Raw genomic sequence first — 52,236 nt, 5'->3', positions numbered from 1 at the left:
TTCTATGGAGCCCTGGAAGGGACATGGAGAGAAAAAAAAAACAGGGAGAGGAAAAAAGAACAGAGGTATCTTTTGCGAGATCTTGCAAAACTATGGGTAACTCCAGTCTGGCAGGTGGCGGTAATGCACCTGAACATTAGATGCCAACAGCGAAATCAATAGAAGAAGAAGCAAACAATCAGTATATATACTTCTGGGTCTTTAAGGCAGTATGGAGAAACGACAATGGAGGACACCCACCTGTACAAGAGTTTTATTGAGTTTTATTTTGAAATTGACCATGTCCATTCCAGGGTTCTGTAATTTTCACTTTTTTTTTCTAAGCTGTATTTGACACAAGAATGTCCTTTGGGATTAATAAAGTTTTAAAGGTTATGTTCCCTGAGGTCCATTTTTGGCCTACTGCCTTTTTCAGTTTCTCTGCTTTAGTCAGACAATAATAAACCATCATGTCCTCTTCCATTGCTATGCAGGTGACAGAGTTAGATGTTACACTGCAATCCAACAATTCTCCCAGTGTTGCAAATTGTCTTGAATCATTTATGACAGCAAATGCTGGATTGTTCAAAGATGCATTAGAACTATAACAGATCTCTCATACTGATCCGACTACTAGATCTTATTTCAGTATAAAACATCTAGACTTAATAACTTAGTAACAGCCTTTAATCAAATGTTAGGTAAACTGCTTGAAATCCTGTTGGGGTTTATTTGGAGCAGATTGTTTACCTCATCAGCCTCTGCTACTTGAGAGATGACTTCCCCGGTCGATGGATTGATGGTCGGAAAAGTCTTCCCGCTGATGGCATCCTTCCACTGGTTGTTGATGAACAGCTGAAATATTGAACGTACCATTGTAAGTGCTGCATTTCCACCAAATCACACATTAATCTACTGTTCAATAAATGATTTACTACAATTTCAACATCTGAAGTAAAATTTTTAAATTAAAAAAAAAAAATAACAGGAACTCCATAGTTCCTTATCAGGTTCACATGTTACTGAGTTGTGCAAATCGCTCCATGTCAACATTTTTTTTGCAAATGCAAGTTTATCTCTTGCCACATAAGGACGATGATCTGTCTTGGGAGTTTACACTCCTGAGGTTTCTGAAATCCCTTTTATGTGCTAGGGCTTAAGGGATTTATTTTTCTTTTGCATTCTTAGAGAGTTTAACTAGTTCAAGAACAGCGACTTACTTGCACATAATAAAATAATGGCATTATATGTATACATACACATGTATATGCAGTACTGCCATGAACTACAGAGTGACTACAGTTGGCAGGAAGAGATGAATAACAGTGCCTCTTAAATTGCAGCCAACAATACAACAGGCCCGTTCTAATTAAGAGAATATGCTTTTCATAACTCGGGTGAAATGACTCTTTGACCTTCATGTATGCAGGCTGTAAACTAGAGCAAAAATATTCCTTGAGTTTAAAAACAAAACCTCTTCAATCAGAATTGTTTTTCAGTGAATGCCATGGGGTGACTACAAACAATCATGCAGTGCCAATAAAAAGAGTTGGTAACCGGAAACTTCCCCCTTTCATTGCTTCTTAGTTAAACCCACTGTGTATCAGAAAATGGAATACACAGCGGTGGACTACCTGTTACTTCAAATAATGATACACGAGTTCAGTAGCTGGATGCTGTGGATCGGCGTATACGACAACATGTTCCAGTTCCTGACAGTATCCAGCAACTTGGCACAGCCATTGAGGAGGAGTGGAGCAACATTCTACAGGCCACAATCAACAACCTGATCAGCTCTATACAAAGGAGATGTGTTGCACTGTGTGAGGCAAATGGTGGCAACACCAGATACTGACTGGTTTTCTGACCCCCCGCCTTTTATTGTGGCCAGCCTAAGGCGCACCTTGACATGCCACACCTGTGAGGTGGATGGATTACCTCGGCAAAGGGGGAGTGCTCACTAACACAGATTTAGACAAGTTTGTGAACAATATTTGAGAGAAACAGGCCTTTGGTGTACATAGAAAATGTCTGAGATCTTTGAGTTCAGCTCATGAAAAATGGGACCAAAAACAAAAGTGTTGTATTTATATTTTTGTTCAGTGTATAACAGACAGATTCTGGTGTGAATCTACGTGATTGGTTTTTTTGTTGTTGTTGTTTTTTTAATTTTGTCATATACACAGAAACAAAGCCATTAGATCAGATCAGTCTTCACTAACAGGCTACATATTGCAGACTTTAGAGGTTGTTGTAATTAAATAAATGCTGTAACCACTTGTTGACTTATTTCTAAAACCCTTCACAAAGATGTTCAAGTCAAGTCAAGTCAATTATGTAAACATTATTTAGAGTCCATAGAATCATAGCACAAAAACAGCACTGGTGCCAGTCACTCATGACCTTTTCATAGCATCAGACAATGGACTCGTGTCTCTGCGTGTCCTGCTAGATCTCAGCGCTGATAATTTTCACCCTGTACAGGCTCGCTTTCAGCAGTATGAGTAGGAAACACTGGATAAACTCGCACTGCCGGTGTTCTAACGATTTTAGGAGCATGTAAAAAACATCATTCAAACGGATAAGGAGGCAAAATTTTTGCAAATTGCAGAAGGTCAATGACAGCAAAGCTTTAGTGTTTTAATCAGTTTCTGTTTTAGGATTATATGGCTCTACAAAGGCAATGAAATGGCTCTGAAACCACTTGCAGTTCTATAAACTCAATATCTACTTACAAAGCTCCGCTGGGCCTTCCTAGAATGCTGATGCCCTTTTCTGGATTGAAGGGACTGGTTGGTAGGTGGTGCTTTTATAGGTTAGGTGAGCTGTTTAGCATTCAGCAGCTCCATGGTGATGCACCTTTATGAGCAGAACTTTGTACCAGCAGAAACTAATTTTGAATCATTTACATAAGATTTTGCATTGATCGACTTAAAAATTTTAATAAAAATGTTTACTTTATGTAGTACAATTTACATATAGTAAACTGAGCAAACTTGAAACCAAAACAATCTGCAATGAAATTCTTGCATTTTATCCTCACCAAAAAAAAAATAAATAAATAAATCACCTCTACGTTCAGTTTTCACAATACAAATTCAATCTTAAAGTTATGATTCGGATTCTGTCAAACTTGTGCCACACATTCTGGTAATTGAGAAAAAGTAATCATGAGCAGATCTACAGAGCTTAATCAGCACTAAAAGTATATAAACACAGACAATGTGTCTCCTCCTCCCCCACGACTAAAGGATCATTACAGCTTTTCTAGTAAATTATATAAGTTTATAAGCTAATCATTTATTAACCTGCTAACTAAGACAAGAAGCAGAGTAATGTAATTTATGAGGAAAAAAGCAGGAGACCGGTAGCTGGCAGAGTTTTTTATTTAAAATAGATTATTTAAAACTTCATCTGCCTCAAGAAATCATTCTGCTGTGCTTAGACTGAAATGTAAAAGTCAGTATTGTACAGACATTGGTTCTGCTGAGATGTTCAAAGAGTTCAGATGAGAAACGATCAAAGGAAAGTCATCTGACTTTTAACATGACTGTAATCTGATGAGTGTAAAAACAAAAGCCTTGACTTTCCTTCAGCTTCCTGTAAAGGGCTGATAGTACTCAACTCTAAATAAACAACAAAAAAAGTCAAATCCTGGTATTTCCAAGATGAAACCAAATGATGTTTACAAAGTGCACACGCAGAAATTAAGATGTGAGGTGAGAAAGTGAAAATGTATGAGCTAGTATCTGAATGGATCATGTTACTCATCGTTTACCTCATTTTAGACAAGATATGGCATCAAGCTTCAACTTCCTAAACAGAGGCCAAGAAAAGCAATAAATGTCATGGACATATCTGGAAAACAAAACTGGTCTATAGTAACACCAGCATAAAATATTCCATTTGATAATGAGATACTCTGGAGTTTGTCACATTAAGTTACATCCATTACACACAGAGCACACTACAGACTAGTAAAATAAGGAAAATATTCATAAATTAACTTCCAGTACTGCTTAAGTAGCAGTCTGTTGCAGCAGTTCTTGCTCAACGCCGAGCATTTTTTCCCTCTTATCTTGAAACTGAAATAGAGATATAAAATAAAATATGTTAAAGGTAATAATAAATGATGCATGTATAGCAGAACACCCACATACAGTATGTAAAAGTGTTTCTGGCTCAGCCTCAAGACCTTTGCCTTACATTAGTTCTGTTTTCTGCTGTGAAAGAAAACCACCATTACATAACTTGTTTTTGTCATGCTCTCCTGGGACAGCTGATAACAGTCATTGCTGAAAACAGAAAATGTGCTCGTCACCAAACCCACAGTTGATACCAATAAGAATAAAGTGCAGTTTATCAGCAAAGGGAGAGGACAGGCAGGATAAGGATACATAAGAAAAGCAAATTACATGTTAATTATTATTCTGTCAGTACTGATTTATTCATTTCCAAGTTAAACTAAACATTTTATAAATATTTTAAAGCTATTGCAGCTTTGTAGTGTAGCATTTTAGACGTCGTACTTCTTTTCATCAGTTGTTTATTTATAAAATACTGCAGAAATATACTACAATATTAAGACAAAGCTCTGGAGAAAGAGTGAATGAGTTCTACACATGGGATGAGTCCTCCATATCACTGGGTAGTGCTGAATTGTGAATCTGAGGGCAGGCCCTGTAATCACAGAGGGAAAGAAAAAGAATCTCCACAATGCGCTTCAGTTAACTGGGAAGCTTCACACCTGAAGTGATGTCTAGTTGCTGCTCTGGAGCTCCTGACCAACTTCAGCTTCCTCTGCTTTATTTCAAATTCAGTTCCACTTTTTCTACCTACACTTTTGCAATCGTTTTCATATTGCAGACAAGTAATTTGTAATAAACCACTACAATAAAATTAAGAGATCTCTTCCCACTATCTGTTTAAATTCATTTTTAAACTGAGGTCATATGGCACAACAAAACTAATATAATAACAGGTCAGACGGCTTTCCTTAACTGTCACCTCATCAGAACAGCTTCAACAGCTCACCTCACTTCTTAAAATCATCTGTCAAACTTAACTTACTACAAAAACTGTAATGATCCTTCAGCCCTGGACAGAGACCTCCATACTGTGGCTTCACCAGCAGCAACCATACTCAGGAGATTGTGGACTCTTTGACAAGAGGAGGAGACGGATCCTGTGTGTTTATATACCGCAGGTGTTAATCAGCCAGAAAGAATCGAACTCTGTGGATCCGCTCATGATTACTTTTCCTTAATGACCCGGGTGTGTGGCCCAGTGTGACAGAGTCTGAACCCAAACTTCAAGAACCAACTAGAAATTGTGAAATACATGAGCAATACTACTTTGAATCATTGAAACTCAGCTTTTTTGAGACTAAACTTTCTGATAATTAGTGAACCACTGTCGTACCGAAAAGCCAGAGTTAAACCTGAAGTTAACCTGATAATCTCAAACCCTGCTTCTTCTTACAGGCCTGGATGTTGAGGAAATGAGGAAGAAGACTTAAGTTCAGACATAGGAAGACTATAAGTATATGTCCAAAAAAAAAACCCAAAGTAGTCAGTGTTAATAATCAATGCTGCATAGAGTTAATTATTGACAGTACACATAGTTAATGATTAAGGTTACATAACCTGCACAGTCACATTTTGCTATGTCACAGATTTTTCACTAACAGACTGCTGCAGGTATCTTTCTAAAATGCTCTTTTAACTCACTAGTGCTAGCCTCTCAGCAGAGCTCTGCAGCAAACAGCAGCACGTGTTTACATTAGTTGGACTTAGTTGAACCTCGGCCCTTATAAAGGCACGTTTTCCAAGCGCAGGGAAACCGTGAAGCAGCAATTTAACAAATGCAACACACCTGATAGTTGCAGGTTTAAACTCTCACGAACACCCTTTTATAGTAGCTTCGTTGCGGTTTGGTAAAGTAACAGGAGACACTTGTTGACTACGCAGTTGGCCGATGTCCAGTGTCACGGAGGAGCCTTCTGGCTGACCCTACCTTGTTGTAGTGGACCTCGGGCTGAGTGTTGGGCGCTGGTATGGCGGCCGCAGAGTAGTGACAGGCCGAGACTCGACTCAGCAGGGGAGACACCCGAGAAATCACAGTACGGAGCATACTTGTTCCTGCACAGCAAACACGACCGACAACGACTGCGAGTCTCAGGTGAAAGCTGAGCAAGCGCTTAGAGAGCTGCCTGGACCTCCAGCCCCGCCCACTTTATGACGACACACACAGAGCTGTTTCTTCTTCTGCGTCTTCTTCAACTTGTAATGCTTCTTCTTCTTCTGGTGACATTTGCAGCAGATTACAAACAACAAAGGCGTATTACTGCCGCCTGTAGGTCATTTGTAGAACTCCTATAAAAAGCGAAATCCTTATGAAGACGAGGTGTATCAGAAAAGTTTCAGGACCAGTGTCACAAAAGATATATTTCAAATCCAAAGTACAAACTGCTTCGAAGTAGTCCCCCTTCTGTTCTGTTTTCTTCTTTTGTTTTGTCTTTATATCATACTTGTCTGTTGTACTGCTCATACAGCCTTCTACCAATAGTAATACACTGGACTAATATTGATTGAATGCACCCTGACTTGAATGTACAAACTGAATTAAGTTTAATTATATATATATATATATATTACACAAATACATGAAAAAGAGCACACAAAAAAAGAAAACTACTTGCCCTGCCTCATCTCTCGCCTCTTCTCACACACTAGATCTCTCTGTAGATGTGCTGGTTGATCGTTTGAAGGGGAAAACTGGTAGTTTGTAGTTTGGGTGTGAAATATATCTTTTGGGACAGCAGTCCTAGAACTTTTCTGACACACCTCGTAGGCCAGTACAGTGGAGACATTCAATTACAGATTTTGTTGTAAGACGTTTCATGTTGAATAATCTGTGTTTCTGACAGTTCTGCTTTCATGACGCTTGTCTCTGTGTGATGGTTAGATAGGTGCACTATGTTAGGGCATGGTTTCTGCATCTCCACAGATTCATTTTCTCGTCCAGGTGCTTGCCATACATTACCAGCCCACAATCCTCAGCCTAGTTATGACCACACTACCCCCACCCCCACCCCGGTTTAAATGTATTGAAAAATAAAACCTGCCTTTGCCTCCCTTATCCTATTCTTTTGGCTTTGTTATTCCTTGCTGTATTAAGCGCTTGCACTCATTCCATACTAGAGCTACTTTCTTCTTGCAGATGGTGCTTTTGGTTGTTGTGTCAGTTTTTTCATTCCTCTCAGTGGCGCTTCAGGATATTTTTCAAAGGGGTGGACAAATTAGACCAGTGACAATCTTGGTATTCTACACATAAACCAAAAACTATAATTTAATCTTACAATGTTTTTGTAATATAGAGATTAGTTGAAAACTGTCAATTTGAAAGAAATCATATAATATACATGATGTAGATTTTTTTTTTTGTATTGATTTGTTTTAGTTGTTTTTTGTTGTTGTTGTTGTTTAACAGTTAAGATTACTAAATATCTGGTGTCTGTACATTAAAGTGGTAGTATTTTGGTTATTATGGTGATGAAGTGTCACTAAATAATGAAGTGCTAACATAAAAAACTTAACCATCATCAATTAATCGATGGTGCAAATCTGTGTCATTATCATCAACAACAAAACAAAACCTGCAGGGCAAAACACAAATGTACTTATCAAGAGGATCAAAACAGTTTCATTTGATTGAACTGTAAGAAAACCTGTTAAACTGGAACACTGGTTAACGCGTGGTCTTATTGGGCTGCGTTTCATTCGCATTCCATAAACAAGAACAGCTATACTGGGATTTCAGCTGTATTAAAATGTAGTGTATGTTCAGGCAATTGGCAGGAGACAAGCAAACAGATGTAACACACAGCTGATTTTAAGTTGCACTGAAGAGAGCAGGTGACTTGAAAAGACAATGACCCACTTCATCCTTGTTTACTGGTTTCAAATCAGTCTTAAAGTTTCCAGCCTCTCTGAATGTCTCTTGACATTTCTCGTGGCTGAGACATTTTGGATTAATCATAAATGTCATCTGGGAAGTAAACAATCTTGGCAGACTGTAAATAGCTGCTCATTCTGAATGGCTCACCTTTCAAGCAGCCGGCAGTTAGGGGACAGGATTATACAAAGTCTAGGCTTAAATACTTTTGGTTTGTCAAGCGGTATGTAGCACTTAAGTGAAACTTTTAATGGCTTGTAAAACTGGAAAGCTACCTAGTTGTAAGTGGCCCTTGAGGAATGGCAGAAATTAACATGTTTCATGTCTTAACAGCTTTCACTTTACACACCAAAGCTTATGACAATCATAAAATACAATAACAACAGATTTTCACCACATGGGTCCTTCATTGCATAATATAATGTAATATGTCCTATTGTTCATGAAGGTCTCCATTTGTGGTGCTGGGTGAATGCATATGTTGGTAGGCAGAGAACAATTTTTACTGTTAATTTTGCCCCTTAACACTGTAAATGGAAAACTATGGTACTGTCCATGAAAATACATTTACAATTGAAAATGTTTTGTTTTAATGCAAAGAGAGGGCTGCAAGGTGTCTCGGTGGTTAACACTGTCACCTCACAGCAAGAAGATCCCCAGTTAGGACACCTGGGATCTTTCTGCTTGGAGTTTGCATGTTCTCCCCGTGCAGCGTTGGTTCTCTCCGGGTTCTCCAGCTTCCTCCAACAGTCCACAAACATGTTGAGGTTAATTGGTGATTCTAAGTTGTCTGTAGGTGTGAATGTGAGTGTGCTTGGTTGTCTATCTCTAAGTGTAGCCCTGTGATAGACTGGTGACCTGTCCAGGGTGTCCCCTGCCTTCACCAGCTGGGATAGACTCCAGCCCCCTGCGACTATAATGAGGATTAAGCAGCGTATAGATAATGGATGGATGGTTGGATGGAAAGAGACTCTGCCAAAACACTTAGCATATTAGCACAGTGTGTCGTCATGGGACATGGCACTGTGATGGAGGAGTCAGAAGAGGTCCCAGAGGCAGATACAAAAGCCAGGTTACAAAAACAAAGAGGAAAGCTTTTATCACAGAAGCTGATACAAAAGTAATTTCAGTCATGATGAGTCAAAACACAGGGAGGAAACCAAACATCCAAAAGCATGCTGATTAGCTTACAGAACATAAACTTAACTTTGCTTACTTTCAGTTTCAAGTTTATTGGAGTGCAGTTTCAATTCAATGAATACAAATTTAATTTATATGATTCAAATTCAGTTTTTAACCTCAAATATTCGATTTGTGCAATACATAATTCAAATATAAATTATTCAAATTCAGTTGTTTGTGGCAGAAATGTCTACCCAGATTTTTTGTCAGAAAATGTTTGTGGAATCAATAGAGATGGATGCTTTGATTCTTTTCTAAAGAAAATAAAACTGTTCATTGTTTAAATATGATCAATTATAATGCTAAAATGATGCCTTAAGTTATTAAAATGCTATTCTACAAACGTTTTTTTTTTTAACCTGAAAATCATAAAGCTGCAAAAGCATCGAGATTACATGACACAACATGTTCTGAGCGGTAAGTCTCAGGTAGGCCAACAATGCCACAGGTGTGCTCAGTCTGTGGTGCGGTACTACAGGCCATGTTATACATTACCAAACGATTTACTTTTCCTGTGGTAATCTATTATCCATTGTCTGGTGAACACATGAATTACACCTACCAATTTTTATTTATTCCTTACGCAAAAACACAATTTCAATCTGTGACTCAGGAGTGGTGGATTTTGAATCTAATATTACCGCATTGTAAAACTCCACAGACGGCGCTGTGTAAAAATCTCCACCTGCGCCGGTATGCTGTGGATTACGGTAACGAGCCGGAGCCACAAGGCGTGCGGGCAGCTGAGTTCATTCGGCCTTCACTCAACACAGAGCAGCATCTCATGATTCATTCAGCCAAACACAGACAGCCGAAGAAGGGTTAGACAACGGGCGCTCTTCCGAGCCTAGGAATCAAAAGGCTGGGTGTCCAAACTCAGGAGAGCAAGTGTCCAACTGAAAGGCGGAACTAGAGAGCTCGTCATGGCGGATGTTGGTGAGGTTTTGATGTCAGTTTTGTCTACAATTCGGGTTCCCAAGCCCGGGGACCGTGTCCACAAAGACGAATGCGCCTTGTCATTTTCCTCGCCGGTGAGACATCTTTCCTTCGTGAATTAAATCGTCACCTAGCAAGAATTGCTATTTTATTTTTTGCTATTTCCTTAGCCTGCCTCTTGCTTTAGTCTAACGTATCGTTTTGTCAGCGCTGTCCCATTTAAACGCACTCGTTTACTGGATTTTCCTGCTTCAACTAACTAGCAAGCTAGCGCCAAGCTAGGCTAATATTGCACTGTAATGGAAACTTAGCTGCTCTAGTTGGCTAGCTAGCTATGGTGGTTATGCTGTCAAATCGCAAGCAAGGTAATTCAGTCCTGAGTAGTCACAACTCTGGCAAGGCTATTGGTGATTTGAGCGTAACTTAACCCATAACATTTCAGTCTCGACAGATTAAACTTAAAACATAAATTTCGACAACATTAAACCAGTGTTGTTGATTACCATTAGCAGGCTGACAGGAGAGCTAGTTGCCTAGATTATAGTAACTGATGCTATGACATGGTTAGGACCCATATGTTGCCGCCAACTTTAATTTGCCAGGATTGTGCTGGTTGAGAGACAGATAACGGCTTGTAACGATTAACACGGATGTCCTGCTTTCTTTACAGGAGAGTGAAGGAGGCCTGTTTGTATGCATGAACAGTTTCTTGGGGTTTGGGAGTCAGTATGTGGACAGACACCATGCTCGGTCTGGTCAGAGGGCTTACTTACACATCACCCGGACCTGTAAAGCTAAGGTGAACTCTTTCTTCTACTTTATGATTTATGTATTTTTTTTATAGAACAGTCAGCATTTTTACATCCAGCATGAACTTGTATTAAAATTATGTTTGACACAATCAGCACCATTTCTTCTTATGTCCATTGACTTAATCTCAGTGACCGCTGATGTCCTGTGTTATTCTTACAGAAGGAAGATGACAATAACTCTGGCTCTGGACACCCACCCAAGAAGAAGCCGACCAGATTGGCTATAGGTGGGTGCATGAGGGAGTATTTATATAAACATTGATAATACAGTTGACCTCATTTGAAATTAACATGTGTCTGCCTCTGTTGTTGTTTCTGTTTGTTCAGGGATTGAAGGAGGTTTTGATGTGGATCAGCAGCAATATGAGGAGGATGTAAAGGTGGTAATTTTACCTGACAGACAGGAAGTGACATCAGACGATCTTGGTGCCATGCCTGATGTCGTGAGAGAGCGGGTGAGATATCTTGTGTCTTTCCTGGCAAGAGAAATACTGTTCTGTTAAGGCTCTGTGAGGGTTATCACAGTGGCAACATGCTACCTAACAATACAACAACTGACTTTTTTACAGCCTCCTAGTACCAAATGTCATGATACAACAACATTGTAGTGATTGCTCTCATTGATACAAGGACATCACACAGAGGCTTGCTACAAACGTGGTTAAGCTCCACAGGTTTTTGACAAGTTAGTCTTATTCCAGTATATTCTAGATATATTCTTAAAATACTAGAACATTGGGTGGCATGCAAATAAGGATACACAGTTACATATGGATAAACTTTAGTGATTGCGTAGTTGAGAAGTTTCATCATGAGCTCTTGGGTCTAATTTTTTTCCCTCATCTGCTGTCCCTTCAGGTGTCTCTGTCTATGGCGGGTATCATGGCAGCCGACTCAGTGTCTCATACCCTGCAAGTTCAGCAGTGGGATGGAGAGGTGAGACAGGAGTCAAGGCATGCAGTTGACCTAAAACAGCTGGACAACGGAGTCAAGATCCCTCCCAGGTGAGGTGACAGCTGTCCATTTATTAACCTACCATGCAACTCCTTATATATTAGAAACACAGCAGTTCCCATGCGCTCTTCAAAGTTGATAAAAGAGCATGCGACAGGTTTCTGCATACTTTATATCCTCTAGAATTTTCAGTGGTGCATTTACTGAAGAAAATATGCAGTTAATAATGCTATTGCATTTAAGGTCTGCTGATTCAGCATTGTATAAATTCAGCAATTCTGTTGTGTCTCCAACATTCAGGATAGAGAAAGTTGTTCAGTTTTATCATGCAAAAGTTATTAGATCCTTAAAGGCAGTACAACTAATATTCATATGAAAACATGTGTATTGGAGAATTTAGTTTTCTTTCCTCCATCCTAGTGGCTGGAGGTGTGAGGTGTGTGACCTCCAGGAGAATCTTTGGATGAACCTGACGGACGGCAAAGTGCTCTGCGGTCGCAGGTATTTTGATGGCACTGGAGGCAACAACCATGCCCTTCTCCACTTCCAGGAGACAGGATACCCACTTGCTGTCAAACTTGGCACCATCACTCCTGATGGCGCAGGTAAGCAGAAGACATAATGATTTTTTTTCATATATAAAACTGAGAGAACCAATCCTATCAACTTCTCTATCATCATTTTTCTTCTGAATTGGTTTCCAGTTTGACATGTATGGCTGAAGTACTCTAATATTACTACTTGCCATTGTGTAGCATTGAGTAGATTTACAGTGTTTGAGCATAGCTGTCGGTGAGCTGGTTGGGTGGTTAGGTATAGAAAGAGGAGGGGAAACTAGATCTCTGCATACCAAAGCCCCTTTCAGACATGCACTTGATTCCATTAATCTGGTGGCAAATGAACATGTCGGCTTCATGTCTCAATTCCCACCTTGGTCACATTTCCGTAAACGGTACACTGGCATTCTTGTTAGGTCGGCCATAGTAACATTTCACTATTACTTTCAACACAGCACAAGTCTTTACTAAATGGTCACATAAGCACCAGGACTTCAGGTTGTGTGAAGTGATTTAGGAAAAGCCCATAATCATCACCAACAATCATCCAAAAACAACACTTAAAGTCAAAAACACATTTTGTGTACCAGAAATCACAACATGCCTTTCTCACTCACCTTCCTCTGTATTTCAAATCTTTTAGGCTGAAATGAAATGGCATGTCCTTAAAAATATAACTTTACTCTGATTTAAAACGGGTACTAACACCTTAGAATGATGCTCACCAATAACAAATGTAATCTCAGTTTCTTTCACCCACAAGACAAGCTGAAGTTTGTTGCTTCCAGCTGTATAGAAGTATTCCTTCAGGATTTTTTCATACCTGCACCGAGGTTCATATGTCTGTCTGCAAAGAGAGAGAACTAGAAGTGGAACAGCAGCACCAGTAACTGCATTAAATGTTTAGAATTCTAAATGATCCCTGTGAGAGCACGGACAGTGGATCAGTCTGGGCCAGGATCCGATGGCAAGTCACACTGTGGAGGCCTGCATGTTTTACATCAGACTGGGGAGTTGCCACACACAGAATAGCAGTTTAGTTTTCAGCTGATACGGACTGTTTTTTTTCAAAAAGTTTATTGCATATCTGGCACATCAGACATCGGTAGAATCAACAAGTGTCTCCAAAGAGAGAGCGCGAAAGCTGCAAACATTTTTGCATGAAGCAACAGCTTTACCTTCAGTAATTAGTTTCGACCAAAAATGATCCCCAACATGGCGAAAGGATTGATTGCATTCTGTGTCTGTGATTGATTTCATAAGAGAAGAGTCACAGTTTATCAGCTATAGGTAAATATTTGGTTAAACTGCAATCATTAGGTTAAGTCCTGAGCTTTCAACTTCACTGTTTGATAATCCAGAGATAACGTGCGCTGTTAGTTTATTGGACACTTTGATGAGGTGCTTTTAGTTTAGATTTAGTCTGTTATTGCATTAATATGCATTATACATGACTTGGTGTTTTGTCTAATATCACGTGAATGACAAATATCACATGTGGACTGCCCCTTTCTCTGGCTCTGTGGGGGGGTTTCTCTGCATGAGACTGTAAGGAACATGAAAGGAAAAGTGACTTATGTCTTAATGAATACATTCCTGCACTTTAACAGCTTTATGAAACCAGCAGTGTTCTGTGTCTGAAAGGGCTTTGAATGAGGTGAAGTTGTAGAGTTAAGTTTAAGTCATTTTAAGCATAAAACGATATTTATATTAGAAAAACTTCTTAATTTGCAATTTCGATGACAAGCGATACTATTTTAGGGGTTCAATCAATGCCAGAAGAAGGAGTTAAATATTAAGGGCCTCATCTGTGGAGTCTCTATTGAACACTGTTAAACTGTCTAGACTGTGTTCATTTATCTGAAGCTTAGTGCCATTGCCCTTAACTGCCAACACTGATTTGTTTTTCCAGATGTCTATTCCTATGATGAGGATGACATGGTGCTGGATTCCAAGTTACCTGAGCACCTATCTCACTTTGGCATCGACATGATGACCATGGAGAAGGTAAGTTTTGTGTTTCTGGTGATTTTAGTGCCAACTGACTTTGTACATGTAATTTTGTTGTTCATGTATTAACCATCGCAAGTACTGGATCTGTCAGTTTTCTTCCCAGTTTTAATGTTGAGCATCAAATCAAGCTGTTGTTGACAGAAGTGTTGATCAGCATTCATATTTACTATTACAGTATTGCAAATTTAGTCCAAGATATTGTTTTTTTCCTCTTGGCAGACATCCACACAGTTATGGAGGGCTCTGCTCTGCAGTGAAGGACTAGATCAGGGGTGTCCAATCCTGGTCATCGAGGGCCACAATACTGCATGTTTTAGATCAGGGGCGCCCAATCCTGGTCCTCGAGAGCCCCTATCCAGCATGTTCTAGATGTTTCCCTCTTCCAACACACCTGATTCAAATGATCAGGATCGTTATCAGGCTTCTGCAGAGCTTGATGATGAGCTGATCATTTGAATCAGGTGTGTTGGAAGAGGGAAACATCTAAAACATGCAGGACTGTGGCCCTCAAGGACCAGGATTGGACACCCCTGGACTAGACAGACTGCCGAACTTAGTAATGCCATAGTGTATTTTGTAGTTTATTGCTCATTCAACTGCTGTCATTACTAAATTCTGGCAAAATTTTCTTATCATTTTCAAAACTTGCCTTTTTATTTTACCGCCATTGCCAAGAAATTAATTTGCTTGCACCTCACATCATTCAGCCTCTGTCCCTTTGACTTCTGTGATCTCAGACTGAGCGGACGATGACAGAGTTGGAGATTGCTGTGAACCAACGTGTGGGAGAGTGGGAGGTAATCCAGGAGTCGGGGACCACTCTGCGGCCTCTTTTTGGCCCTGGCTTGACGGGCATGAAGAACCTGGGAAACAGCTGCTACCTCAATTCTGTCATGCAAGTGCTCTTCACTGTTCCAGACTTCCAGAGCAAGTGAGTGACCTCTTGTTTATCCTTGTGTTTTTTTGTTTTTTTTTTTACAGCCTCAATCCTACTGTCGCCACCAGGTGTTATTTCTTGTGGCAGACTGGAAAGGAAATACTGCTTTCACATTGATGATTACAGCAGTAGAAAAAAAATAATGATGCATTCGAAAAAAAAGCAACACTTTTCACACGATACAACGTTTAATTTTAATGAATACAAAGAATTAGTTTTATGTTTTTGTCTCCTTGCCTTGCAGGTATGTGTCTAACATCGACAAAATAATTGATGAAGCGCCAAGTGATCCAACCCAAGACTTCAAAACCCAAATGTGAGTTAGACACCGACATGATCAATTACGACATTTCTCCTTTAATGTGGACGATCTTTCTGAATCGAATCACGTGAAACAGACCTATATTGAGGTCATTTGAGCTCTATGCAGAATAAATGTAGCTTTGCTGCTACTACGTCTTCTTTAAACTGACTGAGCCTATTCTTGTAAAAGCAAACATACTGCACTACTTATACACCGTAACACTTTATACAGTCAGATGTGAGAAGCAGTGCATTGCTGTTGCTTCATTTACACTAATCTCTCATAGGTAAAGTGTGTGTGATCTAAACCATCTCTTCTTTTGTTGTAGCATACAAAAAATGTTTTTATTCTCACCACGCATGACTTAGTCCCCGCCATGATCAGGCATTCCTCCCTGTTGTTTGAAGTCAAAAATACATCTGGGCCTATCTCCAAACCCCCCTCCTGAGTGATACTCTACTATACTTGTTGGATGTGCAGTGACGTCAGCTTTGTTTGTTTATCACAGAGCCAAGCTTGGTTACGGTCTGCTGTCGGGAGAGTATTCCAAACCAGCACCAGACGCTGGAGATGAAAACGGTGCATCTGAACCCAGAGTAAGAAGAAGCAATCAGTGGCAGTGGATTTAGAATGCTAAGTTTTAACAGATATCCATTGTTTCATTTAGATATACACGGATGGGATTTACTCTCAGAAATGAAAATGAGAAAAATATAGCCTGCCTAATATCCTGCTATTCATGCTTTCTTACAGGGAGACCAAATTGGAATAGCACCACGAATGTTCAAAGCACTTGTGGGACGGGGCCACCCAGAGTTCTCCACCAATCGGCAACAGGATGCTCAGGAGTTTTTATTGCACTTCATAAACATGGTGGAGGTAAAAGTGAATCTTGTATTCTGCCTCTCTTACTCGCTTCTGTTTTTCTTGTAGTATCCTCAGTCCTCTTCCCTTCGTATCAATGTTACTTTTCTCTCACAGAGAAACTGTCGCTCTGGGGCCAACCCGTCTGAAGCATTCAGATTTTTGGTGGAAGAGAGGATTGTGTGTCAGCAATCACAGAAAGCCAAGTACACACAGCGGGTGGATTATATTGTCCAGCTGCCCGTGCCCATGGACCAGGCTACCAACACAGGTGAGGATGAGCTTCAATGTCTAATTTAGTTTGTAGTTCTACACATGATCAGTCATACGAGCTGTTCTCACTGTGGAATATGGGGCCTAATGTATGTACGCTCATAGACCCTCATGGATTTGAGTGGATGATGATGTTTGAATCGCCCCTAGGGGATAAATAAAGTAATTTGAATTTAATTTAATTTAGTTTATGTCACATGTACCCTCACAGACATAAGGCCTGACTTGTTCCTAAGTGTAGCATAATTTAGATCATGAACATACTGCAGTTGGCAGGAATGTACCAGGAACTTTGAAAAACTAAATAACGAGCCCACTTCATGATTGATCTTTATGTGTACAGTTCTTGTTGTGCCCATTTTAAGTATGTGTAAATGAACATTTTAATTTCTTTTTTAAAATCATAGAAGAGCTTCAGGAGGCAGAGCGCCGGCGTGAGGAGGGGGACTCTTCAGCCCTTACAGTGCGTGCACAAATCCCCTTCACGGCTTGCATGGCAGCCCTCAGTGAACCAGAGATCCTCACAGACTTCTGGAGCTCAGCTGTGCAATCCAAGACTACTGCTACCAAGTACGAGGAGAAATAGCCACGCACATGCTAAAAGTGAATAACTGCAGCAAATCTTAAAGTGCGTTTCTTAACATCAGCTTTTCTGTCATCTGACAGAACGACCCGCTTTGCCTCTTTCCCCGACCACCTGGTTATCCAGATTAAGAAGTTCACCTTTGGCCTTGACTGGGTTCCCAAGAAACTGGGTGAGAAAAACGTATTATTAAATGCTGCAACGATATTATATTCCGATATATTCGGAATATAATAGTTTTCTTGCTGTATACAAATGTGTGCATTTCTCACAGAGTTAAGAATAGAATACCTGCTCACTGAGACCAACTAGGCCACAATATGATCTCGAGTTTTAAAACTCCTGAAGCATCTGCAGCAGTGCATCTTCTACAAGTTTGCTGCAATTTAGCAGATTTTATACCGTGGCCGCAGTGCTTATTTAGAATATGTTCTGAAGCCCCCCCGAATGGTTCCAGTCAACAACTTTAATCCTCTCCCTACATCAGTAGCCTACTAATGAATAAGTGAAAGCAACTGATGCTTCCATGTATTTGACTATTTATTAAGCAATTTCCCCTTAGGGATCAATGAAGTATTTCTGATTCTGATTACAATTGTGAATGGATATTAATGGATTTCTGCAATGTTGACACATACAGACACAAGAAGGCAGGCCACTTAGAATCCTAAAACTTGTGGCTGTGTCACGTTTCAGGCTGGAAGCTAATTGTCTCCTATTGTCAGTAGCATTGCTGGTTGTTTCCAGATTCTTTGTGAGTGTCGGAGGCTGTTCACACGAAGCTGAACTTGTTCTGCACATTGAACCACTGGGAAACTTTTGGATCTTTTGCCCCGGCCTAGTTTTCCATATGTCAAGACAACTTGTCGTATTTTATTTTTTCAGGAATAGTGCCTGAAATTTAAAAGAATCACAAATAATTATGGGAAACATTTAAAGGATTGACAAGCTTCGACCTTAACATTCCTGCTATTGGTAGTTTAGTAATTAAGAAGAACTTTCTTTTTTGCATTTTGTCTCACCAGTCCTCTTTCTAATTCACAAGAACGTGAAGACATTCATCTATGGTGCATTTTCACTTTCCAAATCCCAAAGAGAGTTCTGTCTGTCAGAGCCTCAGCTCTGTGCAGCACACAGGGTCCTTGTTCCAAGTGACGATGGCAGTGACAATGGAAGTGACAACTCAAAAGTGTGATTACACTTCAGGAGAGTTGACGCAGACAATGCTCGTTGCCACAAGTGCAACAAGGGCGGAAACATGAGTAATCTGTTAAAACATCTAGCAAAAGTTCATCACATACAGGTAGAGAAGTGCACAGTGCCAAGTTTATAATTCGCCTCCCTTTAACCCAGGTATGTTCTGTATGCCAGCAGTATTAAGCCCAAACATAGAGTTAGCTAAACTATAGGTAGCACATGTTGCTGATGTTGTAATGAACCCCACAGTCGTCCACTAGCATCCCTAGTGTGCCTGTTACACAAAAAAGACACCAATAATTCACTTGTAAGCATTAATAAATGTTGCAGTCTGAACATATTTTGCTGACTGTGCTTGGCTACGGCTATCACTGCGACATTTCTTGTGTGTCTTAGCCTGACACTAATAGTATCAGGAGTTCCGTAACATCGTCCTAAAGTAAGATTAATTTCAACAATCTGTAGTAAACTGACGGGCACGTCTCTCTAGCAGAGACACAACCTGCAAAAACTGAGCAAGGGGCACAGCCGTCACTACAAATGAGGGCATTAGCTACTCTCAAGGCTACACTAATAACTAACAATGCTTTAAGATCTGGGCCTCAGTGTTCAATACAAGTGACAGAACAAAGAAAGATTAACAAAACACAGAAGAACAGCACACATAACTGCAGAAGACAAACTCAGTCAGTCGATCTCATGGTGAGCACAAGAGAACGTCGAAGCCTCACATGATGTTGAACCATCATTATTTCATTTCTGTTATTTAAATACACAGTTAGGGTGATGCTTCTTAGTGAAGAAGCCTAGTTATGAACGACACTTTCCCTGCTCTTACATGCTCCCATTATATAACAATTACTGCATATTGTTTCATTCTAATTATTCCAATTATTGGTTACCGGCCTGTCGTGGTTACCAGTAAGTTTAATTCTTTTATAATGCTGGACAACACACACAATGCATAATAATTTATTTTGTGAGTAAAATCTGTGACGCTCTGTCCACAGTGCTCTGATCACAACATTAGTGTCTGTAAAGTTTTCGGCTCAACAGATTGTTGCTGTAAGAACTTATTTCCTTCAGGGATCCAGACTAACTTTTTCACTGGTAGAACATGTGCGACCAACATGATGGTCCCACGCTGTCACAGGCAAAACGTATGACTTACTGAACATTTTCTTATCATTAGACACTAGAGTTTACAGATGTTATCTAAACTGCCCGCATTGCAGGCTGTGGTCGATACTGTTGGTATCTGTGGTGACAGGTGTGCGACCAAAATGACTTTAAAAAGAGTTAACTAAGACGTTCTAATGTCAGATTTATCTGAAATGAAACCGAGGGATTTTTTTTCTACGAGCGGAAAAACAGCGAATGCAGGTGCGCTCCGTTTTTCACGAGAAGACCGCACTGATAAGCGTAAATACGACCGTACAACAGCAATATAAAAGTACTACTTTCCACCACTGTGGTTAACACAGCAGCTTCCTGTGACGGTTACAGCGGCACTAATACAGCTTCATGATCATCAGTGTGACCACTTGAAATTTTAACTCGCACATTCTCAAAAAAAACCCCAAAAAAGTTGCAAAGGTGGCCATTTTGGTTGCAATCTGGAGCCCTGTCCTTTATTCTACATTATGTATATAATAGTGATTTATTTTCAAAAACAATGCTGTTGCAGAGGGCGATAAAAGGATGTTATACTATGTACAGTAAAGAAAGCAATTTTAGGTTTGTTCTTACTTAGTTTCTAAACATATCAAAAAGCACTATTAAAGTACCGGATCGATAAGCAGTATCTGTAAGAATAGTCGTACCGTCGAAATCTTAACGATGCCCATAGCTAGTCATGTGAAACAAGACGTTGTTTCTAATAATGCATGATTTTCCTCTGTTCAGATGTGAGCATTGACGTTCCTGATACTCTTGACCTGAGCTCGCTACGCGCAACTGGTCAGCAGCCGGGGGAGGAGCTTCTACCAGAGGTGGCCCCGCCCCCACTCATGACCCCAGATGTGGAGGTTAAAGGTATCCTGGGTTCCCATGGCAACGAGGAGGACGACTCGCTCTACTCCCCACTGCTGTGTCAGTCTGTCTGTCATTTCTGCACTTTTCTTCTTCTTCTTCTGTTTCCTTCATTTCTTTTTTTCCCACCTGTTCTGTTTTCATGTGTCCCTCCGTTGCCTTATTTGATTATTTTTGCATTATGTGATTTCGTTTATCTGTCAAAGTAAGCCATATCTCAACTGTTCAGTTCTTTGTAGTATAGGACTTCAAGTTTATATTATTTATTTTATGCTTTTCTTATTAAACACTGTGCTCGGGGCACAAACACAAACGTTTCCACAACAAACGAAAAACTACCTTAAATTCATTTTCACAAAGTACATCCAAGTAATTCAACTTTTCCCTCTCAACTCACTCAGCTCCAGTCCTCGATGACTCCACTGTGTCCCAGTTATGTGAAATGGGATTCCCACTGGAGGCCTGCAGGAAAGCGGTCTACTACACTGGGAACACTGGAATCGATGCTGCCATGAACTGGATCATGGGCCATATGGATGATCCAGGTGTGTAGGCCAGCTGGAATTTACTTGACAGCAAAATCCTCAGTCTGTTTGGCCACTGTGCTCAGTCTTCCTGTTTTCCTCCTCTGGTCGGCTGCAGACTTTTCAGCCCCCCTGGTGTTGCCAGGCTGCAGTTCTGGCGCCGGGACCACACCCACAGAGAGCCTGTGTGAGGAGCACCTGGCAACCATTGTCTCCATGGGCTTCAGCCGAGACCAGGCAACCAAAGCACTTCGAGCAACGGTTAGAATCAAATTACGTCCATTTAGAAATGGAGATTTGACCACAGGCCACAAGTCTAAAAGTAGAACTGTTAGTACGAGCACATATATCCCCTTTTAATTTAGACAGTAATGTAGCCCTCCAGTCAGAGTGTCGCAGGATTTTATGTTAAGTTAGATTAAGCTAAGTTGCATTGTAATGCTTTCGTAAAACATCTAAAATCTTAATGTTCACTTCTATAAGAAGCCACGTGTTTGGAATAATATATCCCGGTACAGATGTTCCCCACAGTATTGTTTCTGTAATAAGCAGATAGAGAGCACAGACACAATATGAAAGCATTTATTCTAAGTCAGCACAAGACTAGTGCTGCAGCTAATGAGGGTATGGCAGTACAGAAAAAAGCCTTTGCTTACCTCGATCATCAGTGGTGGAAGGTTTGAAGTTTAGCCAAAGTGCCACCTGAAGCTATTTACATAACTAGCTCATCTGTCTAAAAGCAATCTGCTAACAAATGAGTTTTCTGAAAGTAGCCAATATGAACTATTTTGTCACAACCACAAAAATCCTAGAGGTACAACAGATCCTCTATTAGTGCTCCTATAACAGCTTAGTAAAGATACATGCAATTACCACAACATAGTGTGTTCAAAGTATTTGTTTTGCACTGTTCTTATTTTCTGATGGCCTTTCTCTAAAAAGAAGGCACAAGTGTGTTTTTGCCCTCTAACTAGTAAAATGTTGTGATTATGTTTATCAAGAGTCTTCTCCAAAAATGTGTATTTAACCACCAAATCTTCCACCTGTTGATGTTTATATTATTGTTACACAGAGTAACGTCCTGGATCGGGCAGTGGACTGGATCTTCTCTCATCTGGACGACCTGGAGTCTATGGATGTATCTGAAGGAGGACGCTCAGCTGCAGAAAGTGAGGGCGGCAGGGAGCCTCCACCTGGACCTCGTGTCAGAGACGGACCGGGCAGTAAGTCTTTAGGGGAGAGCTGAGACAGGAGGCATTCAGAATGAAATCAGAATGTGTCCTCACAAATTCCGCTTGCAAATAGGTCCAGGCAAGGTTTTTCCTGACTCAGCAAATTCCTCTACGCAACAAAAAACTAAAAATTAAGAGGTGATCAGAAAGACAAAGAGTAGAGCGTACCATCTTCTTTTTAAGGTCTTATGTTCCTCCTGTCATCAAAATTTGGTTTCACATTATATATGTCCTACATAATTTAGAATTGCAATTGCAGTGATATGTTCTCATTTTTTTCCAGAATACGAGCTGTTTGCTTTTATCAGTCACATGGGGACGAGTACCATGTGTGGCCACTACGTCTGTCACATCAAGAAGGACCAGCAGTAAGTGTTTTTTTTCATGTTTTCCTACCTTTTAAGATATATTTTACAGTTTCAAAACCTCACTGTTACATTTAAAGATCAGAAGCAACTGTTAAAATAATAATTTAAGCAAATAAACCAGAAAATGAATTGCATTCATATCCATACTTTTTTTTTTCCCCCAAAGGAAAACAAAATATAAATGAGTTACAGTCCAACTGTTATCTTATCCAGTTAAGTAGGGCAAATGTCAGAAAGAATGACATTAAATTGTATTAGTCATTGGTTTTAAGATGACTCAGCAGGGGGCGCCACACTCCACGTCAGGTCTTAACATAAAAGCATCATTAGTTTAAATGTTTCCATTAACCTTCCACTAACCTGCCTACTCAGCTAAAACGTATTTCATATCTGGATAATAAAAGTCGTCCCATGTGTGGAGTACCGATCTAGTAGGTCCTTCTTTGAACAAAGGAAATGTTTGGTTACTATGGTAACCCTGGTTCCCTGAAAACTGAGTAAGGTATCTCGCTATGGAAAGTGCCGTCTGGCTTGACCAATCCCAGAAGTTCCACTACATCCGTGTTTGTCCAAAGTCAAACCAGTCATTTTGGGCGACAGGGGGCCTGCACCGGTCACTGCCAACACATTTCTTTTACAAGCTGCTACGATCAGGGAAGTGTGGAGACTTACGTCATTCAACTTTCAGAAAACCGACTGGGGTTACGTTTTCTCTCAAACCTCACTCAGTATTTCACGATAGGAGATACAGCCCACTCCCAGATTGCATGCACCGAAGCCCAAAGACAACCTAAACCGGCGGGTGGACCCCACATGCCCACCCCGGAGGCTACAGCATAAGTTAGAGCCAACACTGATGATGCCAATGAAGGCACAGTCACATCGAATCTAATAAAGTTTATAATAGCTGCTCAGAGAATCCTCCAAGGAACAGGAAGCAGCCAAACTTATGATGGAATGTGCTCACAGCTGCAGTCCATGACACTCATATGCCACCAAAACAGCCTCCACGTCCGAGTGTGACTGCCAGACCTAAATATGCTATATTCTGAGTGGGAAATGGAATGCACTTGATATGATGGATACTTAAACCCAGGCCAGAGAGGCTGTGTAACAGCGCCTGAGTGTCCCTCCCCGCTTGTTTCCCGCTGGGAACGCATATTAGAAAACTGTCCAAATATGCAAGCACTCAGAGACTCGGTTTAGGTTGCTTTGACACATTTGCTGAAGACCCTCAGTGTGAGTGGCTGCTTGAACGGGAGGGTCTGGTAATCGTAGGATACACCCTGAGAAGTGAACCTGAAAAACATTCTTTGAGCTGGATAAATACTTCAAAATTAGCATCCTGTAGATCTGTCAGTGAGCGTTCGTCACATGGCCAGACAGACCAAACAGAACATTGTTTGGAATGAGGAAATATTGAGAAAAGAAACCAAGATTAATGTCCTCATCAGGCACAATTTGAATTGCCCTGTAACTAAAGAGAAAGTAAATTTGGTCGTCCAAAGTCCTTTCCACTTCTCCCATAGCCGCTGGAAAAAGTACGCTATTGAAACTCTGTGGCTTTGCAGCAAGTTAAAGCACATAACTCAGAACTGACCCATCAGGGCGTTGAGGGTGAATGAACTGGACAGCACTTAGGGAACTTGTACTTTCTGCCACTGTGGATGGAGTCAACATTGTGAGCCATTACATAGCACAAGGGTTTTTATGGGTGCACAGAGGTCAAAAACTTTACCCAATACCCTGCGTCGTCCTCAGTTACTAACATGTTTCATAGTGGTAACTGCATCACCAAATAATCCCCTCGCACATGAGGGCTTGAACAGGGAGTTCATGGTGACCTGCTTATTCTGGTTAGGCAGGCTGGAGAGATTGAGACACATCGGTCTGACGTAGCCACAGCCCTGCACTGCACCTTGAGACACCCAAAGGATGAAGACTGTAATACCTCATACCAAATGGCCAGACCTAGATCCCCCTCAAACAGCTCATTCTGGTAACCTCTGATAAGGGTGACCGTGATCATGTTTTTATTTTTAACCCAGTCTACACGTTGAAACTGGCTGCAGACCTCTAAATCTTTTGGTGTATGGAGGCTGTGAAGTGCTCCACCTTACCAGGGGAGGAATGGTCCAGTTGAGGTGGAGATGGTACAGTTAGTCCCAAAACCTCAGTGCTGCAATTTCCAGGCCAGAATAATCCTTGATGGGGACTCTGGTGAAACAGTTTATCCCAGTAATGCCTCATTACATCTCAGCATGAGCTGTTTGGTAAATAGTAAATGGTCCGCACGTATAAAAGCAGATTTTTAACCTGAGCTACGTTCTACAAAGTGCTTTACACTGTGTTTCTTGATTACCCATTCTCACACACCAGTGGTGGCAGAGCAACAGCACATCATCAGTAGGGTAAAGCTAACCTGTCTCACGACGGTCTAAACCCAGCTCACGTTCCCTATTAGTGGGTGAACAATCCAACGCTTGGTGAATTCTGCTTCAGAATGATGGGAAGAGCCGCCATCGAAGGATCAACATCAGTCACAGTGTCAGTTTGTTGAAAAAGTTTGCCTCCACCTCCCAGTTGCTGCGTCTGCAACATCAATTCACCTAAATTTTAATTCCACATACTATATCTGTAATTATATATTGATTTGGCAGAATTCCAGTTTGAGACATCTGCAACATCATTCTGGATATTTTTTTTTTTTTAATTTAATTGAAGATATCTAAAAAGGACAATATATATAACTTGAACCGAGGGGAATTTGAGATATCTTGAACTTAAAGTGTGACTAGTCGGAATTAAACTGTAGATATCTGAAACTGCAAATGAATCATGACTAATGCTAATTCCAGACATCAGCTGTGTAAATTACATATACAGTATCTGGAACTGAATTGTGGATATTTGTAATGACAAAACTCCAAAGGATAATTTGTCCTGGGAAAAAAGACATTTTGGAGATCTGAAATGTTAAATGTCAATGGCTTGCCATAGACTCAGGTTTACTAGTTGGGCCATGCCAGCTGCTCACCTGCCATTCAGAACAAATTATGGTTCAGTGTTCTGCTCAAGCTCAGCTCAGTTCAATTCAGTTTTCTATATTTACAACATATGTCCTCTCACAACATGTAACATGCTGTGAGAGGACATATGTAAGGGGAAGATCTTAGGAGCTGCACAGACGTGGTGGTGTTGGAGCTCCTGTGATTGGTCATGTCAGAAGGCGCTTCCCAAAGTGAGATACCAAACAAGCTTTGAAAGCAAACTACCATAGTGTCTTCTTTACGGATGCTGTAATTCTTTCGGCAGTAGCAGGTCCTAATGAACTGTGCGTTGTCTTCGTGTTTCGCAGATGGGTCATCTTCAACGATCAGAAGGTGTGCGCTTCAGAGAAACCTCCCAAAGACCTGGGATACCTCTACTTCTACCGTAGAGTGGCTGAATGAGACATGTGGACGCTAACAAACACACATGGCAACGTTCTTAGATGCACTCCACCAAGCTCTTACAAATGCCCTGGCATGCTTCACAACTAAAAACAGTGTAAATACATCTCTCAGATTGCATATATACACAGTTAATTAAATTGGTGCAGATATACAGTTAAGTTGTTGGGGGGGGTAAGCGTTTCTTTTGATTATAAACCTTGGGCCTGTTCAGAGAGCAGATTCAGTGAGTTATCTCGGTATCTCTGCTGAGTATAGCTGACGTATGTTCCAGGTTTTACGCAGAAAATATACTCAGATAATTCAGAAATCCTGCTTCAGGGAACAAGCCCCAAACATTCGAGGGACTGTGATTGCTGACTCCATTCACTCTTCATTAATGAGTTTGCTGAACTGCCACCATTAATCTGTTTCCTGACTATTGATTTCCACTGCCATCAGTAGTCACTGCCCCTCCCCAATAAAAGATCTTGCTTCCAGCCCCCTCTTGTGTGATTGGACGGTTACAGCTTGGTGTCAGTGCCTCAGCCAGCACCACTTCCTCCTCCACCTGTTTAGGTGAGGAAGAACAGTTCAACGTCCACCATATGAGAAAATGTCAGTAAATCAAAAAAAATAACAAATGTGTGTTACAAAAAGGAAATAAAAAAAAAGTCAAACACCAAATCACTTGTTTTTTTCTTAAAAGTTTGGTGAGGTTGTTATCTGGGTGGTTTTTGTTTTCTTTTGTTTTTATTTGGAAAACAGATGCTTTGTTACTTCTGCTGTGACAAATAAAGAATTCTCTTTCTGTCACACTGCCTGTTCTTTTCTCAGTGTGTCACGTAGATCTGGTTGTTTTGTTTTTCATATCGGTTTCACATGCGTAAAGAAGTTTATGATGAGTTTGCATCTTTCTGAGAGAAGTGCCACAGTGTGTGCCATTTTGGCCATTTCTGAACAAGTGTTTGTGAGCTGCTGCAGCACTTTGCTCAGCTTTGTGTTGTATACAGAATGCCAGGCCTAGATTGCAAGAAAAGACAACCCTGAGAAGAAAACCCACATAGAGCTGGGGTTAGCGTGGCCTACAACTTTCCAAAGTGCAGGTTCCTCTTCATACGTCTTCCGCCTTCTACAGTCTTTGCATCCTTGTGCTCTTGTTTTTGATGAAGTCAAGCACAGAGAGGATAAAGTTTTCGGCATCCAATAACGACACAAATCACACCGCTTTGGCTCAAAACTAAGGTAAGACCTTAAAGTATTTGATAAACTTAAGTGTTTTATTGTACAACATATGTTTTTGTGCCTATTCTGTATCTGCTTTGCTTTCGTTCTGTAATTCAACCTTAACATCAAGTGCACTATGTTATATATACTAAATATATTTTAGGTTGATGCGGTCTTTTCTATGTCTCTGCAATCAAATTGTTAAGTCATATAGCCAAGTGTCGGAGCCTAAATGAAACTTTCAAGAACACGGAAAAGAAAAAATGTGTCCGACCATATTTCCAAGCCTTTAGTGTGTACGTCGAAATCAATCAAAAAAGTGTTAAAGATTCTTTATAACGACAATTAATTGGTATTAAGTAACCCAGTTTAAGTTAATTGATGTAATATGTTCTATTTAGCATAATAATATGTTAAAAGGAACTTCAAAACAGTTTTGATACAGTTCTCCGACAATAATTATCTGATCAGATTGTATTTGTTGATATCCAGTGTAATGGAAATAAAAATAAAGAGTTTGTAGCTTTTAAATGAGAAATTGTTCATATAAATGAAGTTTTTCAGCTTTCTGGAATTAATCCTAAAAAAACGTTCTAAAATAACTCAGAGAGAAATGCTGATAAATGGTGATGCATTTCCCTGATTTGTTGGCTTTACTGGCAACAGAAACGCACAACAAAATGACTGCTTTTTTCAAAAGACTTGTAGTTTCTCATCATCATCACATAAAGCTTCAAGAGCACAGGAAGCAGCATTTTTGATCACATTATTTATTAGAGCCGGAACATGTGGTGAACATTTTCTCAGTGAGTATATATTCCAGTTTTGTTTAATGTGCATGCAGCAAGTTTTCACATTTTTATTACAAGAAATAGAGGCAGGAAGTAGAGAGAGAGAGAGCTTAGGGTTAGGGATCACATGTTTTCTGGTACGGTGCTCATCTCACACAGAAGTTGCGAGCGCTGTGTCTACAAAATGGATGAAGGGTTGGCTTTCACATCATCGTTTTTTTGTTGTTGTTTTGATTTAAATCTTTGATGATTTTGCATTTGTGATTGTTCCCCTACTCCTCAGATCCATCGTTCAAAATGCTGGCAATTCTGTGGTTTGGGTTTGGTGAGTGAATCTACTTGAATATATTAACTTATTATAATAATCCATCAAAATGAAGGATTAATTCATAGCCTGTAACCTAAAACCAAATACAGTCCTCTTTAAATGCATTCATACCCTCCTATTAAAGAAGGAAAACATCAGCTGTCACTGAAATAAGTTGGAATTGACAAAAGTAATAATAAACAAAAAAAAAAATAGTGAAAATCATGACATTGCTTTTGAATTTTGGTTCAACAGAAGTATTGAAAAAAAACCAAGCAAACAAACATGATGGGACCTGTAAAGTAATATTTTGTTGAACAACCTTTGAGCCAATCACTGCTATCAAGCGTTTTCTGTAACTCTCAGTCAGACTTCTGCACCTGTTGACAGACCCCACTGCTCATCAGCACAGTGCTCTAATGGACAGTTTTGTTTTTTTGTTTTTTAATTATTCTTTTCAACCACAATTCAAAAGCAATATCTTATTTCACTAAATTATAATTTAGCAAATTTTTATTTATTATTACTTTTGTCAGTTTCTAGTTGTTTCAGTGACTGTTGTGAATTTTGCCTTTTCTTTAATGGAAGGTTATGAATACATTTGAGGACGACTGTGTGTCTCGTACGTTTTCCGAGTCTTTCAGTATAACTGGAAAAACCATGTGTGAAAATGGTTGTAGTTGTGTCTTACTCATCCCAAATGCCTACAAACCCTCGAATCGACTTGAGCCCTGTAGTCGCTCTATGAATCTACAGTGCAAAGTAATGAGATTACTGGACAAATACCGTCACTGTGTTCTCATCATATTGTACCTGTAAATACATGACACTAAATGAAGTGCTTTTAACAAACTGAATTCTTTCTCTTCAGTGCTGGTTGCACTCTCTGCAGGCGACATTATCTTCACAAAAGTCGGACAGACGGTCACCTTGGATTGTGGGGTCAGCGCCTTCCGAAGGCAGCTGTCATGGAGTCATAGTCAAAGTGGTTCTATTTATGACGATACTGGGAGGACCGTCCCTCGCAAAGGTACTCACAACAACGGAGCAGCAGTTGGCATCACTATATTATTGTTACATCCCGTTATATTAAATTATTGTATGTATTCTCTGAATTAGGTTTATCTAAAATTGCAAAAAGGTCAAAGGTGAGGACAATGAATCTGGAAATCTCTGGTGTGACAGAAGATGATGCTGGAAAACTGACGTGCACTGCAGATGGGAACCGTCATGAGCATACGCTTCTTGTGGTGTCAGGTGAGCAGCAGACTCAAGAAATAACACCTGTGTTATAAATAAAAAACAATAAAGAAATGAAACAAAATTTGAAAATGAAGAATTGTTCTGTTCTTCACACTGTTTACTATAACAAGCCAGTTCTGACACATATGACAAACATGAATCCAATATAAATCTACTGCTTTACACAGACACAGCTTTTTAAAAAGGAGTTTCCAGTGACTTACTGTTGCACTGTTTGGGAATCTCAAAAGACAGATTAAAAAAAAGATCCAAATCGAAGCAGCAGAGGCCAAAAATATCCAAATCCTAGTTGCCAGTATGCCAGTCGGGCTCCAGAAACAGTCGGTCCTACATTTCCTATGATTCAGTTTAACAACATCTTCAGCTTGCCTGCCTGTTCCAGTTAGAAGTGTTACCATTTGTCCATCAATAAGCTGTATACTACACTGCCATTGTCATGTTTCCTAATGGTTAGGCCTTTTGTTCAGCCTCCTCTTTCTCTTGGTGATCACCTGTGTCCTCCCTCTCTGTGTTAGCCTCTGTCTCTCCCTCTGCCGTTGTCCAGCGGGGCCAAGAGGCTACACTTGAATGTAGGATTAAATATCTAAACCCTGGACCTACAGTGAGTTGGAAGAGGCCAAATGGGTCTCCATATGGAGAGTCACCGACAGTTCATCTCAAAGCTGTCGCTGACTCAGACATCGGGACCTGGCAGTATACAATAACCTACAGCAGGAAGAATTTCACTGGGTATCTGGACATTAAATTAGAAGGTAGGACATTTTTACAGGTGCTTTATGTGCTTTCTGCCACAGCTAAAGTGACCCATGTGCTCAAAAGACAAAAAACGAAACATGTGCGTTTGCTTTCAGTGACTACTCCCGCCACCACCACATCAAGCGATTCCAAAAGCGCAAAGGACACCCACAAGCCATCCGGCAAAGACCGTACGTACTGCTCGTGTAAACCATCCCACTGCGATTGCTCGTTGCTTTAACCCTTTGTGGGGCAAGTGACCATATTTGGTAACTTCCTTGGACGTTCAAGATGTCCCCCCTGTGCCTCTCCTTGAGGTTGAAGAACCATTTGATTTAGTTTTTATATTAGTGCCAATATCATTGCCTTACAAAAATGTCACTAAACAAATGTTCCAGGAACTTTATAAACACTTTGTTACTGGTTTGCATTGAACTCCACTTTGATTTATTTTTTGAGGTTAGTGCCATTAATACCACTACGCCAAGAACAATGTTACTAAATGAACTTGTCAAGCACTTTATAAATACTTGGTTACTGGTTGTGTACAATTATCTCAAACTAAAATGTTTCTGAAGAAATGTTTTTTTGCAGTTTTATTTAATTTATTATAAATTCCTTTATTTACTTATTTTTTTTACATGTAGACCGGCAAGTTACCATATATGGAATGTTAATTAATCTTGATTTGCCACTTTTTTTTTTTTTAAGTCACAAAAGTAAAAATATCTTGAAATATCCTTCAATAACGCCCCAGGGTTGAAATGTTCATCTTCCAAGTATGTCAAGGAGTGCCCCATAAAGGGTTAAGGTGATTTTTCTCTGAATGTGTTATTGATTCTTTTGATCCTTACTTCCGGCCCTGTGTGTTTATTTTATTCATTTCTTTGCTCGACAAGCTGGCGCTGGCCGTCAGCCAGGTGACGCTGCTCTGCTGGGACTCAGCTGGTGGGTTTGGCTGGTGATTGGAGTCGGCTGCCTGGTTGTGATTCTCCTCGTGGTCCTTATCATCGTCTTGTGCAAGAGGGTCAGAGCCAGGAAGGTAAGTGAGGAAACTGAGAATCTTCCTGTGCTGTGAAATGAAAAGGAAAATGAGCATGACGTGGTTTGTTTTTATAGAGGAAATTTCTGAGGATGAAGAATTCCGCACAGCCGCTGAAACCCAAGAAGTACTGCCAGTGTGACCGGTAAACGTTCTTAACTTGCTATCTAGTAATAAATCCCTTTACCCTCTGTTCCCTTTACAGATGCTCTCTAATAGACTTTCCTCCTTTTATATCAGTGACTGTTTGACCTTCATTTTCAATGCGCCTTTTACCAAGTGCTTCCTTATTGTGTTGTAATTAGTGTGAAACTTTTTTTTCTCTTTACTCTCTTTATCACAGCCAAGCAGCTGCAGCCAAACCGCAGCAAGGGCGCCGGAGAGAGAAGCCATCAGCCCTCCCTCTGCAACCATGCTAATGAAGTGACATGAAAGGCGAAACTGAAGAAAAGAGAGAAGAACGAAAGAGAGGTGGTTCGAGGGGGAAACGAGGAAGAGATGGAGAGAGGGAGAAGAGGACCCCGTTGTGAATACGCCGTGAATGTAAATGAGCCTTTAAATGCGTGTGATGAAAAACAAACCAAGTGTGATGATGTAAACATTTTTCACTAAGTGTTACCGATGAACATACAATACCCGTCTCAGCCTGTCCGTCTCCTACGACTCTGTATCGACTCACCTGAGAACCATTCAGTCAGACTGTCATTCCTGTTTGTTGACTTTGTCTGTTTCCCTCCATTATTATGCATTCCTACTTATTTTCCTGAAGACTTGAACTGTCTTGTACTTTTTTTTTTTTTACATTTATGCAGCATATTAACATGCAACACAGAGTGTAAATCATTAACATTCATATATATACTGCCTGCAATTTGTCCTGCATGAACATTTTCTGTCTTTTTTTTCTGCAGTTAATAAACTAAAGATATCCAAGTGCAAACTTTGCTGGAATATTTCTATCCTCATATAACACTATAATATTTATATTTATAACTGTGGGGAAGGAGGACACAGGTGTTTACAGAGGGGTAACTACTGAGAGGGAACACTGGGTGGCTAATTAAAACAAAAAACAATGAGCAGTATAAAAAAATAAGGTTTAAAACAACAAAATCTTAAATTCTTTACAGCCTCATTCAGCGTAATAACAAACGCCACCTTTACTCTTCTTCTGACATCTTTACTCTGTGCCTGTGTTGGTTCCAAAGCTCTGGATTCCCCACAATTGGTGCAGGACAACGCAGGTGTTGACACCGATGCAACACAACATGAAACATGCAGTAAACACCTGCTTCATACGGTAACACAAGACCACCAGTGGCGTACGCACATATGCATTTTAGAAAGACAAACTATTTAATAATGAATGTGAGTTAAGAGATTCTTCTGCTATTTTTGTGAACTAGCAACTTTACAAAACATCTGCATGGTTCTTCCTGGTTTGTGTTAGTGTGTGGCTACGTAATCCTAATCTATGTAATCCATTTGGTACACAACAGAGAGGCTGGGATCATAGTGATGTCTGAATGTCTGACTTCCTGTGTGTGTGTGTGTGAGTGTGTGTGTGTGTGAGTGTGTGACAGAGACACCTGCAGTGCACACAACCTACAAAATGTCAAAGCTGAACTCATCGCTCTACTAGGAACATCACATGTAAGTACTCCTAAATATTCTGTATCCGCACTCACACCGCTACATGACAACAGACGATTTAAAGGTTTTCTCACACAGAGACGATATGTCAGCATAGCAGTGTCTTAAGGACATTAATTACTGTTAAAAGTACTGATAACTGTCACATATGCGGCATGGGATCTGCTCTCATAGACCGAAGCAAAGGGGCACCGAGGTGCAAGACGCAAATATGGTCCTAGCCAAGGCTGTATTTTAATATTTTTGATTTGTCTTGGCCTTTGTCTGGCCTCATCTGTGTTGGGGGTATTTTGCCCAAAAAAAAAAGAAAGAAAAAAGACACGAATGATGTAAAACACTTACAAGAACGTAGCGGGCCATAGTTCATAGTGTTCAGTGTATTACGCTGATAGAAACATAGAGAACACATGAACTGGTACAAATTCAGCAACATTCATTCACTCATTCAGTGTTTTATCGACAGACTGAAATAATTCTCAAATGTACCAGAGTGGATCTGTACGTTTGATCCTCTACAGGACGTCTCTCAAAATAAGTTCGTCCCTGTGATGTGCTTCTCAAAAATATCAACCCCGGGGAGGATTTCAAAATGTCAACTCAAAAATAGAATTTTCTGCTCTATAGTCTTTTGGTCCATAAAGATCAACACTTATGCAATAGGAGCAGGAACAGGCTGCTGGTTTTGCAATCGTTACATTGATTGGAGGGCACTACAAGTACAGTAAAGTTCAGTTAAAGGCTTTAATTGAGGAGGATGTAGAGGTTTAGGTAACTGTTGCTGTTAGCTGAGGGGTACAGCTCCGTCATGAGCAGAGAACATAATATGAAAACAGTTACCAATAATGTTTAAAAGTCATCATGTGTCAGCTCCTGTTGTTCAGATGCTATTCAAAGTCATTGCTTTTCACTAATTAAGTCTTTCTTTATGGAACCCATGTCTTCACATCTTAACGAATCATTTTATAGCCGTCATTTAATTTATGTGTTTTTCTAAACAGCACAGAGTAATTGTTGAAGTGTTTAAAAAGGTTGACAGAGAGTCTCTTGTGTTCTTGAAACAGCTGTAAAGACAAATTGCTTTGTTTGTCTATTTTGGGACGCTAATAGTGCCATCAGATACTTTTATTTGTTTTGTTTTGTGAACATGACAATTTAATAGAGCTTCCTTGCCACGACTGGCTGTTACCAGCCTCATGACATAAATCGTTATCTGTTGAGCGAATAAACAAAACGTCGACTTTGAATTAGCCTCCAGCGTGAACGATGCCTTGAGATATACACTGCATGTAAAATGTGCTACGTATAAGTGTTATGTGGCATACAGCATTTATTAGTTTAATGTAGGCAGCGTATTCACCAAAGATTTATAATTCTTCGTGCATAGTGGGGGTTCAATTAAAAGGGTTCTCAGTTACTGTAAGACGAAGCAAAAAAAATAAAGCTTTAGAATAAACCTACAGGCCATGACTGGTTGAAACTTTCTATAACTGGTCATGTGTCTGTTTTCTTTTATTGTCAAAGTGCACTGGAAACTAAACAGTTTGTCTACGAACAATCCAGAAGGTCTTTTACACAGCAGACATTTTGCCAGAGAAGGAGAAGCTCCTTCACGATGGCTCCGTTCAGTTCGAGAGTCCCAGTGAGCCCAGACGGTTTCTGGACCCTGCTGGTGTTGTGATACCAGGCCTCTAAAACCATGCTGCCCTTCAGAATGCCTTCTATGAAAAAGACTAATGTGAGACGCACTAAACGCATTAGCACTCCCCTCTCTTCGTGATGTCAGAAAATGCAAGATATGAGGGATTAACTGTTCAAAGTCGCGTGTAACATTACCACGGTGATAAGTAACATGAAAACGTGTAATAATTCCCTCCTATTAGATTTGTAAAGCAACGTGCTGATCATATCAAGGCAGGTCTGCACTGTGCCAACCTACAATCAAAATTTTTATTTAATTAACAGCAGGCGCCATAAATACAGATTATGTTCAAATTACAATTAATCACAGTTACCAAACATGACGGCTGATGTAACGCACCACGGACCATAGCTGTGCTGTACAAGGAGTTAGATACAGTATAACGAAATATAAATGTGCACTTTACTAGTTTTCTCCCCGCTTGTGTTTTCTTGTACGCTGCACTCGCTACGAAATCTGAACACTGAAAAGCCTAAAGTTCCTGATTAAACCCCGTATTAACTGATATTATCCTGTCGTAAGTGTTGTTTTGTGTGCTTGTATTTATTTGCTGCAGTCTGGTTAAAAAATAGCTGCTTTAACTCTTCAGTTTGATTTCAAATAGGAATAGTGCACTTTTTCTCTCTCTCTTTTTTTTTTCATATACGCACAGTTTTAGAGGTCCGACAAGTATTTAACCCTCCCATTATCTTTGCGGTCAGTTTGATCCCATTCAATGTTTAACATCTCTAAATAAGTCATTGACACATTTTTTTTCAGTTTTATTTAAAGGGCTATTTACACATAAACTCAGGTAACAATTTTAACTATGATATTTTCTGGAGGTTTAAATTGCTGGAGTCAAATTGAATCCAAGGATAAAAGCTGTCGGTAAACTTGAAGGTAATAAGAGGGTTAACCCTAATATTTTATGTCTTCACAATACTGTGAAGAATTCCTGCCAAGACTTCCCTCATCGTAAGCGTCCACACCAGATTTTAAACTACAGATGTATTTAGAATGTCTAAACAGCTCATGTCACGTTAATACACGTAAATGAAAAATACTCTTGAAACATGGCCTGTGCGGTTTCAAGAGTCCCTAAAACCATTGATTGATTGATTTGATCCACGCTGGTAGATCTAAAATCCATCTCAATGGTTACGGGTCAAATTTGACCCGAAACAGCCTCAGTGTACAGAAATTTGTAGCACCTGTAGAAAAGTATAATATTTTTAAAATGTTTTCATTTTGGTGTATTTTGGGTCACTTTAGGAAAAGTCATAAAATGTCAGGCTAAAAACCTGACGTTTAGGCTGTTTTTACTGCTGTCAAATGTCAAAACATGTCAGATTTGACCTAAAAAGTACAAAAGGGTTAACAGAATATCAATGGGAGTTTTTAAACAAAGTCATGATCTTCTTTAATATAAACTGAAGCCTGCATCCCACAGATATTAGCAGGCGCTTAGTGCTCTGCCAGATCTGTACTGCAGCCGTCTCCTTGTGTTGCTTTTTTGAGGGCTATTTGACTTCAGTCTGCTTAGAAGAATTAAGTTTGGACGACTGACTCGGTCACTCGATAACTTTCTCGTGTTTGACCATAAAAACGTAGCCAGGCCTCATCTGTATGTTTACGATGTGCTGCATCGTCCCAAACATTCAGAGGACTTTGTAGAAACGAGAGCCACTTTTCCTTCAGTGTTCATCCAATAAAACTAATACACAGCAGGTACAGTTTCATTTGAAGTCCAGAGAATAAAACAAAGTGCTGCTACTCCATTTGCATTACTATGAAAAACAAAAGCTAATCAATTTATTCATTTCTTCTTGCTGCTCAGCAACAACGTCACTATTGATGAAAACACTCTAGAGGATCTAGAGGCCTGATATTAACTTTGCTCTTCTCTGAATAGGTGCTGTGTTTCCCAAACTGTGCTTCCCTCACTGTCTTATGAAAGTCTATCTGTGCACTGGAGGTGTTCTCATATGAGACAAAAGGATTCCCTTTTTATGGGTTTATAAAGACCTGCATTACTCAGTTCTCTTTTTCACTGTCTTACACTGAACACACACACACACACATTTAAAATGAAACTGAAATCTCTGAACCGGTGTGTGTCCCTCCCTCTGGTGTTTCCATTTGGGTCATCATTTCATCAGTGTAAAACATCAGGAGCCATCATTTTCTTAATAAAGCCATTTAATCCTCAGACAAGCAAATACTGGAACAAATGCATGTTTCGAACAGCGGTGTCTGTTGGCCGCACGCTGATGTGTGAGTTTTCAGAGCAGGAAAAGGCAACTTAAAGTGTTCTGAGAAGTAAGACGTGAGCTCTGACTGCAGGTGCAACAGTTTGAAGTTTAATGCGTTTACGATTATCTGTCCACAGTTGTTCAATTTACACTGATTGTCAGTTAGGTGATTTCCCCTCTGTAAACTCCCTTCACGTGTAGCTTCAGCTGCGCACAGGTTTCAGCTGTCACAGGTTCTCATGAGTGGAGATGACCTGCAGATTGTGATTTAATGCTGTCGGACTCTGAAGCCGTCATCACATTTGTGACAACACCACAGAGTAATGCTTCCTTAGTGCTGCTGTGTGTTAAGCTTGCAGCTTTAATGGCTCTGCCATACAGAAACATGTGTTCAAAGTAGGCTAAGGGTAACACGCCAGGAAATGAAACATTAGGGTTAAATTGCTCTGAGCCTATATGGGGTAGATGCTGGTGGATGTGAGCACCTGTGTGTTTCAGATTACAGACGTTATGCTGTGAAGCTGAACGCACGGCAACCATCTGTTTGTCTGCATGTGCATCTACTGGTGTTGGTTTTCTCTGTTTATGTGACATGTGGCGTACTTCTGATTCCAGACTATTACAAAAAAAAAGCTGTTTAAAGGATGAGTTTAGATTTTTTTATTGTGACGGAGCACTTAGTGAAAAACAGTGTTTGTTAACAGCGACTGAGCCTCCTGTGGAAAGAAATAAGCTTGTATTATAGGTCTGATGTGAGAGATGAGGACGAAATCAACGGTCGTCATGATGAGAAACGAAGAAAAATATAAATGCAGCATGCAAATGGGCTGATTGTCTGACTTAGCTTAAAGGTTAAAATGTTATTTGAATTGTTCCGTGTAGTTAATTTAGTGAAATATGCACAAAAACATCCTGAGCCGTTTTCAACCTCTGATTTAATCTACACTGATGAGGTGGAGCATTAAGAGACTCTGTTCAGAGAGTGGGATCAGTATACAGACACTTCTCTGACTGTCTAAACCCATCTTAAAACACGACGTGGTTGAAATGACAGGATTCCACAGGCGACGAGAGAAAGAGGAGAACAGATTGTTGGCATGCTGCACGCAAACACGTCAGTTTGTGTTTCAAAAATCGTTTAGCGCTAAAACGACTGCCAGCTTCGCCAGGCCATTCAGGGAGAGTCAACACCAACGGCCTCATTATGTGTCACGACAGTAAACGAACAGTGGACGGACTCATTATTGACTTGTGATTTGTGGTCTGTGACCCCACTCTGGATCTGCTCATTATCGTTTCCATTTCACTTGTCTGTTTTCTCTACTTTCTGTTGTAGAGAAGCTGTGAGTCGGAACAACCAAAACCTCCTGGCCTCCATACACAAGAATGAATAGAAATTAAATTAGGGATGCACGATATATCGGCGACCACATCGGTATCGGCTGATGTTAGTGTTTTTTCCGATATATTGATCCGATTAACAAATTTAGCCAATGATTGTCTAACATTAGCGCCTTCGTCTCTACATTTGGTATTGCTGCTATTTCACAGATGTTCTTACTCAAATGGTCCTGGGCGTAAATATGTTAAAATATATTTTACTTTTGTTACGTAATAAAGAAGACTATGTGGTCTGATTTGGTATGAGCATCTTTAGAATAGTTTTTATGTTCTCACAGTGCTTACCTATTCTCATTTTTCAGTGTGAACAAAAATTGACATCGGTTATCGGTGATATCAGAAATCTTAATATCGGATATTGGCATCAGCTTTTAAAGTTGTGCTAAACTAAATTAAATAAAATATTACTACCTGCTGTGTTTATACAGCTCAGTGGTCTGCCAAGTCTTGTGGGTGTCTTACTTATTTATAGTGTTTTTAGAGCTACATTTTTTTGATTTGACGACAGCGTTTTATTGCTGAGCTGCAGCAGAAGGAAGGGAAGCCACCTGTTTGCTGTCAGTGTGGTCAGGAAGAAAAATTAGAACAAAAGTTGTTCAAATTAGGGCTGTCATGGCATCAGATTTGTCCACAACACAGATGTTACTTCAGTATCTATAGAGCTTTTTTTAAAAACATATAAAACTGCTGTCAGTGTAACTCAGATGTCGGCTTTGTTTACTGTGTGTCTCCTCTGTTTTGGAGGAAGATGAATCACAGTGTGAATGTGAGGAGGTGGAGAGAGCTTCTAATCATACCTGTACTGTACCTTCAGTCCTACGGTATCATCACAAGTTTATTAATGAGTGTTAGTGAGTGTAATTCAGAAACAGACTTTTAATCCAATCTAGTGGTGAATCAGTGGATGTTGTGGCGACTAGACTGATGGAACAAAGCAAATATGAGAGTTGCTGATAAAATTTTAATCCGGCAGTCTTTACAGAATGTAGCAGCGCTGCAGAAATGTGCGTTATGAGCTTTTTCAGTGAGCGTAACGCAGGTATTCCTGTTGTTTAGCATCGCAGTGCTTTTAGTTGGAGCGAAGAAGTCATGACGGTGGAGCTCAAATTCATTTAATGTTAAGATAAAGGCATTGGGTCAATCATTTGTATTAAAATGTATGAACTGTATGCAGCAGTACTGAGAAAACTAAACATTTATTGAAATCTGAATGATACCGTAACATTCAGGACTGTTGGAAAGTTTGGGGTTTTTTTTGTCTGCGAGAGAAAACTGTCTGAAGTTTTTTTATTTCCATTTTGTTGGCCTCCTGCTATTTTTGGCAGCATTTTCGACAACTATGATTAATGAATAATCTAGTTGACTGTTGATTATTTAACATAGAAACTTTAGCTGTAACAGTAAATGCTGCGTACACATTTGTAGGCGTTGTGGAAATGTATTTTTCCACACAAAACCAACGTCACCATTGACCTCATCGGCTTAAGCCCGATCACCACTTTGTGTAGCTTGTTTGGCCCTTTTTTTTTAAAAACACTGATGCAGTTCGATAAAAGTGACTCTCATATGAGTCAAACTGTGTTTATCAGATGTAATGAACAAAAATAGCTTCACATTACAGCCACTCTGATGACATGATTTATTTTCTGTATGATGATGCTTGTTTCGAAATTTATATTAACCGTAACAAATGCAAAGAATCGACATTTCCGTTCTGCTGAAATCGTTATCCAGCAGCTTATAACCAACACAGAAAAAAAGCAACAGTGACTTGATGATGGAGGTGAAGCAATGAGTGGGAGCGACAGCAAACTTTTCTGTCTTCATGTGTTGTTTCGTATGTCAGAGGGTTCAAAGAAACTCAAATGAAGTTTCCTTCATGATGTAACAGGCAAAATGCTTTAAGATGTTTTTGATTCCTAACCTCTTTTCCGCTGAGATTTTGAAACACGAGTCGCTACAGAGCCTCAGACGTCCTTCTGCGTTCAGGTTGCTTGCTTCGTTTAAATAACTGTAACCTGAAATGTTTATCGAGCACAAAAAAGAACCGGTCGGGGACACGAACTAGGGGAACCCTCTGTAGACGAGATTAGAGGTTCGGGAAGCGAGAGATATACATGAAAAAGTGAATCATCCTTCTGTATTTTCCTCGTGGCCCACACTTTGTCTTTTTCTATTTCGGTAATGACATGATGCGGTGCACATAAGCTTGTTGGGTGTGTGACTAATGAGGGAGTCCTCACTTTCAGGTGTTTTCCATCAAAATCACAACTCAAAAACCAGACATGCGTCCACCGAGGAAGGAGAGGAGCATCACACTGAGACTGTGGAGTGCATTAGGTTTAATGGGGGCCCAGACGTAAATGTTCAACGCGTTTGTTCTGAGAGCAAACAGAAAGACTTGTTTCAAGCGAACAGAAGCAGGTGGCAGCCCTTCATGAAGGCAGTACAGAGACGAGCAGAGAAACCTCAGAGAGACACATGAGACGTGTGCAAGATGTTTTGTTTTGTCCTTGTTGTGGTTCGTGTCTCTAAACCGCCCCGGCAGTGTGTTTCTACAGCACTAGTCTCCTCACTGATCCCTGTCTTTAGTCAGAGGGGTCCACAGACACATCACCTCATTGCTGCCTGGAAAATAAACCGGGTTTTGTTGTGCGACGTATAATGTATTGTTTCATCGAGGTAGAAGGGACAAAAAATCTTCAATCCTTTACGCTGCGGATGTAGCCCTGTTTTACTTTGCTCACCTGCAATTCTAAAGTGTCTTATTCTCTTACTGTTGTGTGTTAATGAGCAGATTTAAAGCAGTTTTGAGTAAAAGACACAAAATAAAAACTGCCTGTAGCTGCTTTTCCTGTTTCCTTTACATTTCTTTACCTTTTCAGACATCTTATGATAAAGCTTCAGTGTGAAGTATTGAGAAAAGTTTTACCGTCTCAGTCTAACTCCTGTAATCACATCCACACAGCGGGAAGGCCTCAGCGCAACACAACAATCCTTGCAGTTGTGTTCATGACTTGTTTGAGGATAACAAGAAGCTCTCGGAGAGAAAATTCCACTGATGTTATATCACAGCTGTCCTGAGTGAAGACGCAGCTCTACGACAGGTTAGGAGACAGAAACAGATGCTTGGTTTCTCATAAGTGTTCCATTAGTCGTTAGGTAATAAAAGAATCGCTGTAAAGTGCAGTCTGAATGGTACACAAGGGGACTGATGATTGTTCAAGCTGCCAACACGCTCAATGCATTCATTTTACAGTGAACTGAAGCACTAGTTTTACTTTTTTTGTTGCATAAAGTATACTTTTTAAAATAACACCAATTACTAGTGTTTATTTCTTGCTGGTTAAGTTTTATTTTCTGTATTTATAGATTTGGTTTTATTTTTCCAAACATTGTCGCAGACATGAAACCGATAAACTTCTCAGTTACAGGTTTGTTTGTAGAGTTCACAGACGTATGCGTTGGGAAGTTTCTACGTTTGTATAAAAGCTTGTATGTTAAATTTTTACAATTAACACTAATTTGTCAACAAACACAAAACAAACAAAAACCCGGTTAGATGTGAACATTTGTTGAAACCGTCTCCATCGCCTCTTGAACCGTTTGACGAGTCTGTCCTTAACAAGGGGCGTTCAAATGCCTACATTTTTTATTCATTTATTTTATGTCATTTTTTCTGGGCTTTTTTGCCTTTAAAGGACAGGATAGTGAAGACAAGCAGAGAAACGTGAGGAGAAGAGCGGGGGAAGGACATGCAGCAAATGAGCCGCTGGCTGGACTTGAACCACGGCCGCTACATCAGGGACTATAGCCCTGTACATGGGTCGCCATCGTAGCCGTTGAGCTACTGGGCCAAATGCTAAAATTTTATGAGAGTGAAATCTTTTTACAACCAAAGATTCACATCTCGAAACACGTTTTTGTCTTAAATATTGGGGGAAAGTATTGAAATTCTGATGACGAAAGTTTTTGACTTGATAGTGTCTCTTCAGTGACGCACCGTAACGAGACACAGATCATATTTAGCTATGAGTTACCTTTTAGCTATTCAATTTGGGACTTAAAGGGAAATATATGTATCGTTCTTACTCTTCCTTAGTTGTGTTTGCTTAAAGAGAACTGCTGGATTCTCTACGTACTATTAGGTCCTTGATCTTATGATATGTGGTGAATTGGTACCATATGAAAAAAACTGAAATTAAATGGAATGGGAAAAAAAAGAGTTAATAGTATTTTAACGTACGTAGCGGCAGGTGGCCTGAACTCTTCAGACGTGAAATAGCCTTGGTGAGTGAATACAAGGCACCGATCGCTCCGGCAGACTTTATACGTTCATTCCTCTTTACGACTGTAAACCTGATCACTGATCGACTGATGATTAGCTCAATTAGTTTATTAGATTTCTAAAAGACATCTAAAAATGAAGACGATTTGCATGAATGCTGTGCGAGTGCAGAGAGATGAACTGAGGGAGAACCCGACCTTATAGAAGCGTAGATTCAATACGTTGTCGACGCTGACTTTATGGTCGTTCATTTTACCTTGTATATACCAAACACACGTTCCAACTCATCTACAAAACTATTTAATTTCTCTCAGCCCTTTAACCTACTGTCTCTTTTTGGCAAACACAGAATGTTTAATTTGCATCTATCTCCGGCCTTGGTGAACCCTGATCCAGCAGGTCAAACTAGAATTCTGATACACTAATAATACGGTACGGAATATGAAACAGTACGACCAGAGGAAAATTATAATAAATCAGGCCGTGAGCCAGCCGTGTGCTGTTCAGACCGTGCTCAGAATGAACAACGAGCCTGGTGGGACTCTTCACAAATTTTAATCGTCTTCGTGCAGCGATGGCAGTTTTAGCCCATTAAGATTATTTATTTATTTGTTGTTATGGCTGTTGGCCAGAATAAATGTAAAAACATGAAGAATGAAAAACTGACTTGAATTTACTGATTAAATGTTGGCTTCATTGCAAGTAATAATTATTGTTTTTATTTTGTCCACTTTTAGAATGCAGTATATATATATATAGACATAGTTATGATATTTATGTATATTGTCCTAAACAACACATCAGGTAAAACTGTTCATCTTGAGATGGAAAAGTTTTGTGAGGAAATCTCCTCCTCTTCTGTAGCGACCAATCAAAGGTCGCTATTCTGATTCTGGGTTTGATCATCGACTATGTGTCTCCTTCCAGACCAATCGATGCTGAGGGAGGCGCAGCGACGCTTAAAAAGACGGCTTGTTTGATAAATAGAAGCATTTCCGCCTGACTCAGGATCACTGAACACAGAGCGACAATCAGCCGTTGTAAGTATAACATCTTTATTTTGATTTAAGGTCGATGTACGCACATTTCAGAATGTTCAAATAATTATACATTTAAATAAAATTGCTTTTTTTAAAGAAAATAATAATTTAAATTGTAAACCTGTAAGACCTCGGCAGGCCCTGTCAGGTGAGAGTCTTCTCTTGAGTTTTACACATGTGAACATAAGTACAGCTTCAGGACCAGATGTACTAATCAGCAGCTTTAGGCGATGCTCCGTAAGCATTTCACAAAATTGCAAGAAAACAGACTAAATATTAAACATGAAAATGATTTTTTTTTTTTTTTTTTTTTAAATACTGAATTCAAAAGTGATATAAAACTACGTCTCATGTCATTTAAAAGTTTGTCTTGAATCTTGTATTTCTTACAGCTGGTTGAGTGCTGGCAGCTGACCGGTACAAAAGAGACGACCGCTACAGTGAAATTTATGCACGATTTACAAATTATAAATGTAGACTGTATTTATTTTATCAGTCAACATTTACATTTTAAATTAGTGCATTAATTATCACATTGATCTTTAAATACAATATGAACGTCTGAGCAAAATAAGCCAGGATACCATTAACATTAACTTTTGGACCTCAGGTCTTTAAGTTTGACACAAATTCATGAATCTGAGGCAAAATAGCCGCTAATCTGATTTTCTTAAAAAAAAAATCCATGCATCTGATCTGACTGATTCTTTTCCTTTTTAAACCCTGTGAACTATAGCCGTGTATAATTACTGAAGTTGGAAGACAAAAAACACAAGGCTGCACTATGTCAAGTTTATTTAATGGATTATTTATGTCCAAATGTAAGCGTAAACATGTCTGTCCTCGTCCTGTGTTTTTCTTAGTTTTCCTCTGCTAGTTACATCTCCAGTGTTTGACCCTCCTCCTCCTCCTTCATCTCTGTTGTATTTGTTGTTGAACACATATAATCATCTTAGTTTCTGGGTTACAGCTCCACGGGTGTGATGGTGTTGAATGCTGGTCGATCATCGATTTCACTCTGCCTCCAGTCTTCACTCACTTTTTTTCCTCACAGAGTCTGATCTCAGTCATAATTAATAACGCTGCGATTTCTATTTTCTACCAGATCCCCTGTGACGGAGGAAACATGGAGCATATTTGTGTGTTTACAGGCCTCGGTCTTATAGATACACCGGCAACACATTTGCTCTAAGACATTTTTCTATTTTATCATTTCAGTTTTCTTTTCCGTGGGTCGATGCCTGTTTTTGTCAGTAGAAATGTTGATTTTCTTTCTGGATTCGTAAACCACATCTCTTCAGTGTGAGTCCTCAGGCACATGATTACATCTTAAAGCAATTAGCAATTAGTTTGACTTCAGTTAGGCTGAGTATTTATCCTAATACAGCCTGTCACTTTGCCGCGTATTCGCTTACATATAGTTTTGTTAGTTTTAATTAAACCTCGAGCGATTAAAAAAGCAACAACAACAAAAAAAACACAGACATCAGCGCCAATTGTTACGCTTCAGCTATTTTTATAGTGTAGTTAAATCTGAAAGCAAAATACATGAATACCGTTAATAACCAGCATTCTGACATTAAGCTATTGTTTGATCCTAATATTGAATAAAATCTTTCTTTGATCTTAGTCCTGCTGAAACACGACCGAAGCGCTTCGTTTTTAACTAACATAGTTTGACCCGTGTTGATTTAGTCAAGCCTCTTAATCATATTGGATTTATTTTTTAGCATTTGTTTGAATTGATTTAAGGGTATAATTTAAAAAATTATAATAATAATCTGACACATCATCTATATAGTTTCCTTTCCAGGCCCAACATAAACAACAATAGAAAGTCCTTATCTATGGGTAGGCTGTGGCACGAGAAATCTAGCCAGTAAAGTAGATGCAAATAAGAACTGATCCTCTCTTTAAATGATCCTCTTCGACGGATGTGGGGGGCACTAGAAGCACTCCTTGTTTTGATTCTCTTTTTTCGATTCAAAAAAAAAAAAAAAAAAAAAATCAAAGAAACCTTTGCTCAATCATGACAGAGTTCACAGGCATAGCAGAGATAAGGGAGTGAAAACAGGGAGAGAGAAGAGAAGCATCTACTTTAAACCACAGTCTCGGTGTGCTGCCGCTGCTGTGGTCTTCTTTTTTTTACTTTTTAAGAGTAAAGAGATCCGTCTTTCGTGGAACAGGGGAGGAAGAGAGGGGGTGTGATAGGCAGTGGGGGAGGAGAAGATGGGAGGATTGGGATAAGAATCTGCACCTTAACTAAATCAAGTCCCACCACAACCCGGCGCTTGTGCTCCGCGTTGCTGCTTTTTATCCAAAAGCCCACCACAGGCCTCCTACTCTCACCTCTCTGAACCCTTTTGTCTTTTATCTCCTCAAATCACTAAATCTGAGACCACCACAAATCCCTCATTGCTTCCTGCTGAATGTTTTCACTCAGCTGCTCAGTTTGATATGCGTACGTACGACAAAGTGAAGACTTCCTTACGACGCGAGTCTATTGAAACTCCGCTTTTTGAATGGCTACTTTATGAACTTTGTCAATCACGTCTAAAATAAAGTGTTTAGATTGAGTGTTGTGAAACTTAACTTACCTTTTTCTGTGCAAACACTCATCCACAGTTTCATACGTGGTCCACATTCTGCTGCACATGCTCTTATTCTGTAAAAATGTACATCAGCCTTCTGTGGAGATTGTTATTATTACGATGAAGATTTGTTTTTTATTGTATTCTGCTGTATTTTATTGTTGTCCTATAACAATATGTTGTACATTTCTATTATTTTTCCATATTATAAATATCTTGAAAGACCGCATCTCGACCTTTTTGATGCAGAGAAACTGAGTCATGGTTGAATGTTTTTCTCTTTTACTTGGACAACCCAACAAATCAGTTCACAGACTTCAGCTCGTACAGAATAAATTTATGCATAAATCACTTTAAATAATATTTTTCAGACATGCGACCACGATGAAGAGCTTAATTCAATCCACCTTCATTCTAATTGCTGTGCTCGCCTCAACAATGGGTAAGATGTGCTAATTGCACTTTTTTTTTTTTTTAATGACAGTTTGGTTTGGCACATCAACACATAACGTTCTTTGCACTCTCTTAGGGGCTGAGGATGTGATCAGGTTTGCTCAGGTGGGAGAAACGGTTAAACTTGTGCCTCAGCCGCCAAATCCCCAAAGACATTACGTGATCTGGCATTTCCATGACTTGAATAGTCCTTATCTTGGCTCGGCCAACTCCTTTGGTGGAAAAACGATCTCGGAAAGTAAGCAGTGTATTGAGATATTCAGATACATGATTTTATTTTTCCATCAAGCAGGGAAGTTTGTTGTAAATATATTTACCTTTGAGTCTTTCTTTGCAGATGAATCCTGGAAAAAATGGCTGTCCATGGAAGGGTACTCATTGGTTATCAGCAACATCCAGGAAGCGCATTTTGGGAAGTTCATCTTTAAAATGACTTCTTCTGATCTTCAAAGTCCATTTTTCCAAACATTTCGAATCATCAAAGTCGATGGTAAGAATAAAAATAAGGTGACATGATCAGTACAGTCATTTCACATTCGCCGTGGTGCATTTTTATTTAAAGGAGTATTATAAATGTAACAGTAGTACTTATGTAGTCGCAAACATAATCTAGGTAAAACCATGGTGCATGTTTTGATGCAGTGTGTTGTGCAAAGGGAATAAATGTTTTTCATGTCAGGATTCAGGATTTGCTTTGCCAATGTCTCCAGCCTTTTGGGTTTTTAAACTCCAAAGGACAAACTAAAGAGTAATGGTAGACAAGCTAACAACAAGACTGTGTTCTCACTTAGTAGAAGGTTGATATTTCTCTACCTCGCTGTAGCAGTATTTGTACTTGTCAAACTATGTGTGCATGATGTAAATGAGACGCCTCTGTTTTCTTCATCCTGCTCAATTTCCACGCTAGTGACTATGAAACCACCCTCTCTCCTGCTGCCTGAAGATTCTCTGTCTCTGACCTGCACCGTGGGAGTTCAAATGCCCAACAAACCGAGCATTCAGTGGCTCAATGCCCAAGGACAGAAAGTGACAACTCGCAACGGATTGCACACCAGCAGAGTCACAGGCCAAGACAATGGTCAGTGGACCTGTGTTGTGACAAGTAACAACAAAGAACAAAAGATCCCAGTCTCTGTTAAAGTTGCAGGTAAGTTGCTGTTTATGTACATTTGTTTTACAATATTGTACCTTCATCCTGAGGAAAACGTCTTAATTTTTCAACCTTTTCTATGTTTTAGACTTCTCCCCGGCTCCTTCACATAAATATACATCTACAAGCTCCTCTCTCAGCATCCCTTGTTCCATTCTTTCTAACATCTGGGAACAATTAAAAACAAAGGACATCGAGGAGGTTAAGTGGGACTTCTTCCCTCAGGCATTCTCAGGTCCTGTTTCTCGCGATGGACAGAAGCTTTTCTCCCTCTCTCTGGAGGATCCATTGACCTGGAAGAAAGATCAAAACAGAGGACTGAGTCCAGCACCAGACGTGAAAAACGGAAATCTGTCACTGACTAGAATTCGAGGAAAAGAAAACGACAGAGGGAGCTACGAATGCTCCATAAAATTTAAAGGGGGTAAAATTCTGAAGAGGACTGTGCATGTAGACGTGTTGCAAAGTAAGTCAAAACGAATGTCTTCGTACAAACCCAAGTCTCTGTTACACTCACATCTGTAATATGAAATGAAATATGAAGTTTGCTTACTGTTTAGTTATCATGTAGTTCTTTAGTGATCAGTTTTGTTTAGTGTCCAGTTTTGGGTTTTTTTGCTTCTTCCTGATTGTCATTCGTTATAAATTGGAGAAAGTTTTGAGTTGCCGTTCCTTTGTTCCCTCTCTTCCTCGGCTCTGTTGTATTGTGCCGGTATTTTCATCTCTCTGTAACCACGGTGTCGCTAATGTAGCGGCTAACATGCTTGTCAGGTGGAAATTTATTTGATTATGTCTGCCATCAAGCTCATCTACAAGCAAATGCGCAATTAAAAATATATCAAATGTAATAAAATGATATACAAATGTAAGATATTGCAGTTATTGTAACAAATATTCACATTTAAAGAGAAGAAGCCAGGGTACGACTGTGCAGACTTGCTTTTAGAAGCGACATTGATCATTAATCTACTGCTAAAATAGCAACAGATTCACTTTCTTTCAATCGAATGTCTGAATGATTGATTACTGTTTCAGATCAGGGGGTTCTGATGGAGTGTCATAACTGACTAGTCTTGTGCCACTGTGCTCTGTGAGAAATATGACAACACATTGAACATTTATTTCATTTCTCTGTTCTTCCTTTCTCCCTTTCTTCCGGTCTTTAGTCATCGCCTCCCCAGGAACGGAGATGATTCTTGGTCAGATGGTCAACCTGTCTTGCACCACTGGTAGTCCGCTGCCCTCTGATGTGCAGTTAAAATGGTTTCCACCTGAAAAACCCTCCGTGTCGATACCTGACCATCACTCTGCCCGTCTCACCATCCCAGAAGTAGGCAGCGGGCACAGCGGAAAGTGGAGGTGCGAGCTGTGGCAAAGCAACATCCGGCTGACGTCAGCTGTGGTAAAACTGTCAATCGGTAAGCAAGAGAAGTAAGAGGAGAGCATAAAATGTGACATGGGCATGACCTTGTGGCCACAACATTTTTCTGCCAGAAACTAGGTTTTACATGATGTGTTTTCTGTTCTGTACAATCGTTCATGACTGTCTGTCTGTGTTGTTAGTGGAACCCAAAATGAACGTGTGGATGGTGGTGATCATATGCAGCACTGCAGTCATCATAATACTCCTCGTCGTAGTCGCCGTCAGCATCCGCCGACGCAGACAAGTAAGCTTCAGCCATTTCTCTTATTTTGTGTTAGATCACATAAATATGAAAAAAAGTGTTATTTCAAGTCTCCTTCTCAATCGTCTTTCTCTTTGTGGCTGACATTAGCGGAGGATGAGACACCTCAGGCATCAAGTCTGCCAATGTAAGAAGTACGTACAAACCATTTCCTGGACTGGTGAAATTACCCCAGAAACACATTTACACGCACACACTCATCAACACCAGAATCTGAATAATACTTTGAGCCTTTTGTGAAGATATAACCATTAATAAAATAAACATTTACATGTAGTTTTGTACATTGTTCCAAAACGCAAACCGAAACCTTGGACTTTGTTTTTCAGCCCCAAACCCAAAGGATTCTACAGAACATAATACGACTGTTTCAAGAGGACATGGCAACCAGCTGAATTTATACCCAAAGGAGATGAATTCTTCAGTCATATAAACGGCACGCTGCACACGACAGTCTGAAAGGCGAAGGCAACATAACCTCATGCCGGATTGTCAGATAAGACTGTCTTAACAACAACAAAGGATGTCGCAGTTGTACATATCAGCCAGTTATGATGTGTTTTATATTTGTAATGTAACATAATCGGTTTTCATAAACGGTTGTTCATAATTATTACTGTCTGTAACTTTATTTCTTTCACATTATTTTAGGTTAATCCATTTATAAACTGAATGTCTTGTCATGTCTTTGATGTTTTATAATACTGCAACGATATAGTTGGTTGCTCGCTTCTGCAGTTAATACGCAGGCATTATTTGTGCACACATGATGATACTTTCTGATTGAAAATGAAAACCTGGTCTCTTTGGCAGAAGAATGTTGATGAACCAAACAAAACAAAAAGCAAAATGTAAAAATATTGACAACTGTCATAAATGTACTATAAAGTTTTTCAATAAATATATTTCATATCCATGTGGTGTCCTGCGGTGGTGTGATGAAGCTTACTGGTGTGGATCAGCATCCCTGAGCGTGACATATTTTTCAGGTACAGGAAATAGCAAGCAAGACCATTAAAGGCTCTAAAATTTGTGCACCAATTTTCAACAGTTGTCTCTTTAATTAATTTGTTCCCTAGCAACTTGCTGTGTGTGTGTGTGTGTGTGTGTGTGTGTGTGTGTGTGTGTGTGTGTGTGATTGATAGCTATTCATTAAAGGGACTCGCTGTGCACAGAAGGCACATTCACTGAAGAGGCCACTGGTACCACTATGACTAAAATGGATTTAGCGGTTGTGTATAATTTCTGGTGCATCAAATGTGGTAGAGTTAAGACTAACAGATCAAATATCACCATTTGCTAAGTGTTTACTTTAGGACTGTTTTTTTATTTGCTAATTTACAGCTTTAATTAGCCTCGAGTGAAAATATCCATTTTTGTTCAAGATTTTCAAACTTGACCCTGGCCTGGCCGTAAAGATAAGGATTATATTCTAAAATTCTCCCAAGTGTCTCTAATCCTTGTGGGGGTTTTTTCCCCCCTTACAGTTTTTCAGCTGAATCTGACTGAATTCGGTGCTGTCTATTCAGGTGGAAATTTCAAAATATAACCTTTGGTGTATGGCAGAGTGCAGGTCTTTTACATATGACGGAACTTCTAATATATTCAACCCAAATGAGTTCACACATTGCTGACCCTACCCACGCTAAGTAAATCTATCCATGATGCATTATACTGTAATTTTAAATCTGTTTTCTGTGGCAACATTGCCAGCAAGCAATAAAAAATCATTTAGCTAAAGTTCAGGACCACACCTTAATCACTCCACTTCCTGTCATGGGCCTATACGTAACTCTTTGTCCTTCACACTTGTTTGTTCTCATTTCTCATGCAAAGAACATTAAACATTAGCTGGGGGGCATCTCCAATCTGAAAGATTAAAAAAAACTTTGCTTGCCATGGATCTCTTGTCCATCAGTGAGGAAATGTTTCTCCAGATTTTCTTCAGGGCTCAAGGCTCAAGAGGTAAGATGATCCTTGTTGCTCCAGAAACACCAATAACTGTATCTACGTGACCCCAAACTGACTGCTCCAAAACACCAGCACTCAAGAATGCAATCAGTAGTGTTCATCCCTCACAACTCCTCTCTCTACTCTCTGCAGCTGTATCAGGACTCCGCATCCGATCATTTCCCTCACACTCCACGACTGAGAGGCTCCAGTGAGTGAAGACAATCAACATCGAGGAGAGTGGACAAAATGCAGCCACTCCTACCTCATCTTCCACAAGCTCCAGTTGCCTCAATCTCTTGGCACAACAGAAAAATCGGTAACACTTCCACACTCCAACCAGATCTCCCAATGATGTCCTTCCACACAAAATCTATGACTGCGGGGTCTCCGAAGAGCCTTAAAAGCATGACGTCGCCACACCCTCCATAGCTCCACCGGAGTTGCTAGGTTTGACTCATCCGATCCACCGTTACCTAAAGCAACCTGTTGCCAGCACCACTACATCAACCATCTCTGGCAGCAGAATACCGACTCACCCTTCCTTCCAAACATCTTCTTTTCTTTTCTGGCACCAGGTTGCCAGACCCTTCC

The 52,236-nt window shown here is 39.9% G+C and overlaps 4 protein-coding genes across 6 annotated transcripts in view; 3 read left to right on the top strand and 1 right to left on the bottom strand.

Moving 5' to 3' along the window:
* Nucleotides 1–6,214, bottom strand: part of LOC103367553 (aldehyde dehydrogenase, mitochondrial-like) — a 15,779-nt gene extending 9,565 nt beyond the window's left edge. Inside the window, exons 1-3 of the mRNA XM_008295630.1 lie at nt 5,995–6,214; nt 687–834; nt 404–465 (exon numbers count right to left, since the gene is read on the bottom strand). Of these exons, the coding sequence (XP_008293852.1) occupies nt 404–465; nt 687–834; nt 5,995–6,111 (327 nt within the window). The 5' untranslated portion in view covers nt 6,112–6,214. The remainder of the gene's footprint in view (nt 1–403; nt 466–686; nt 835–5,994) is intronic.
* A 3,651-nt stretch (nt 6,215–9,865) lies between these two features.
* usp5 (ubiquitin specific peptidase 5 (isopeptidase T)) lies at nt 9,866–26,949 on the top strand. Of its 2 annotated transcripts, none has more exons than XM_008295627.1 (20): nt 9,866–10,148; nt 10,724–10,852; nt 11,026–11,092; nt 11,193–11,320; nt 11,724–11,869; nt 12,240–12,424; nt 14,289–14,383; nt 15,127–15,320; nt 15,571–15,642; nt 16,139–16,226; nt 16,384–16,509; nt 16,612–16,765; nt 17,175–17,337; nt 17,434–17,522; nt 20,453–20,581; nt 20,980–21,123; nt 21,221–21,363; nt 22,175–22,325; nt 22,618–22,702; nt 26,061–26,949. In XM_008295627.1, the coding sequence occupies exons 1-20, from the start codon at nt 10,041–10,043 to the stop codon at nt 26,152–26,154; spliced, it is 2,490 nt and encodes an 829-aa protein (XP_008293849.1). In that variant the 5' UTR covers nt 9,866–10,040; the 3' UTR covers nt 26,155–26,949. The 2 variants fall into 2 exon arrangements, with proteins under 2 accessions (XP_008293849.1, XP_008293848.1); XM_008295626.1 differs by having other exon boundaries at nt 20,453–20,638.
* An 81-nt stretch (nt 26,950–27,030) lies between these two features.
* On the top strand, nt 27,031–32,438 carry cd4-2.1 (CD4-2 molecule, tandem duplicate 1). The gene is made up of 9 exons (XM_008295625.1): nt 27,031–27,378; nt 28,435–28,476; nt 29,330–29,488; nt 29,578–29,715; nt 30,237–30,473; nt 30,573–30,647; nt 31,356–31,498; nt 31,576–31,643; nt 31,842–32,438. The coding sequence occupies exons 2-9, from the start codon at nt 28,449–28,451 to the stop codon at nt 31,915–31,917; spliced, it is 924 nt and encodes a 307-aa protein (XP_008293847.1). The 5' UTR covers nt 27,031–27,378; nt 28,435–28,448; the 3' UTR covers nt 31,918–32,438.
* A 629-nt stretch (nt 32,439–33,067) lies between these two features.
* cd4-1 (CD4-1 molecule) lies at nt 33,068–50,608 on the top strand. 2 transcript variants are annotated; one of them, XM_008295623.1, is made up of 11 exons: nt 33,068–33,151; nt 43,701–43,813; nt 46,776–46,846; nt 46,934–47,095; nt 47,195–47,347; nt 47,765–48,004; nt 48,096–48,473; nt 49,174–49,425; nt 49,571–49,674; nt 49,783–49,819; nt 50,022–50,608. In XM_008295623.1, the coding sequence occupies exons 3-11, from the start codon at nt 46,789–46,791 to the stop codon at nt 50,123–50,125; spliced, it is 1,488 nt and encodes a 495-aa protein (XP_008293845.1). In that variant the 5' UTR covers nt 33,068–33,151; nt 43,701–43,813; nt 46,776–46,788; the 3' UTR covers nt 50,126–50,608. The 2 variants fall into 2 exon arrangements, with proteins under 2 accessions (XP_008293845.1, XP_008293846.1); XM_008295624.1 differs by having other exon boundaries at nt 49,783–49,826; nt 50,022–50,143.
* Nucleotides 50,609–52,236: the final 1,628 nt, after the last annotated feature.

This window comes from Stegastes partitus, unplaced genomic scaffold (assembly GCF_000690725.1).
Source record: "Stegastes partitus isolate 25-593 unplaced genomic scaffold, Stegastes_partitus-1.0.2 Scaffold1061, whole genome shotgun sequence".
Lineage (NCBI taxonomy): Eukaryota > Metazoa > Chordata > Actinopteri > Pomacentridae > Stegastes > Stegastes partitus.
This window is presented reverse-complemented; position numbering and strand designations above follow the sequence as displayed.

What these genes read in the sequence shown, in the direction of transcription:
- cd4-1 (XM_008295623.1), top strand. Translation starts at nt 46,789, where the DNA reads ATGAAGAGCTTAATTCAATCCACCTTCATTCTAATTGCTGTGCTCGCC. An exon ending in TCGAATCATCAAAGTCGATG is followed by an intron (nt 47,348 to 47,764) that starts GTAAGAATAAAA and finishes TTTCCACGCTAG; the next exon opens with TGACTATGAAACCACCCTCT. An exon ending in GCATGTAGACGTGTTGCAAA is followed by an intron (nt 48,474 to 49,173) that starts GTAAGTCAAAAC and finishes TCCGGTCTTTAG; the next exon opens with TCATCGCCTCCCCAGGAACG.
- usp5 (XM_008295626.1), top strand. Translation starts at nt 10,041, where the DNA reads ATGGCGGATGTTGGTGAGGTTTTGATGTCAGTTTTGTCTACAATTCGG. An exon ending in CAAGACTTCAAAACCCAAAT is followed by an intron (nt 15,643 to 16,138) that starts GTGAGTTAGACA and finishes TGTTTATCACAG; the next exon opens with AGCCAAGCTTGGTTACGGTC. An exon ending in ACGGTGCATCTGAACCCAGA is followed by an intron (nt 16,227 to 16,383) that starts GTAAGAAGAAGC and finishes GCTTTCTTACAG; the next exon opens with GGAGACCAAATTGGAATAGC.
- cd4-2.1 (XM_008295625.1), top strand. Translation starts at nt 28,449, where the DNA reads ATGCTGGCAATTCTGTGGTTTGGGTTTG. An exon ending in CAAGCCATCCGGCAAAGACC is followed by an intron (nt 30,648 to 31,355) that starts GTACGTACTGCT and finishes TTGCTCGACAAG; the next exon opens with CTGGCGCTGGCCGTCAGCCA. An exon ending in AAGTACTGCCAGTGTGACCG is followed by an intron (nt 31,644 to 31,841) that starts GTAAACGTTCTT and finishes TCTTTATCACAG; the next exon opens with CCAAGCAGCTGCAGCCAAAC.